Source organism: Trachurus japonicus, unplaced genomic scaffold (assembly GCF_045865225.1).
Source record: "Trachurus japonicus isolate A0001 unplaced genomic scaffold, Traja_1.0 AP030830.1".
NCBI lineage: Eukaryota > Metazoa > Chordata > Actinopteri > Carangiformes > Carangidae > Trachurus > Trachurus japonicus.
In genome coordinates, this window is record NW_028220963.1 from 1 (window position 1) to 64,215 (window position 64,215).

At 41.4% G+C, this 64,215-nt stretch overlaps 3 protein-coding genes and 1 pseudogene across 3 annotated transcripts; 2 read left to right on the forward strand and 2 right to left on the reverse strand.

Annotated features, from left to right (window-relative positions):
• Positions 1-2,445: 2,445 nt before the first annotated feature.
• LOC146959961 (olfactory receptor 8G17-like) lies at positions 2,446-3,389 on the forward strand (annotated as a pseudogene).
• Positions 3,390-12,334: 8,945 nt separating this feature from the next.
• LOC146959962 (uncharacterized) lies at positions 12,335-15,077 on the reverse strand. The gene is made up of 4 exons (XM_085772751.1): positions 14,432-15,077; positions 14,172-14,327; positions 13,581-13,670; positions 12,335-13,010 (listed from the first exon to the last, which is right to left on the reverse strand). The coding sequence occupies exons 1-4, from the start codon at positions 14,780-14,782 to the stop codon at positions 12,696-12,698; spliced, it is 912 nt and encodes a 303-aa protein (XP_085628877.1). The 5' UTR covers positions 14,783-15,077; the 3' UTR covers positions 12,335-12,695.
• An 8,282-nt stretch (positions 15,078-23,359) lies between these two features.
• Positions 23,360-24,296, forward strand: LOC146959963 (olfactory receptor 8G17-like). Its single transcript, XM_085772749.1, has one exon. The coding sequence runs from the start codon at positions 23,364-23,366 to the stop codon at positions 24,294-24,296; it is 933 nt and encodes a 310-aa protein (XP_085628875.1). The 5' UTR covers positions 23,360-23,363.
• A 14,204-nt stretch (positions 24,297-38,500) lies between these two features.
• On the reverse strand, positions 38,501-44,845 carry LOC146959964 (uncharacterized). The gene is made up of 8 exons (XM_085772752.1): positions 44,773-44,845; positions 44,493-44,645; positions 43,993-44,028; positions 43,726-43,809; positions 43,209-43,307; positions 40,936-42,982; positions 40,309-40,509; positions 38,501-38,733 (listed from the first exon to the last, which is right to left on the reverse strand). The coding sequence occupies exons 2-8, from the start codon at positions 44,637-44,639 to the stop codon at positions 38,501-38,503; spliced, it is 2,847 nt and encodes a 948-aa protein (XP_085628878.1). The 5' UTR covers positions 44,640-44,645; positions 44,773-44,845.
• Between the last annotated feature and the right edge of the window lie 19,370 nt (positions 44,846-64,215).

Genomic DNA, 64,215 nt, shown 5'->3' on the forward strand with positions numbered 1-64,215 from the left:
GATACGACGGGAGGTCAGTGATAAAAAAGAGCCTATGCGGAGATGAGGAACGAGCCAAAAGCCGAAAATGTATACGTGACGTCCGCGGTCGATATAAAGTGGATATGATGTTTCATTCATACAGACAACACAACAGCCAGTGATAAAGAGTTGCGAAGCACCGACAGTCATGTGGCTCAGCAGCCAGGTGACGCACACAGCACAACAACACAGCACACAACAACACACAGCACAAGAGTCAAGACACAGCGCAGCAACATGTGCAGGCTGCTGCAGCAGTGCACGTCAAAGGGACATCGCCGAAAATAAAATAAATAGGCTACATTTTTATTAAATTAATTAATATTTAATTGTTGGACTTGGAGTCTGTGAAATAAAGCTATAGCCTAATAACACGTAGTTTTGAAATGGTTTTTGCGCATCCAAAATGTCTGGATCGCTGCTTCCAACTCCTCCCTGTTGGTTGGTTTTTCGTTGTTCTGAATTAAATAAAAGCCTGTCCCATACAGCCGCGTGTGTTACGCCGTGTTTTGGGTGATGCTATCATCTTCGCCTTGCGCAGATGATCCTTCATAATTAAAAATAAAAAGTCCAGGCCGGCTGCATGGCTGACGGTGTCACCACTCTCATTATCACTGGCTGTTTGTGTTGTCTGTCAAAAAATGGATGAATGAAACCTATCGACTTTGTATCGGCCGCGTCTTCTATCGAGGGAAAGTTATTTATCCTATGTTTTATCGCCCAGCCCCAAAGTGACACAGACCCGTTCATTCACAAGAAATCATCCAGCTGCACTCTCAAACAAGGTGCGGAGTGAGAAATCTGCGGCACTACTGCACAGTAGGTGTAGTTGGCTCATTTTAAAAACACATTTTGGAGATGACGAGACAGATGACCGAAAAAAGAGAGTGAGACGTGGGCTATAGTCTACTGTAGCTGCCGTCGTTACATTTTGTCATTGAAAAACTAGGCTACTATATTATTTACTGTCTGCAGCTAGTTCTCCTTTCATCCTCTTGTATTCTGTATCATGAACAGCGCCACTCCTAATCGCGGCTACATTGTGTGACTGTCAGCATTGTCCCCAAAACGTCTGAGCAGTATTTATTACGGTGCTGCCACCTAGAGGAAAACAGTTGTGGTGAAAAGACACGCGTTCACACGATCCTGCAGTGCAGGACAAAACCCGCAATTTTGAACCAGTAACATCTGTATCAAGCCACCAGCCTCCTACTTAACCAGTGCTTCTCAGTCAGTCGGTGCTGGATGATAAAGAAAGTTTAGGATCGCCAGCTCAGTTCTGCACTCGACCAGAGTTCTTCAGCCAGTTTCCTGCTCTACCTGCCTCACGTCGACAGAATCCCACGGCCCGAATCTTCCTGCTAAAGAATAATAAATTCTTGTACTGATCTGCTGCCTCTGCCTCTGTCTCTGCCTCCGAGTCCATTTACCTGGTCTTAACAGAATCAGAGATACAAAAATGTATGATTACGATAAATTCATTAATAATATACAATTAAATACTAAATGTTATAAATGTTTTTCAGTAAATGGAAAGGCATACACAGATTTATATATAGATATATTGTAGCTATTAAGAAATTGTAGTTTACTGACTGGATAGGCCAGTAACAAATTATTAATACTGATACTTTCTCTTTTGTAGATGTGAATGAGGTGTGGGCAGGGAAATTCAAAAACGGCCATGTAATTCTGTCCAAAATTGGGCCTTATAAATTGTTCTGCTTGGACATCGCGAGGATTGCGCCCAAAGAAGAGCTTGAGAGTGAGTTAGGCCAATTTTTCATTTTTCTTTGCTATCACTGCCGTTAATGGTCGGAACTACCACGGTATCTGATCGTCATTGAAACTCTGGCTTTCATTCTTGACTAATGAAAACATTCTTGGCAAATGTTTTTGCTTTCGTTCCTCTTGCGCCGGTCCAAGAATTTCACCACTGAGGCTCATGGGAAATGTAGTGTGAAAACACTTTGCTTTCCGAAACCCCTCGTAGTCCCTTTAATGCAATAAAAATGTGTTAACTTTGACAGCCCTACTAAAAATCCCTAAAGAATAAAATGTTTTTGTGTAAGGTATTAATGATATGCAAGTCAACTTGTGATTTAGCATAATCATTTATCAATGTTGCACATATTATCTGACGTCAGGATCATTGATTCCCCAAACGATGGAATCATGTTTAAAACCTTCCAACGATAGAGATCTTGACTGGAGCTGGTGGATATTGTTGACAATGAGCAGGGAGACACAAGAGAGGGAAGACAAGAAATTCAAGGTAGAGACCCTAATAGTAGGTAAATCTTCTGGTCACAATCAGTGAAACAAGCCCTACAGGTTGATGGAAAACTAATAGGAAATACAAAGGGAAGACATAACCTGTGATCACAGTATAATGTAAAGTACAAACACCTGCTTTAAAGGTTGATGGAAAACTACACCTACAACAGCTTCACACTCCAGCTGGAAGGTTTAAATGTCTCTAAGAGCTCTGTCTACTCTGTGTTTCTTTTTCTTTTGTTGTCCTACTTGTTTGTAATTGCTGCAAATATCGGCATTGCTGCTCTTGTTTTCATAGACAAAAACCTTCACCAGCCATGTATCTGCTCTTTTGGAACCTGTCAGTCAATGACATACTTGGAAACTCTATCATGGTGCCTCGTTTACTTGTTGACATGCTGCGCCCTCCCTCTGAACGTCTCATCAGTTACTATGAGTGTGTGGTTCAAGCTTTTACTACACACATGTTCAGTACAACTGCTCACACTGTGCTCATGATTATGGCCTTTGACAGATATGTAGCCATCTGTAACCCTCTACGTTATTCTGCCATAATGACAAACAGGATGTTACTGAAGCTGACAGTTTCTGCCTGGGGAGTAGGCTTTGTTTTGGTGGGGATTCTGCTGGGTCTGACCATAAGACTGAACCGATGCAGGACTCTGATCAGAAGCCCTTACTGTGACAATGCTGCACTCTTTAAACTTTCATGTGAGAGTGTGTTTATCAATAATATATATGGCCTCACTTTCACTGTGGTCCTGTTCACAGGGTCTATAGGCAGCATGGTTCTCACCTACACCAAGATTACAGTAGTCTGTCTGACCAGTAAGAACAAGTCTCTGAACAGTAAAGCTTTGAAGACCTGCAGCACTCATCTGGTTGTATATCTGATAATGTTGCTCAGTGGAATGCTGATCATTACTCTTCATCGTTTCCCACAGTACTCAGACAGCAGGAAATTTGTTGCTATTTTGTATCATCTCATCCCTGGCAGCTTCAATCCCATAATTTATGGCATGCAGTCAAAGGAGATATGGAAATTTTTGTCAGACTTGTTTCAGTCCAAGAAAGTTTTGTCATCATCATAATAATAACTCAGATTTATATAGCACTTTTCATGACACCCAAGGACACTTTACAATAACAATGATAGTAAAGACCAAACAGACAAAGACAACCAAAAATTAGCAGGCAAAAGCCTGGAAGAACAAGTGCGTAATTAAGAGTTATATGAATAGCACTGCATTTCTATTCCATATTCTTGTGATTGTCCCCTGTTTTTTTAAGCCAAACATTAACCCATAGTTGGACTATTTTATGTAAAATATTAAGAGAGGTCTCAATATGGTATATGGTAGGCAGGGTTTCCCCCAGAAAACTTGTTAAGCCCGGTGGTAGGGTGGCACCAGCGGCCCATTGGCGGGCCACCGGTGCCCAAGCGTGTTTTTTTGTGACAGGGGCCTGACCCTGACCGATGGCAGGGCCCTGTAGGGAACAGATTCATTAATGGAGCAGTAGCATTTAGCAGGTGTGATTCCATAAGGCCTTAAGATCCATGTTAAAAGTTGACTAGAAATTTGAAAATATTATCATAAACATCTGTTATTATAAGACTTTATGTAACTTAAACACCAGCTATAGCAGAGTCTTACAGAAAGGCACTCTTGAAATGCTGTTAAAAGTTAAAAGTAGGCCTAATAATTATCTATAAAAAAATATTTAAATAAATAACATCACCTGTTTGCATTAAAAACTAAAAAACAACTGCCTGGTGTCTCCATTGTTAAAGTCTAGCCTTATTTCCATGGATGTATTATAGATCCATCATCCATGTTTTGTTTTTGTTTTTTTATTTTGCTCCGAGATTTTTTACATCTGGAGTCACGTGCACATGACGTACCACGCTCTTTTTCCGGTCAGTCGTCATGGAAACGTGACACTCATGGATCTACTAGAACAAACGTGTGTGATCGCGAACTTTACAAGCTGAAAAATGAAACAATGGATCATTTTCACATCAGGTGAAAGCCCCGCTGCTCACAGGAGTCCGGAGCTCTGACGCTGCAGGGGACGACGTGCTAACCATAGGTGCTAACAGCTACCAGCTAACAGCTAAAAGCTACCAGCTACCAGCTAACAGCTGCAGCAGCTGACTGAGCCTCTTGGAGCCGCGGCTCGGCTCACGTTAACGTGGACTCGGTGCGTTCCTCTATGGTTCCTCTCGGTCAGCTGGTGAAGCAGCGGTCTGATGCTGTCTATTGTCTGATGAGCATGATGTCCGTGACGTGTCTCGTTATGTGCGACGAAGTTGTGACGTTGTCAGGTGATGAAAAAGACACCTGATCACGTGTTTATTGAGTATAAAAACTGATTAAAAAAATTAATAAACGATGCTTAGCCTGGCGGGGGGTCAAGTAAGGCCTGGCGGGCCGCCAGGCTTATAATACACTGGGGGAAACCCTGGTAGGACTAGTAGGTCAGTTTATATTTGCTTTTAGAAGTGGTGGTGCTGGTGGTTTAATTTTTGATGCAAATATCAGCATGGTACCTAATAATACATTATAATTAAAAAAATATGTTGATTCATATATTCTTAGACATCCATTAAGTTTGCTGGTGTATTCCCTGCCTGCAGATAAGGCTAGATTAATCACGTAGGTCCATTGGAGAACTCAAATCATCAAAGACAAGCACATGAGCAGGTAATGCCTTTACTAATTATGATGGTGGAAATATCAAGAGTGTTATGACTGGTTCCCTATAAACCCCAATTTCAGGAAGCAATTTCATCTACAGTACATTAAAGAGTAACAAAGCCCCTAAGTTTTGGCTGACATGCTCTGAGCTGGAAATTCAAAAAATGCCTTGATTATGGGCGGGGCTCCAGGAGCAGTTAGATTCCCCCCCCCCGGCAGCATTCACACCCACAAAATCACACAAAAGAGAAAATATAGTAATAAACACACATCAACACTTATGCTATAGCGCTAACAAGCTACTAATGAGCAACTCTGACAGCACTAGCAGCGCGGACACTACTAGGAGAGGGCACCGGAGCCATGGCCGGGGCAGAACAGCAAACGATTCCCACCCAGATAGCTGTTAGCAGCCGTTAGCCGCAGGCTGCAGCCGGTGCTAAGCGGGCAGAGCTAACAGTGGTGGCTCATGACAAAAGCTGCCAAAAACGTCATTGGCCTCCATCTCAGCAAAATAGCAAAATTTGATTTTAATAGCTGGGTTTCAACCCATAGAGGGCAGTCACTCTTACATGTTTACAACAAAATACACCAAACTGAAATGTCAAGAGTTGGACCAGAATCAATCGACAACACTAGGTTTAGTGTTTAGAAAAAGTTGTTTTGTGATTTTCTGCCATAACAGAAACAGTGGGTTGGAACAACAAAATTTACTCAGCACATGTTTGTGGGATCCCATTCATTTTTTTTCTGTTGGGGAACTTTGTAATAAAATAATTTAAATAAATGTAGCCGGGTGGGAATATTAAGTAATGTAACTGGTTACTAACGCCACCAGATGGCACTGTCTCAGTTTGGAGAACTGGTTTAGAGCGTGGTCTGAAGAAACCGGAATTCGCCATCTTCCCACTGAGCAAAGAGACGTCCAAACGACGTCTTTTCTAAGTCATTTTTGCACGTCTAATATTGGTCCCCTGAAGGTGCAGACTGTTACTCCAGACGACGTCTTTTTCCGACGTCTACTGAACGTCCAGTATTGACGTCCACAGGACCGCCGTATAAGGGCTATTTGTTGTCCAAATGTGGTCATTATAGACGTCTTTTCTGCGTCAAAATTTAAACCGACATCCACTGAACGTCCACAGGACCGCCGCATGAGGGCTATTTGACGTCCAAATGTGGTCGTTTCGACGTCTTTTTTTGCATCAAATTTAAACTAATTTTAGACATTGTTTTTATACTGCTTCTAGGCTCTGTGCATAACTGTAGTCCCATTTCAGAAGGTGTCAGACTGTTCCAGTTCACTTTCCTATAGCTTCATTTGGTTTTCTCAGCAGCAGATTACCTGGAAATGCATGCAAAGGTGTAATGCATTTCCAGTTCAAACCTGCTGCTGAGCCAGATGAAGCTACAGGAAAGTTAACAGGAAACAGATCCTCCACCTCCTGTAAACATATGGGACTACAGTTATACACAGGTTTACCAATAAATCACAATTCAATCCCCATTCATTTATTTCCATCTTTATTTTCTTAATCACTGGCACAAACATGTCATTCTAATAAAGTTATTGGTATCTGTTGAAATTAATACTGCTGGTAAAATACTAATAAATACATAAAGTTATACAGCCCACCTTGCTTCGGTCTGTGGCACAACAACAAATATAACACAATAAAAATTAAAGTGATAAACTCAATGTGTTTTGAGAAGAATTACAAATCAGAACCAACTACTGCATACTTAACACAGAAAATACATGTACAAAAGTGATACAAAACTGTGACAAGATTCTCCACAATGGATAATCAGTCCTGGGTGACTGCTGTGTATCCCTCTCCTCCAGCATGTGTCTTTATGAAGTCCTCTGTGGCTGTGTCATCAAAATGTATGGCTCCATCTGCACAAGAAGAAGAAGAAGACAAATAATTAGAAATATGCAAAGACAACCTGCAGCCTGTGTCTCCACTACCAATACTGGATTCATACAAAACCATCTCAGCAAATGTTAAGATATGACATATGGGCTTACCTTGTATTGCTCTATAAACCTTTGTCTTCTCCCTTGATATTAGATGTCACCATCAGGGCATTAGTGAAGAGCCTATAGGAAAAAAATAAATAAATAAAATAAATGTGAATGATACAGTGCTTTGCAAAAGTATTCATAAACCTTGAACTTTTACTTTACACATTTTGTCATGTAACAACAGCTTTAATTTATTTTATTGGGATTTTATGTGATAGACCAACACAAAGTAGTGCATAATTGTTAAAGGGATAGTTCACCCTAGAATGATATTTCGCTCATTATCTACTCACCCTCATGTTGACTAAGGGCTGGAAGAAGTTTCAGATTCCTCCGTGGCTTCTCTGAGTTACAGGGGGTCTCGGCATAGCAGTGCATGTCCATATAACGGTTGCAAAGGGACACCGGAGCTCTTCGTAAAAAAACACACACAAAAAAACATCCAAATACCTCCATGCTGCTCGTATGTAATGTCCGTCTTGTGCTGAAGCCCCAAATTGCGTAATTGTCCCGAAAAAAATTAAATAAGTCTATATTTTAAGCTTGTTTGTAGCGGAAGCTTCTCGAAGCTCCTCTTCCTGGTCCGTCCAAATCTCGCGTGATTTGCGCCGGCGTCAGCATGCGTCAGTGCGGTTACTGCGAATCACGCGAGATTTGGACGGACCAGGAAGAGGAGCTTCGAGAAGCTTCCGCTACAAACAAGCTTAAAATATAGACTTATTTAATTTTTTTCGGGACAATTACGCAATTTGGGGCTTCAGCACAAGACGGACATTACATACGAGCATCATGGAGGTATTTGGATGTTTTTTTGTGTGTGTTTTTTTACGAAGAGCTCCGGTGTCCCTTTACAACCGTTATATGGACATGCACTGCTATGCCGAGACCCCCTGTAACTCAGAGAAGGGACGGAGGACTCTGACACTTCTTCCAGCCCTTAGTCAACATGAGGGTGAGTAGATAATGAGCGAAATATCATTCTAGGGTGAACTATCCCTTTAAGTGGATGAAAAATACGTGTGGTGTTACAGATTTTTTTTTAAAAATACATGCAAAACTCTGGTGGAAACTGCACAACACACCATCCTCACTGTGAAACAGCACCCAGGAAGAGTAGCTAGTGGAAGCTTGTGTGTATGACAGAGCCCAGGAGGAGCTCCGTACAGCAGAGTATAGGAGGGCTGTTAGCACTGTTAGCTGTCCTGGATGCTAGTGAGTGCAAGCAGTGGATGCTATCCGCTAGCCCGATGCTAATTTCCGCTAGCACGATGCTAACTTCCGCTAGCCCGATGCTAACTAGCGGTGGCGGCTAGCATCCGTGACTACCACTCACATCCCAGTTTACCACAACAGTCCTCATAGCTACTGTTAATATAATACATCCATGATAGCTACTCATTACAGCAAATAGAGCAGACACCGGGGCCGTGAAGGTGCACGCCGCAGCGCGTCTTGTGTGAACGACACATTAAAATGGGCGCCGGAAAGAAACTGACACTATAAATGCATACAGTAAACATAAAATCAACTAAACCAAGCAAACTTACCTTCCACTTAGTGGAAAACGATGTTGTTGTAACCAAGGCGTTATGTTGACCACAGCCTGCTTCTGCAGTAGAGAAGAAACGCGCCAGTTGCTTGGTGTATTTCCTCAGCCAATCAGAGTGGCGTTTGCTGGTGCCTCAGCCAATCAGAGTATGATCACATGCTGCCTCAGCCAATCAGAGTGCCTTTGACTAGTTTAAATAATAAAGGCTCTTATCAAAGACTGTTCAGAATTATATTTACTTCTCCCTACTCTTATGAACCATGATCGGGTGAAATTATTTTCTGAAGCCATAATCTCCCACAAATTTCATTTCAAAATATATAAATTAAAATATTAATTAATTAATTAATTGAAATAAAATGAAATGAAATTGAAAAAAAAAAACAGTAGGAAAAACAAAGATGTAAAATAACAAAATATCACATGTACTCAAGAACAACAATGTCTTGAGTTTAAATTGAACATAGAAGAGATGTCTACAATGCCCACATTTGGACGTCATCTGGCGTAACAGTCTGCACCTTCAGGGGACCAAAATTAGACATATAAAAATGACGTAGACAAGACGTTGTTTGGACGTCTCTTATAATGTTTAATCACAAACAATATATATTCGTATTTATTAATCATGTTGATAACAATATTGTTATTTGTCCACTACTACTATTACTAAAACTACTACAATCATTAATCATGTCAATTTCCTGCACCTGTCTTAGACGTCCAAAAAAAGTGACCAAGCCTGACGTCCAAATGTTTAACTGCATATTGACGTCCAAGTGGGGTCATGATTAGACGTCCAAATAGTGGACCTAGTTTGGACGTCATTTAGGCGTCCAGAATTGGTCTTGGACCGACAGACGCAATATAGACATGATCTGCACGTCCATCAGACGTCCAATGTTTGGTGGGTTGTGCAGCAGCCCAGACACGCTACGGTTTTTTAGGAGTTAAGAAGGTGAATATATAAATGTAGCTGTTAACAAGACAATACCAAGAGATATACATTCAATGGTAATGCATGGTTACATATTGTGAAATGTTGTACACTGACGACTGTACTGGCCGTTAGGGCACTGACGAATATTGAATTTTGGCATTCGTCGAACACTTAAAGGTTGGGTCTGGAGTTTTGTGCCCAAAAATAAACATTAGACTTGAACATTAGAATGAAATCCATCTTAATCGTCACCTATGGGCTTCTAGTCCTGTGTGGTGGGGGCTGTGACTGCAGCGCCTCCTCCCCCTGCCTGTATTTTGGTCTTTTGCTCGTGGACGTTTCTGGGTGGAGCGAGAGTCGCAAGAGAGCATATCTATGGCGAGGGAGTCGGTGTTTTCTCTCCAGCCAGTGACAGAGCTCAGGTGAAACTACGTGCAGTAGAGTAGGAGGGCTCAGGCCTTATAGCCGCACTAGCTGTCTGATGCTACTGAGTCTCTCTCTCTCAGCAGCAGCAGTCAGGACAACAAAGAAAAATAAATACAGTCTGAGTGAAGCGCTGGAGCCGCGGACCGTCACCGACACTGGAAACAAGTATTAGGGCCGTTGTAGTGAGCTAGCTCGATGCTAACTTCAGCTAGCGGTAGCAGTTAGCATCCGCCACTAACACCCGCTTCATGAATACACAATGTAGGCCTATTTGCTGCCATACATTGTGGATAAGCGTAAATTTTGTTGACCCTCGTTCAGAGTGAGAGATAGAGAAAGAAAAAAGGAAGCATGGACGCGCAGCTTACACAAACAGACACATTGCAAAGGAGATTTTGGGAGGATTCAGTGTGTGTTTACATTTTGTTAATCTTTTACACATTAGGAAGTCTCACTATTACACCAGGGTTGCCAACTCTCACGCATCTGGCGTGTGTCACACGCTTTTAGGTCCTGTCTCACGCTCTCACGCCACTCAAACAATTCTCACGCCAAAATCAAGCGATTTGGAAAAAAAAAAAAAACATTTTTAAAGCAAGCTTTGGCACTCATCAATAGGCTCTCTGATTGGTGTGCGCGATGCTTATCCGCGTGTCGATTGGACGGCTGCTCAAGCCTGTGATCACAGCACAGTAGGACGGGGAGTTGTCGATCCGCGACCCCCCCCCCCCACCCCCTCCTCCACCAACAGCGGCACGGTGCTGAAGCCTGGACTCGACTTGGTCCGAATCCGATGGCCAAAAAAAAGAGGGAGAGAGCGAAGCCCGAGACACAACCTGACCTGACCGAGTTATGTTTTCGGACTGAACGCGGCTCGAACTGACGCCTGCGGTCGGGCTGGTTGGGCCAGTCCGTTGAAAACTATAAAATCAAGATGCAGACTGGGTAGCACAAAAGTACAGCCAGGCAACTCAGTCCAGAGAGCAGAGGAGAGAGAGACAGCGCAGCAACAGGTGTGTGTGTGTGTGTGTGTGTGTGTGTGTACGTGTGTGTACGTGTGTGCGCAACTGTGCATGCATGCACGTGTGCCATACCTGCAAACTCCGAATGGGTAGGCTATGTAGAATGTTTATTACAGAAGAGAAACACACATTTCAGGACCTGACTTGTATCATCAGGCTGTAATAGAAGACTGAAAATCACAGGACATGTCTGTTCTGTCCTTTCATATATTAATAGGCTCAATAGGCTGGTCCAGGCCAAAAGCCACAGCTCCCCACTAGACCAGTTTCATACACCCCAGCCATACAATGATAGGAACCACAGATCTGCTTTTTTCCCTCTTATCTGAAGCAAATGTTGTGTTTTCCCTTCATTTTCTTCTCAGAGTACACCAGAATGCTTCAAATACATGTTAAAATCACAATTTTTTCCTGGGGGGGTGCCCCCAGACCCCCCTAGAGGGATATATTTTGTCACCTATTACACCTCTAGCCTACTCAGTTTGCAGGTATAGCCTAATGTGTGTGTGTGTGTGTGTGTGTGTGTGTGTGAGAGAGAGAGAGAGACAGAGAGAGAGAGAGAGAGACAGAGAGAAAAACTACAATAAACACTACTATTATTATTATTATTATTATCGACAGCCTCACCCCCCCCCCCCCCCCCCCGCCAACAGAATCTCACTCCAGCCCAGGACCAAAAGTTGGCAACCCTGTATTACACTGAAACAAATTTGGAGTGATATTTACTTAAAAAAAGCTAGGCAACGTTTTCCACACAGAAAGTGCTTGTAATTTTTACTCAGGATAATCTCAAGTAGCATTTACTTCCTAGTAACCCATTTTTATTACAAAAAATACTCAAGTAAACCTTACAAGCAATGTCCAAAGATACTCACCTATTGATAGTAAACTTTACTCAATTACCATTGCATCTAATCGCAAAATCCAGCTAAATATTATTGGTGTTTCCTAGTCTTATTTAACTTAAATTTTCTGTGTTTTATTATAAGAAATGATTAAGTAATATTTACTTGATTTAAATATAATTTACTACTTGACATTACCACAATAAAAATGTGTTGCCATTTCTGTGAAACAGATTACACAAACATTTTCAATTTTTCAAATCCAAACTTTATTTACCATTTGATTTGGCATAGATATGTAAAATATCTACATATCACCATAAACGGAAACATAAACAATTTGACAATCTAAGAGCCCATGTAACATCTTACTTTTAAGTCTCAGAAGAGTGTCTATCAACACTGGATCTCTGTGATCACTGACAGGAAAGGCGAAGACAACAACAGAAACTTTCCTTTGTGGTACATAAGAACAAGGATTTAAACACACATTACAACAAAGCAAACACTCATTCTAGGTGTTTCTTGTGGAGACCATGGACTTTTGAAGACATTTTGAGGATTTCAAAATCAGGATGTCACATGTCATCAAACAGTTTCTGAAACACTTCAAGTGTGCATTTCAGTTTCAGTGGATAACTAGATTGCATAGATAACATCATAACTGCAAAAATAAACATGTTGATCCTTTAAAGCATCCATGTAAGGTCTTGATTTTTTTAAAATCTCAGAAGAGAGAAGAGCACACACGTACATCAACTGTCTATCAACACTCTTTGGTAGTGGATCGCTGTGATCCCTGACAGGAAAGGCGAAGACAAAACAAAAAACCTTTCCTTTGTGGTGCATAAGAACAAGGTTTCAAAACACTCCAGCACTGCAAAAACTCATGCGAGTTTCTTGCGGAGAGCCTGGACCTTTGAAGACATTTTGAGGATGTCAAGCTCAAGGAACAGTTTCTGAAATACTTCAAATGTGTATTTCAGTTTCAGAGGGTAACTTAAATTCACTGCATAGATGATACCCATGAGCAGAAGGCAAGCATTTGCCACACTTCTGCAGTCCTCAAGAACCTCTTTCCCCTCTACGATTACAGATACGTAGCTGGGATCTTGGTTTTCATGTGCCACGTTCGGATGGATGACAACGATCTTCATGATATGTTGACAGCAGTCCTCTTTGACTGCTTCTTGACTTACATCCTGTGAAAACACATACAGCCACAATTAGAAATCAAAACCTGAGAGACTAGATATAAAAGTACACTTTGTGAAAGAGAGGTTGAATGACATGAAACAGTTAAAAAATGCCTGGATTGTTGAGGAGGGTGTGCCTGCAAACCCTGATACTGCAGATTCAGACTTGCAGTTCTGGACACCTTGTTTTTCACGAGAAACAAGACTACAGCCAGATGACCAGAGGTGAGAGTGTGGACCAAGGCTGCACACCTAACACATTTTTCAGCTCATACGGTTTCTGTTCATATGTTTGTATTCACTGTCAGATGCAGTATCAGTCAAAAATGGTACACACTGCCATTAATATTGTATTGTAATTTACTATGTTGTTTGAGCCTTTGGCTCAAGTCATCACTGTAAATGAGAACTAGTTCTCAATTGATTTACCTGGTTAAATAAAGATTAATAATTGCCGGTTCACGTTTTTGCCCCTATTTATTATCAGAAACAAGTTTTACCCCAAAAAATAACAAGTGAATATCAGATTATAAGGCCGGAAAACCTTTATGGTCATCCAAAAATCATAAAATTTACCCGGTAGTCTTTGATCAGCTCCTCTACAGACTCTCCAAGGAACTCAAGTAAGCAACGGATGATGATGTCTCTTCTGCCTTCGATATGTTGCTGTTAAAAAATACGAGAAAATTCTTACAGAGAACACCACATATCAACACATACAAATGTAAAGAGAAAGTTACCCACAGGGAATGTAAGCTTGCAACTGTGTTCCAGGTGGGCAAGAGTATTAGAAGTGTGTAACTTAAATGTATATCTTAATGGTAATGGTGTCTGTTGAGAAAATGTGCTCCATCCAGGGCTGCTGTATCAAACTGCAGCCCCTTCTGATTGTCTCTGTCTGAAAATTTTGTATTGGAGTCTAGGAGCAGCAGGAATGAATCTCGCCACACTCAGCGACTCACTGTGAAAAATAAATGTCTTTGCTTTTTTAAGCACATATTATGACAGAGGACAATTTTGTCTATATTTCTGTGAGAAATCATGCATGATATTGTAGCCACAGTGATTAAGTGAAAAGTTTGAGGCCAACCGAGATGCTGATCAAAATAAAACATCAGCAATACATTCTCAGTGTGACGTCCACATTAGATTAATTAAAATATTTACCTCACTCAGCGAGTCCAACATTGGTCTAATCTTCGTTCCTGCAATCCCGCCCTTCTTCCGAAATATCTCCACAAGTTTGGTGGTGTGCCTGTCTAGTTTGGACAAAAATGTTCGCTCCAGATGAACTGTGGTTATTCTTTTGAACTCTTCTTTGATCTGAAACGAGAGATATAAACACAAAATCATATCAAGATGACTCAACAGACCTCAGGTACACTTTGCAGTGTAATGTACAGTAATTGAAAGAAAGAACTAGTTACCTGAGTTTCAGTGAAGAGAGAAGGCCATCGTTCCATGAGGTCCTGAACTGTTGGGCAGTGATTAACAACCTCTATTCTTCGGACCGCGAAAGATTTCTCCATTTTCTCATTAATTATTTTGTCATTGTTCTTCTTCTTTATTTCTTTGAGCAAATCTAGTCTCTCCTTCTCTAAAGTTTGCTCTGTCTCACCCAATGGCAGTGGTGGAAGATAGTTCACTTCAGCTTTTTTTGGTCTTTTGAAGCCTTTGGATGAACCCTCTTCATTGGAGCGTCGTCTCTTCAGTGTGTTAACTTCCAGTTCTGGAATGGCTAGCTGGCGACCTCGTAACTTTGCCCGGTAATTGCCCATTTTATACTTGATCCTCTGCTGCCAGCCATATAAGCCATTAAAAGAACCGGGCTCTTTCAGGCACGGGTACTTTTCTACCAAGGCTTCAGCTACAGCTAAAATCTGGAGACCAGTAGGGTATGCTGTGAAGCAAAATATTGTCTCTGATAGCTTCTCAAGTATGCTACTTATTATTCTTGGGTTGTTCAACAGTGTGCCTTCTTTTTCATATGCCTGGTTTCCAGCTTCCAGTACAAGGTCTACATCATAAGAAAAGCATGGCACTTCAAACTTATTTGGCCATGGCTTAGACCTGTAAGATGTTCCACTTTCATCTTCGGGCGAAAGCGGGATTGTGTCCTGAGATCCAGATGAGCGGCAAGAGCTTGCATCAGAAGATTGTGGTACGGGTTCTATGTCTGACAAGTCCACAGGACTGAGAGTTAAGACTACTGGTTCAGTCATTACAAGTTTGAGGGTAGCCTTATCTTGTACTTCCTCAATTGAGGTCAAAGTAAAAAACTGGCCATCAAAATCCATGTCCTGATACATTACAGTGAATGATCCTGCAATGTTAAATGTCTCTTGAATAACATCAGTGAGGTCTTGAATTGTGCCCGGGATGCCTGAAGGCAGTAGTAGTTTGCGGATGTCATCCTCGCCAAAGATGATCCGCAATCTCACTGGGGTTGCCATCTCAACAGGAAGAAGGTGCTTCAAAAAAACTGTGAAAAAAGACAGAGACATTAATTAATTAATTGCACTGAGATTACTTCAGTGCACATTGCACAGTGCTCATCCTTAAGAGCAACTATCCAACATTTTAAAAATATTTTGAAATACATTTTCTGTACGCAAATATCCAATCTTAAATGTTACTCCCACTTAGTTATTTAGCATACTTATTACAGTCCAGGGAATAAAGTTAAACAGTTTTATTACAGTGGCTCTGCTTGACAGGTTTAGGCCTACCTTGATTAAAAAGCTCAGGAGTAATTGTGAAGGTTAACTAACATGACTTGTGAGAGGCTCTCTGTCTCCCACCTGTTGTCGCAAGGCTTAAAACCAACCTGATTGGTTTGTTTGTTTTTCCACTGGTACTCAAGCGCGACGTCCAACGAGAATCGAACCGGCTAATTTTAAAAACCCAGCGGTAACAGCGCTCACTGATCTGTACTGGGACTGTTGTTCTGTCACCTGAGTTTACTGACTGCTGTGTGAGTGAGTTTGGAGCTGATGAGAGGAGAGAAAAGGAAGAGCGAGACGAGCCGGAGGAGTGATATGACGACCTCAACCCCGCTGAGGCGGAACTATGAAGACTTTATTTTATGTTAAAAATGTAAAAATAAAATAATAAAAAAAAAAAGTAACGAGCCTTTTGGGGAAATGTGAAGAGTGGAAAGTACCGATATTTGCGGTAAAAATTTACTGAGTAAAAGTAAAAAGTTGTCAGAAAAATAAATACTCCTGAAAGTACAAAGTCTAACAATTCTACTTAAGTACAGTAACAAAGTATCTGTACTTCGTTACTTACCATCACTGGTTAAATTTCAGACAGCTGTTCAAATAACAGATGACGTAGGATTTTAAAAAAAATCAAAGTAACGTGTAATGGCGCGAGTACTTGGTATCGGTATCAGTGAGTACTCAAATCAAAGTACTCGTACACTACTCGTTTTGGGGGGGTCAAAGTGGTAAAACCACGGCCTCCTTCAGGCAACAAGGACGACACGTGAGCTAGCTAACATTAGCAGGAAAGAGGGGAAAAGGAAATTAGCTAGCACCACCGTTTTCGGAGCACGGACTTGCACAAATAACGAACGTAGATAACGGAACGTACAAAGACCTAATTAAGTTAATATAATACATCCATGACAAAGACTTACCCCCGTGTTTCCATGTCGCTGAAAAATCCCAATGGCGACGGCACAAGTCATGTCCGAGGGCAGACTGAAACGGGCCTCTGACGTCACGCTCCGTGTGCAAAGAAGGTTGCCAGGTTCACTGATATTACCCAAGTACAATTTACTTGCACATATCAACTAATAAAGTTAATGCAGTAGTTTAGTGAATATTACTTGGAATAAAGGGTAAAATTTATGTGCAAAATTGAGGATACATTGTTACAAACGGGGTCATGCCTATGTTCCCACAGCCCTATGTTCCCTCATTTCTAACTTTTGTTGTCACTGAAAATTAGGCCCTATGTTCCCTCAGCCCTTTGGTCCCACCATTGGTTGGGTTTAGGCAATGAAGAAAGGAGTTGGTTAAGTTTAGTAAAAAGACCAGGTAGAGGCTAGACAGGCCAGATAGGTAGAGTCCAGATAGGTAGAGAGAGTCCAGAGGGAACATAGGGCTGAGGGAACATAGGGCTGTGGGAACATAGGCACGCTCCCGTTACAAACAATCACTAAGTAACACACCACATTAAAACTGACATTTTTAAGTAAAAGCGCTGAAATGATATTTTTTTGTAGAATTATATACATAATTTAAGTAATAATTACAGGGCCAAAAAATCACTTTTTTCAGTGTATTTGCTATTCATTTTAATAAGTTCTAAAATATGTGTTTTATCTGCCGGCCCTAAGAAGAGGGCAGCACCCGTCGGTCAGAGTGGACTCCGCGTACTCAGTGTCACACAATAAACACCGTACGCTCTACTATGAAACCTCAAACATCTGCGGACAGTGCGCGTGGATCCAGCCGCTCACAGTACGCCCGACTATGTGGGAGCTACTGTGGCAGGTGACGCCAGGTTCACACCGGCCACTGAAGCGCTGCAGCACCAATGGTGTAGTTCAGATCAGACCCGAATCGGCACGTACCTCTGCGGCCGGCTCGCGCCCTGCAGTGATCGTTGCAGCGTCTGGTCTATTTTGTGCGCGAGCCGTGAGCGATCATGTAAATTCTGGCAGGCAAAGAAACATGAGACAATCTGGTCAATTTTCAAAATAAAACAATTTTCAAGATAAAATACCGAGATTGACAAATACCAGAGTCTAAAGTGTGTGTGTTTTATAGCCTATTTGTGTTTATTAATCTAAACAGAGCTCGAGAGAGGAACACACACACACACACAGCTGAGGGGCAGAAGCGCTTGTCGACCAGCACGGAGCGTCGGGCACGTGAACTCGTGGGCTCTTTGTGCTACAGGGTCGAGCCACTATAGTTAATTTTGCCCTTTTTGTTGTAGCCTAAAAGTTTATTTTTGTACACTTTGATAGCAGACTGTAGCATTATTTTTGTATTTTTTCATGCTGAACTGCTAGACATATTGTTGCAAACCCTTGTACTAGTCAACAATATTTATTTTTACACTCTTTTTTTTATCACGAACAGTACGGTAGGTAAGAGTGAATACTACTGAGTGAATAAAGTGTTCCAGGGTATCTTACTGAGCAGAGGGTGAGACGTCACTGATTTGGGGTTTTCTACAGTAACTGCAGGCATATTTCATTCAGTATAATTTATTTAAACACCACATTCTTTTGTCCAGAAATAAAGATCCTCAAAAGATATTTCTGTCCTGTGCTGGTACAGTTTGGCCAGTTGCTGCCAAAAGGCATCGTTTTTGCCTTTGAGTTGCACCTGTATGCTCAAACACACATAGAATAAATGTTGATTTAGTGGAACACTCGGGATTCTTTTTTTTAAATTATTTTTTATGATCAATACGACACGTATTGTCTCGATTAACTATCAGAGCTCTTTTGCAGCTGCAACAGAATCTTTATCTTTTTTCTTTTTTGTAGGCCAATTCTTATATTCTGTGTCAGCATCATAAACATGTCTAACTGCACCGGTGAGAAGCCTTGTTACCATGGTGAATCATGTTATCTTTGTTCCATTGATGATGGCTTTTCATCTCCTCTTGCACGAGCTTAACTCAGGCCTTGTCCACATGAGCCCGGGTATTTTTGAAACCGTGAACATATATGTTCCCGGTTGTATGTCCTGTCCACACGCAACCGCGCTTTTGGAACCCTGAAACCGTGTTTTTTTGAAACCGGAGTCCAGGGTGGGGTTTTCGGCCGGGGTTGGTTTCACCGGGTGCATGTGGACACTGCAACCGCGATTGTTTTTCTCGTTTACGTCATAGCTGCACACGTGCTGATGTAAACACTGCCAGCCCACAGAGGTTGTTTGCAGCGTTTTGCAGGATTTGACGTGAGCTCGCAAAAATGGAGGTGACAAAGTGGATTTTTATTATTTCACTTTTTTTTTTTTTTTTTTTTTACATCATCTAAATGCTATTTGTATAGTTTTTCGATGAGAAAAATATAACGAAACGGTCGTCAGGGCGATCCTCTTGTCAGCTCCAAACTCACCCTCAATCACAGACCACAGCTGGTTTTCCACACAGCATCATTTACAGTAACTGACGCTACAGATCAGCGGGGCCGCTGCCGGTGTGTTTTTAAAATTACAGAACTATTTCAGTAGCGCCGCAGTTTCTTATTCCCCACCTTGTTTGATTGATAGTTTTTCGGGATGATTTTCATGAATGAACAGGCAATAGCCTATGTCACTGTCAGACCGGGTACGACGGGAGGGGGGGTCGCACTGCTGTCATGCAGTGATAAAAAGAGCCTAGATGCGGAGATGAACGGAACGAGCCAAAAGCCGAAAATGTATTCGTGACGTCCGCGGTCGATATAAAGTGGATATGTTTCATTCATCCATGTTTTGACAGACAACACAATGGCCAGTGGTAATGAGTTGCGCCGCACCGACAGTCATGTGGCTCAGCAGCCAGGTGATGCACACAGCACAAGAGTCAAGACACAACGCAGCGACATGTGCAGGCTGCTGCAGCAGTGCACGTCAAAGGGACACCGCCGAAAATAAAATAAATAGGCTACACGTAGTTTTGAAATTGTTTTTGCGCATGTTTTCATCCATAAAATGACCAAAAATGAACACTATAAGCAGATTTCTTGATAATGAATTATTTGAACAGCATTTAGATTTGGTTTGGTTTGGGAGCGTACCTATGTTCCCCCCATTTTTTTTAAAAAAAAGGACCTATGTTCCCCGTTTTTCCCAAAAAAGGTCCTATGTTCCCCACTGTTGCCGGGGAACATAGGACCTTTTTTCTAAGAAAGGGTCCTATGTTCCCCGCTGTTGCCGGTTGATGAACAAACCGGGGAACATAGGACCTTTTTGTGTGAATGTGTGTATTAATTCCTCTGTTCAGCATCTCTGTTAAGATGATTAACACAAATCTCCGCAGAGCGCGAGCCTGGCAGAGAGGTGCGCGCTCTGGCGCATCTGGCACAATCGGTTAACGGCACCGAAAGGAAACTGGCTCCGCTCCGCCGAGCCCGGTTCAGGTGTGCACCGGCCCCGCTCTCGCTCACGCGGGGGCCGTTAACCGATTGTGCCAGATGTGCCAGAGCGCGCACCTCTGTGCCAGGCTCATGCTCTGTGGAGATTTGTGTTTATTCATCTTAACAGAGATGCTGAACAGAGGGATTAATGCACACATTCACACAGGCTACGCACACACGAGCTACCCACAGACACACAGCTGAGGGGCCGGAGAAATGCGCATCTGGTGGCGTGCTCAACCTGGTCAGTGCGTGCTCGTGCACCGGAGCGCCCATGCTGGAGTGTGTACAGACAGCACAATTATGTGGGCGCCACAGTCTAGTCAAACCGTGTAGAGGGTCCGCCTCCTGTTCTGGCATTTTTCATGTTTTAAGACTAATAAACACAAAGTCTCAGCATCCGAAGGAAGCGATGCGTGAACAGGAAGCTGGTTGCAACTTTGGAAAACATCATCCAGAGGGAAAAAGGCTTACAAACATGGACCAAAACAGCTCCATAATACGCACAAAAATTCAAAAGAAACAAAAATTAACTAAAAAATTAATTAAACAGCATAAAGTGGTCAAAATTGTGTTTTTACGCATGCCTCTGTGCGTCTGGCAGGCTTGTGCCACGTGTGTGCCGGACGCACACTATTTATCTATTTAAAACACACCATACTTGCAAACTGAACCACTGTAGGGGAGTCTGGGGGCATATGTATTATTATTATTATTACATTGTTGCTGTACGGAGTCAAATACGACGAAGAGACAGTCGCTCGAAACGTTGTCTTTTGAATAAAAAATATTTTTCTACTCTACGAGAGAGAGAGAGTCCCCGGTTTGTTCATCGACCAGCAACAGTTTAAAAAAAAATAAGGTCCTATGTTCCCAGCTTTCCCCCAAGAAGACCCGGGGAACATAGGACCTTTTTTTTTTAAAAGGGTCCTATGTTCTTCGGTCACATACAAAGCGGGGAACATAGGACCCTTTGGGTGAACAGCGGGGAACAGGGCGCATGACGTCTGTCCGACTACCCATTTCTCCGACCATACATTTCTTTATTTTTGTGTCCATTAGTCCGACCTCCCACTTCTCCGACTTAAGTAGCCCTAACCCTTAACCTTACCCTAAACCTAACCTTAACACTGTAGAATGGGTAGTCGGAGAAATGAGCCGTCGGACTTTTGGGCAGTCGGACTGATGTATGCTCCCCCGGGGAACATAGGACCCTTTTAAAAGAAAAAAGGTCCTATGTTCCCCGGTTCCATACAAAGCGGGGAACATAGGACCCGGGGAACATAGGGATGATCCCAGCGGTTTCCACTGTATTTTGATTGGTTAAAACAGCCTTCCACACGTGCATTGCGTCACTTGGTAGCGGATTCCACGGTTGCGTGTGTACGGAGTATTTTTTATTACACCACTCATGTGGACGCGGAGCAAAACTCCAGTTTCAAAAATACCCGGGCTCGTGTGGACAAGGCCTCAGGGTCAAATGAACACAGAGTTGATTGAACCAACTGTTATCACCTGAAACCAAAAACTCTAAGTTTGAGAGTTCAGGGTTAGTCAACCCAGAGTTCAGGTTTTAACTTAGAGTTTGTTAACTCTGCTTTCTGAATTGGACCCCGATCTAAGCTCTTGCTCTCATTAGTTGAAATAGTTAAAGTGGGTGTCAAAATGATGTGGTCGCTATCCGTGGTGCCGAACTGCTTTGAATTTATGTTGTTTTATTATTAGGGGCCATGTAGCCTGATGTTTTTGTTGTTCTCTTGCTTTGTTATACTTCATGACTGTTTGATGGACTTCAAAATGACATAGTTGCTCTCCGTAGTGCTGAAGCTTGTGTATGTTGTAAAATTATGTTATGATGAGCCTTATTATTTGGGTTTAAAGTAGGGCCCGACCGATTTATCGGCGAGCCGATTAAATCGGCCGATTATAGCCCGTTTGAAACTAATCGGTAATCGGCCAAAACTCGGCGATTGTCGCCGATATTTTCAGGAATAAAATGCAGGGAATAAAACTTGGTTTTACTTTGAAAAGATTCCCCCGCACCGGCGCCGACCTCATGACAAACTCCATCCACTACCACCTCAGTCACAGCACACAGCAGAGTGACTGATCTGTCTCAAAACCAGTGTTGCCACTGGCTTTCTGTTTCCCTTTTTTTTTTTTTTTTTTACCGCGGTCGGGTTGTGAATTAATTAATTAATGCTCGTCTCCGGCCGTGTTGGGTCCGAGATTCAACAAGCCGGTCGGGGTCGGGTTTTACCGTTATACGGCAGGCAGTATGCTCATTTATCAGCAATAAACACAGTAGATGAGGGTGAGTGACTGAGCTGAGGCTGTGTGACGGGTGGGGGGGTCCGCGGCGTGGAGCGGTGCGGGACTCTGACTGCAGCGGGGACTATCATGTCTCTGCTCCGTGACACTGTGAGACTGACCGCCGGTGAGCGCTGTGACACGGTGCCGGGCACGGCAGCAACCGCTGATCGCTTTTGATTGAAAAGAGAGAGAGAGAGAGAGAGACGCCGTGCCGTGTAAAAAAAAACAACAACAAAAAAGTATCACGTGTCATGACTTCCTGTATTTGGCCCTTCAAAATAAAAGCCCATATTGATTTTGACTTCATTTTGACAAGACAGGGCTTCAAATGTTTGTTTTTTTTCATGCAACCAATCGACCAATGAAATTTTAGTCGGCTAATGATTTTTTGGTCAACCTGGCAGCCCTAATTTATATATTATATAATATGTATAGATATATTATTATAGTAATACAATTTTAAAACTTAATAATAAAAAAAATAATAATCGGCCGATTAATCGGTTATCGGGTTTTTTTCCCCCTAATAATCGTAATCGGCATCGGCCCCAAAAAATCCATATCGGTCGGGCCCTAGTTTAAAGGGCCCGGTCATGTGCCCCGACCCCGGCCCGGCTATGATTTGTTCCACTAGTGGTGAGTCGGATGTTGGACAAATATTCTCTTCCATCTCAGAGCTAAAAGTTGTGTGTTGCTGTTATTCCATGATGTTGCATCACACATTATCTGATGTAAGTCTCACTAATCCCCAAAAGATCAGATCAAGCTAATAAAAACTGCAACAAAAGATCTCTTGATTGAACCTGGTGAGTATTATCAACTATGAGAAGGGACACAAAAAAGGGAAGACAAAAGATTAAAGGCAGGTTCACTTAAACTAGGTAGAACCTCTGATTTTAGTCTGACCGTATATGTTAATATAATGCAGTTAACACTTTGACCTCTATATGCTATTGATGGAAAACTACACCTACAACAGCTTCACACTCCAGCTTGAGGGCTTAAATGTGTCGAAGGGATCTCTCTACCCTGTGTTTCTTTTTCTCTTTTTCTCTTACCTGTTTATAATTGTTGCAAATATCGGCATCGCTGCTCTTGTTTTAATAGACAAAAACCTTCACCAGCCCATGTATCTGCTTTTTTGGAACCTGTCATTCAATGATGTGCTTGGAAACTCTATCATGGTGCCCCGTTTACTTGTAGACATGCTGCGTCCTCCCTCTGAACGTCTTATAAGTTACTATGAGTGTGTGGTTCAAGCTTTCACCATACACATGTATGGCACCTCTGCTCACACTGTGCTCATGATTATGGCCTTTGACAGATATGTAGCCATCTGTAATCCTCTGCGTTATGCCACCATAATGACCAACAGGATGTTACTGAAGCTGACGGTTTCTGCCTGGGGAGTGGCCTTTGTTCTGGTCGGGATTCTGCTGGGTCTGACCATAAGACTGACCCGATGCAGAACTCTGATCAGAAGCCCTTACTGTGACAATGCTGCACTCTTTAAACTGGCCTGTGAGAGTGCATTTATCAATAATATATATGGCCTCACTTTCACTGTAGTTCTGTTCACAGGGTCTATAGGCAGCATGGTCATCACCTACACCAAGATTACAGTAGTCTGTCTGACCAGTAAGAACAAGTCTCTGAACAGTAAAGCTTTGAAGACCTGCAGCACTCATCTGGTTATATATCTGATAATGTTGCTCAGTGGAATGCTGATCATTACTCTCCATCGTTTTCCACAGTACACAGACAGCAGAATATTTGCTGCTATTTTGTATCATATCATCCCTGGCAGCTTCAATCCCATAATTTATGGCATGCAGTCTAAGGAGATATGGAAATTTTTGTCCAACTTGTATCAGTCCAAGAAAGTTTAGTCTTAATAAATGGCTATAAATGGCTATATGAATAGTATCACCTCTTTATTCCATATTCTTGGGATTGTTACTTGTTCTTAGGATCATTATTGTTTTTTATGTAAACCATTTAGATATTATTTTTAATGCTGAAGTTTCCTATGTGAGAGTTGTTTAATTTTGTAGGTCATTTTTGTAGCTTTGCAAAGTATCAATATTGATATTTAATAATTTAGTATATAAAATGTACTGGTTGATTTAACACTTCTTAAAGATCCCTTAGGTGTCAATAGAACAGTGATAAAGACATGGACTGAGGATTGATTAATTATTTTCTGGTGGACTAACTATATTTATTTATTTATCTATTTTTTGTAATTACTTTATTTGCATCATTCTAATATACAACATATGAGACACCATTTTACATCCTAGATTTATTTCTATGTTCTCTGTTTCCAATGTCCTCCAAAGCAGACAAGGTCAAATGTATCATAGACATGCATTAAAAAATCTAATCATCAAGGACAACATTAGTAGCTTTACTCATTATGAAGTAAACACTGGCTGATAAATGTAAAGGCTATAGAATAATGACACCACCCGTGCTTGGATTGGTTCCCATCAGCCTCAAGTTTGTGGAAGAATTAAGGCTCGTTTCAATAGCACTGTTCCCAGCACATGAAAATATGAGCTGTGTTATCTGAGGGATCAAGGAAGAAGATGAAGCGTTGAGACAAGATTTTCAGTTAATCTAAAAGAGATAATCACTTGATGGAGAAAGCTCTCGGATATGAGGAGGTTCAAAATCAATATTTGCAGAATTTCAACTAGATAATTTGTATTTGCCAGACACAGTGGTTCGAGTTCTGTCCAAGAGTTCAAGTTCTGTTTCATTAAACCAGAGACTGAGGGTGCAACGGATCAAAAAAAGTCACAGTTCAGATCGTTTCTTGGATCAGAGCCACAGATCGGATCAGCAAAAAAAAAAAAAAAAAAAAGACAAGACAAGACAAATAAACACAAGTTTGTCTTTCATTTATTAACACTTGTTATATTAAAATATATAAAATCAACTTAAAGTGCACAAAGGCATAATATCTTCTTTTTAACATAATTAATGAAAAACAACTTAAAGTGCAACATAAGAAGGCATAGCTCCTTCCTTTAAACATGGACCAATGGCCATTAATGAAAAACAACTTAAAGTGCAATGAGGCACATCATCTTCCTTGAAACATGGAGAGTGAAATAAATTAAAGCCGCATGTCCACATCATCAAAGAAGAATAAAAGAAAGAAAGCAAAGCATACCTGAGTTTATAATTTCAAAATATTTTTTAAAAAGACAAGGATGTCTACATTGTCTGGGGAGAGTGTGGACCTCTTTGCAGTCACTGTGTCCCCTGCTGTTGAGAACACTCTCTCGGAAGGAACTGAAGACCCTGGCACAGTGAGATATCTTCTTGCCATCTAGGCAATGTGAGGGTATTTACCAGTGGCGTAGGCAGAATTTTAATTTTGGGTGGGCCAGTACAAAATCGGATGGGCCATCTTTTCTCAGGACAGTGCATTTCATCTAGCGCACACATCATTGTCAACCATTTTATTGCACAAGTTTTTTCTTCCTTTTTTTTGTAACTAGCTCTTGACCACAATACACAAACACAATATTTGATACATATAGATGAAATTATCTTTCCTGCCACTATGATGATAAACTGTATTTAACCGTACCTATGTAAACAATAAAACTCAATCACACAGCAGCTCCATGTTGTCCCTGTGTGATGTCCAGGGACAGGTCAGGACAGTCTGAGGTTGAGGTTGAGGTTGAGGTTGAAGTCCTATAGAAACGAAATGCACCTTTGACTATGAAAGGTCTGTAGCTACGTCTTGACCACATGTCAGCTGATCGGCTGTAGTAGAGGAAACTCCGCTCCACCGCGAGGAGCGCTTTTTTTTTTTTTTTTTTTTTAATTAAGCGCCGGTTAACCAGCGCAGATCCGCTGTATTTATCAAAGCGTCACCGTGCTGAAGCAGCGGGTCTGTTTGAGCTGCGTTCATGAAGTTAGAGGCTACTTTCAAACTCTTCTGTCAGGCAGTGATCAGTTATCAGTGTCTGCAGCTTTTTGACTCATTACTCACTGGTCTCGGTGTTTTAGCGACCGTGCTACATGGCTGAGTCCAGTATTATACAACAGGTAACATTGTCTCTTTTCACCTCCTCTCTCCCTTGCTGGCTGCACCAATGTTTTAAACAGAGATCCGCTACCGGCTTTGTTTGTTTGTATTTCACAGAACAACTCCCATTGAAAACGGTCGATTAACTGCAGTTAACTCTTTCACTGCCAAAGACGAGTTATCTCGTCTTAGCGAATCCAAGCGTAGTCTGCCAAAGACGAGATAACTCGTCTTAGCGTTTTTTTAATGGCAACGCCATGCTGAATGTCTTGCCCTACTCCTCTGTGAAGATCAGACTTGTATCATCAAAATAAAGTGCAGAAAAACACATTTGGATTGAGAGATGTAAAAAATATAGCGTATCCCCCCCCCCCCCTCACGGAGCGGTGCGGGTGTCTGACTGCAGCGGCGCCGCTCCGTGACACTCTGGCCGCCGGTGAGAGCTTAGGGGGCGGCGGGGCTCATGGCGGCTCGGCAGCTCGTCGAAGCTCTGTGCAGCTCCGTGATACAAAGCACAAACGTTAGTAACAACAACCCCGTCGATCGCTCGTCGTTAGTCGTCAAGAGCGTTTGGAAAGTCGCCAGATTTTGCGAGAAATCACTCGGATAGCAGCTTGAAAACCCCGCGATCTACAGTAGTGTGGATGAGGAACGGACGGCACCGGCGAACGTGACGAGAGGTAAACGTGGTGGGAGTGTCTGTACTCTGTTGTGAGCGCACATGTCTGTGGCTGTGAGTTCAGGGGGCGTCAGCCAGAGCTGTCGGCTGTGTGTGTGTAGATGTGTGTGAGACAGAGAGAGTGAGTGAGACCGCTGCCTGCTGACCAGAGGAAGCTGGATCTGATCTAAAGCGCCGTGTTTCGGCTACAAAAACCTGTCGAACTGATCCGCGCGCGCGCGCGCGCGCACACACACACACACACAGACACACATACTTACTTATGTCCACTTTGGGGGCGCACATTTCAACACCCTCCCTTAGAGGACACCACTTTCTGAATGGTTTAGAGAGATGCTGGCAAGTGGAATATATTACTGGGAGTCTCCAGATTATGAAAATCACTTGAGATTTTAGTTTTAAACATCTTTTGTCCAAAAATATTTTTTACCTTGAGATTGGGGACAAATAATTTTAATGTCCCATTTGGGGTCTTCAGCTATACACAAATACACAGACTGATAAATGTCACTTTTGGGTGCCTCACTTTCCTTTTGGGGACAAGACTCATTAAATGTCATTATCTGCATGCACATTCAGCTATGTTCAGTAAGGAGAGCATGTCGTGATGAAATATGAAATTCAATCTTTGATCGGGTAATACTGTACTTGTAACAGGTACCGGGGCGGCCGATGCCCATTGGCCAGTTGTATATCGTCTGAGAACTGAGCAAAAAGGAAAGAGTTAGCAGGACACAGCCGCTTCTGTTGAGTTCTCATAAAGACTGAAAACTCAGGCGGAAAACCCGGAAATGCCTGCCCCCTGGGATGATCACCTGGCATTATACTGCCACCTACTGGTCAAACTGGAGAAGCTCTCAAAGGTAAGTTTTGTAAAAATAAATAATAAAACAAAATAAATCCTCCACAAATGTGGGCACACATCAGTGGGCATCAAACGCTCCCTGACAAAATAAATCCTGACATTACATAAAACATTTCTCTGGAAATATATAACCATTTACAATTCTCACAGGTAAACATTTTCATAATTCTTGAACTCAAAATCTCTACTCAACAGCAAAACATGGTAGGTGAGGTGTATGTTGCTGGTGTGTGATAACTGTATGACATGTATGGCATCTGGGCACACCAGATAGGGTGTGAGTCTGACATGAACATCTGTGGCAGTTGTGGCATGAGAGTGTGTGGAGATTAAGCATGATAAAGTACATTTACACCAGAAGGGTGTGGCACTGTGTTTGCAGCTAATGAGTTAACATGAGCATGTGACTGCACTGATGGTTCACCTAGTGACTCATATGTGATGAACTGTCGTGGCTTCCTTTCACGTGTAGATCTTCAAACATGCGTGGGTGGGTGTTCTACAAGAGGGGTCAGAGGGTGAGTTTCTGTGCCAGAATCTGTACTGTGGTGGGTCTCAGCCTATCTCTCAGATTCAGTGCTGATAGACATGTCTCCATCAAAGCCTTGTCTCTCTCCAACTTCCTCTTCCTCAGATGTCAAGACAGAGTTTGGTAACCACTCAGGTGCAGTGTGAATTTCCTCCTCTGCAGGTTCTGGAGGAGTAGATGTTTTACATCTCTGCTGCAAGGTAGGTTGCTCCTGAGGAGTAGGTGGTCTCTTCTCTTCATGCCGGGTACAATTGTATGCATGTACAACATTTGGGAGATGGTCCTTCCACCGCAATTTCTCACTCTCGGTCCTCAGCATCTGGAGTATGGTGCGGTTCAACCGCTCCGCTGGATTGCTTTGAGGATGGTATGGTGTTGCTCTCGAGTGACCTTCTCCAGATAGCTGTTGCAGTGTTTGAAACAGTATGTTCTTAAACTCACGGCCTTGGTCGTGATGCAGTCTTGATGGATAACCAAATATGAAATCACTGAAAATGCGTTCAGCAGCTGTCTTCCCGCTCTTTTTCTTTGTGGGGTACGCCTGAGCAAATCTAGTGAAATGATCAATTACTACTAGAATATATTCGTGGCCTCCACAACTGGTTTCCAAATGCAAATAGTCAATACACACAAGTTCTAAAGGAAAACTAGATGTGATGCTACCCATCGGGGCACGAACATGTGTTGCAGGTTTCTTGGACTTGATACAGGGACATTTTCGTGTGACATAGTCGTCAATTCTTTGGTCATAAAGGGCCAATAGAATCTTTCTCTTGCCAGATGGAACACTCTTTCAGTGCCAACGTGGCCCATCTCATTGTGTAGTTGTTTCAGAGCTAATGTTCTGTACTTAGCAGGAAGGACTAACTGATTTTGCTCTTTTGTTCTTCTGTATAGAAGTCCCTTTTCCATGTGTAACTTGCTCCACTCATGGAGTAGTTTTTGAGCAGCCCCACTTAATGTTTTCCGTACTTCATCTGTTAATTTGGTGTGTGACTCCTTTAACTGGATGATCTGACTTATGGCTTGATCCTCCCTTTGTGCAAGTGTCTGCGTCCACATTAGACTTTCCCAGTCTGTATTTGATGTCAAACTGAAAATCTGAGAGTTCACCCACCCACCGATGACCCACTGGATTCAACTTCGCTGTGCTCATGACATAAGTCAGCGGGTTGTTGTCTGTGTAGACAGTGAAGTGTGGAGCATAGTACAAGTAGTCGCGTAACTTCTCACACACAGCCATTTCAATGTAAGAAACTCTAGTTTTCCACTGTGCAGATGGTAATTGCGTTCAGCTGGTGTGAGTGTTCTTGAACCATATCCTACAATTCTCAGTTTCCCACTCTGACGTTGATATAGGACAGCTCCGAGGCCTTGGTTTGATGCGTCTGTGTGTAGTGTGAAAGGCAGTTTGAAGTCTGGGTAGGCTGAAACAGGTGGATTTGTCAGGATAGCTACTAGTTGTTTAAGGGCTTCCTGATGTTCGACAGTTCAACTCACAGGTTCTCGGGAGGACAACTGAGGATTTTTGACATTTCTGCCTTGTGTTGGATTCTGGGCGTGACCTGGTTTGATTTGGAGCAGCCTGTAGATTGGTTTTGCTATCCGGGAGAAATCCTGGATGTACTGTATGAGCGGTAATAGCCCAGGAAGCCTGTCAGTTTCCTCACTTCTCCAACTGTCTGTGGTCTCTTTGTTGTTAACACTTTTACAGCTTCAAGGTCTCATGGGTCTATCTTTACCCCCTCAGCTGATACAAGACGACCAACGTACCTGACTTCTTGTTTAAACAGCTCCCACTTCTCAGGTCTCAGTTTCACTCCGTGATGCTGAAGTGCCTGGAGAACTTTGCGGAGGGCCTCAACATGCTCATCGAATGTTTCTGCATAACAGAGCACATCATCTAGATATGGAATACAGCATTCATCTCTGAGGGGGCCCAACATTTCCTCCATACTCCGCTGGAAGGCTGCAGGAGCGTTTGAGAGCCCAAACGGGATCCGGACCCACTCATAGAGCCCCCAGGGAGTGATGAAGGCAGTGAACGGGCGAGAATCCTCAGAGATTAATCCCTGATGATATGCTTTGCCTTGATCCAGGATACTAAACCAAGCATTACCACCAAGAGTGTCTGTCAGGTCCTGTATCCTGGGCAGCGGATGGCGATCAGGAACGGTTTTCTTGTTCAGGAGGCGATAGTCGATGCACAATCTCAGGCTGCCATCCTTTTTTCTTACGCAGACGACTAGGGCAGCGTATGGAGATTTAGATTTGACTATCCAGCCTTTCATCAGCAACTCTTGTATGTATTCCTTGACCTCTTTAAAGAGCGGTTTAGGGACCGAGGATTAGCTTCTCTGCACAGGGATATCATCATTGAGGGTGATAGACATTTGCAGACATGGTATACATCCTATATCCCCACTGTCATGGGCAAAGGCCCCAGCTTCCTCACAAAGCATCTTGTTAACCACTGTTCTTTTTTCCTCATCCAGGTGACTGAGATCAATAGGTGGTTGCCATGGTGTTGGGCTGGCGTTAACAGATGCTGAAGTGGCACTATTGACGGTCACTGTGGGCTCTGAAATGTCAGGTGAGTTTGTTGGGATTACCTTTTCAACACTGTGGATACTGCCTAGGACTGTTTTTCTAGGAAGCATGATTGTGTGTTTGGTGTTGTCTCCAACTGGTACAGCTACATAGGGTCTACGTGTGTTTTGCACTGGCAACAAACCTTCACCAACATCTAATTCTTCCAAGTGTGCACTCTCACCAGGTTCAAACAGGAAGACCAGATCTGTCATGTTGGGCGGGACGGGACACTTGATCCAGACCACTTGGCCAGCTGGGATGGTGGTGTCTTGCCTCTGGCTGCGCAGGCGTGCACACTGCATGGCGGGTCTGTTGGTCTGGATGAAAGTTACAAGGAGCTCTGCTTGTTCCTCTGCGATCAACATGGCATTACAGAGCAGTATGGTGAGTGTTGGAACCAGTCGCTCTGGCTGCTCCTGTATCATCTCCCCCAGCACATTAAAGTCCAACAGTGGTCTCTCCAGAGTTGATCTGCTGACAAGAAAAGGCACCGTGATAGACAAATCAGGATTTTCATTCCCCACCAAGTTAACAGTAAGTGCAACCCAGCCATCAAATGGGATAATGTCACCATTCACTGCGTGCACCTTGAACCCCTCTTCTTCATCAATGATTTCACTAAGTGGTTTTACAGTGGTATCAGGTAGGTATTTTTTTTTCCAGTCTCTGTCAATCATGCTTACTTGGGCTCCCGTATCCAACAGGGCAGTGACAGCTAAACCGTTGAGGTTACAATGGGTGAGGGCTTTTTTTCCCAATTAGCTTGGCTAAACGTTCACCTTTGCTTTGGGATGGGACAGGAGAAGGTGAGTCAGGTGTCTGTTTTGGTTGTCTTCGTCTTGTGTCCTCTGTCATGTTGGTCACGACAGTCACGTTGGTCACGTCAGTCACATTTTGTCTGCTAGACTCATCTACAGGGTCTGTACCATGTCAGGACAATGAAGGTCCGGTCACTGTCTGTCCCCTGGCAGGGACTGGCTCCAGTTTGCCTGCCGTGTTGGTTTCCTCAGACAGCCAACTGCTCTGTTTCCCCACCACACTGAAAACAGTGAGTACAGTTAGCAAGGTTTTTCTCAACACACTCATTACAACCATACAGTTTTTCTTTTTTACTGTCTGCTTTGCCTCTCCGTAGAACGTTGGTTTGTTCCGACTGTTGTGTCTGTACTGACTGTTGCAACAGTTCAACAAGGTTTGTGAGTTTTTCTGCTTTTTCTGTTAATTGTTGAATTGTGTCTGTTTTCCACGTACTCTCCAAGTTTTCTTCCTTGACACTGGGGGACTGAGCGGCTTTTACTTCAGCCTGAGCGCTGTGTACATTTGTGGGTCTTGAGCGGGCAGCTGGGCCTAAACGCCGCTTACGTTCACTTTCATCATTCATTATCCTTTTCATTTGTTTCAGGATCACCTCATCAGTCACACTGGTGTCAACAAGCACTGATTTGAGCTCTCTGCGGATGTCATCATGTTTGTGGCCCAGACCTTGATACACAGTATGAAGAAAACATCTTGAACTGTATTTACACTGTATTTGACATCTGCATCAGCGTGTTTTGAGGCCAATATGATCTTTTGTTTCAGACCCATGACTCTATATAAAGATTGTTGAGATGTCTCATTGTCTTTTTGTTTTGTGCACATGAGTTCTTGAAAAAGTTCCATGTAACTCTGCTCACCCAGATGAGAATGGAGAAAGCCTTTCAGTTCCTCAACACTCAGATCATCCTTGTTCATTAACATGTCCTTGAAATTTCCATGCTTGATAACTCTGAGGACAGCTCTCACAATCTCTGCGTTGCTGAACTGCTCCTTTAATCCTTCATCAATTTGGCGACAGATGTTATTGTAGCTGATGTCTGACCCCTCATCCCCAATCTGACCCCCCTGAATCTTAAACTCTCTGCAATGGAGGTAAGAAAACTATTTTAAGGGTATCATCTGATCATGTGGTGCGGGTTTCTGATAGGTGTCAGCTGCATACCTATTCTGCATCATGGACTGAGTTTTTGCACTAGACTGAGGTGTGGGTTGGAATGTGGATGTTTCTATTGTTTCAGTGTTAACTTCACTCCCACTAACACTGAAATAATAGAAAGGGTGGAATCATACAAATACCTCGGTACAATAATGGACTACAAACTCACATTTCAACTACACAGTGAACATCTTTTTTCTAAATGTCTGGTTTGATGCGTCTGTGTGTAGTGTGAAAGGCAGTTTGAAGTCTGGGTAGGCTGAAACAGGTGGATTTGTCAGGATAGCTACTAGTTGTTTAAGGGCTTCCTGATGTTCGACAGTTCAACTCACAGGTTCTCGGAGGACAACTGAGGATTTTTGACATTTCTGCCTTGTGTTGGATTCTGGGCGTGACCTGGTTTGATTTGGAGCAGCCTGTAGATTGGTTTTGCTATCCGGGAGAAATCCTGGATGTACTGTATGAGCGGTAATAGCCCAGGAAGCCTGTCAGTTTCCTCACTTCTCCAACTGTCTGTGGTCTCTTTGTTGTTAACACTTTTACAGCTTCAAGGTCTCATGGGTCTATCTTTACCCCCTCAGCTGATACAAGACGACCAACGTACCTGACTTCTTGTTTAAACAGCTCCCACTTCTCAGGTCTCAGTTTCACTCCGTGATGCTGAAGTGCCTGGAGAACTTTGCGGAGGGCCTCAACATGCTCATCGAATGTTTCTGCATAACAGAGCACATCATCTAGATATGGAATACAGCATTCATCTCTGAGGGGGCCCAACATTTCCTCCATACTCCGCTGGAAGGCTGCAGGAGCGTTTGAGAGCCCAAACGGGATCCGGACCCACTCATAGAGCCCCCAGGGAGTGATGAAGGCAGTGAACGGGCGAGAATCCTCAGAGATTAATCCCTGATGATATGCTTTGCCTTGATCCAGGATACTAAACCAAGCATTACCACCAAGAGTGTCTGTCAGGTCCTGTATCCTGGGCAGCGGATGGCGATCAGGAACGGTTTTCTTGTTCAGGAGGCGATAGTCGATGCACAATCTCAGGCTGCCATCCTTTTTTCTTACGCAGACGACTAGGGCAGCGTATGGAGATTTAGATTTGACTATCCAGCCTTTCATCAGCAACTCTTGTATGTATTCCTTGACCTCTTTAAAGAGCGGTTTAGGGACCGAGGATTAGCTTCTCTGCACAGGGATATCATCATTGAGGGTGATAGACATTTGCAGACATGGTATACATCCTATATCCCCACTGTCATGGGCAAAGGCCCCAGCTTCCTCACAAAGCATCTTGTTAACCACTGTTCTTTTTTCCTCATCCAGGTGACTGAGATCAATAGGTGGTTGCCATGGTGTTGGGCTGGCGTTAACAGATGCTGAAGTGGCACTATTGACGGTCACTGTGGGCTCTGAAATGTCAGGTGAGTTTGTTGGGATTACCTTTTCAACACTGTGGATACTGCCTAGGACTGTTTTTCTAGGAAGCATGATTGTGTGTTTGGTGTTGTCTCCAACTGGTACAGCTACATAGGGTCTACGTGTGTTTTGCACTGGCAACAAACCTTCACCAACATCTAATTCTTCCAAGTGTGCACTCTCACCAGGTTCAAACAGGAAGACCGGATCTGTCATGTTGGGCGGGACGGGACACTTGATCCAGACCACTTGGCCAGCTGGGATGGTGGTGTCTTGCCTCTGGCTGCGCAGGCGTGCACACTGCATGGCGGGTCTGTTGGTCTGGATGAAAGTTACAAGGAGCTCTGCTTGTTCCTCTGCGATCAACATGGCATTACAGAGCAGTATGGTGAGTGTTGGAACCAGTCGCTCCGGCTGCTCCTGTATCATCTCCCCCTGCACATTAAAGTCCAACAGTGGTCTCTCCAGAGTTGATCTGCTGACAAGAAAAGGCACCGTGATAGACAAATCAGGATTTTCATTCCCCACCAAGTTAACAGTAAGTGCAACCCAGCCATCAAATGGGATAATGTCACCATTCATTGCGTGCACCTTGAACCCCTCTTCTTCATCAATGATTTCACTAAGTGGTTTTACAGTGGTATCAGGTAGGTATTTTTTTTTCCAGTCTCTGTCAATCATGCTTACTTGGGCTCCCGTATCCAACAGGCAGTGACAGCTAAACCGTTGAGGTTACAATGGGTGAGGGCTTTTTTTCCCAATTAGCTTGGCTAAACGTTCACCTTTGCTTTGGGATGGGACAGGAGAAGGTGAGTCAGGTGTCTGTTTTGGTTGTCTTCGTCTTGTGTCCTCTGTCATGTTGGTCACGACAGTCACGTTGGTCACGTCAGTCACATTTTGTCTGCTAGACTCATCTACAGGGTCTGTACCATGTCAGGACAATGAAGGTCCGGTCACTGTCTGTCCCCTGGCAGGGACTGGCTCCAGTTTGCCTGCCGTGTTGGTTTCCTCAGACAGCCAACTGCTCTGTTTCCCCACCACACTGAAAACAGTGAGTACAGTTAGCAAGGTTTTTCTCAACACACTCATTACAACCATACAGTTTTTCTTTTTTACTGTCTGCTTTGCCTCTCCGTAGAACGTTGGTTTGTTCCGACTGTTGTGTCTGTACTGACTGTTGCAACAGTTCAACAAGGTTTGTGAGTTTTTCTGCTTTTTCTGTTAATTGTTGAATTGTGTCTGTTTTCCACGTACTCTCCAAGTTTTCTTCCTTGACACTGGGGGACTGAGCGGCTTTTACTTCAGCCTGAGCGCTGTGTACATTTGTGGGTCTTGAGCGGGCAGCTGGGCCTAAACGCCGCTTACGTTCACTTTCATCATTCATTATCCTTTTCATTTGTTTCAGGATCACCTCATCAGTCACACTGGTGTCAACAAGCACTGATTTGAGCTCTCTGCGGATGTCATCATGTTTGTGGCCCAGACCTTGATACACAGTATGAAGAAAACATCTTGAACTGTATTTACACTGTATTTGACATCTGCATCAGCGTGTTTTGAGGCCAATATGATCTTTTGTTTCAGACCCATGACTCTATATAAAGATTGTTGAGATGTCTCATTGTCTTTTTGTTTTGTGCACATGAGTTCTTGAAAAAGTTCCATGTAACTCTGCTCACCCAGATGAGAATGGAGAAAGCCTTTCAGTTCCTCAACACTCAGATCATCCTTGTTCATTAACATGTCCTTGAAATTTCCATGCTTGATAACTCTGAGGACAGCTCTCACAATCTCTGCGTTGCTGAACTGCTCCTTTAATCCTTCATCAATTTGGCGACAGATGTTATTGTAGCTGATGTCTGACCCCTCATCCCCAATCTGACCCCCTGAATCTTAAACTCTCTGCAATGGAGGTAAGAAAACTATTTTAAGGGTATCATCTGATCATGTGGTGCGGGTTTTCTGATAGGTGTCAGCTGCATACCTATTCTGCATCATGGACTGAGTTTTTGCACTAGACTGAGGTGTGGGTTGGAATGTGGATGTTTCTATTGTTTCAGTGTTAACTTCACTCCCACTAACACTGAAATAATAGAAAGGGTGGAATCATACAAATACCTCGGTACAATAATGGACTACAAACTCACATTTCAACTACACAGTGAACATCTTTTTTCTAAATGTCAGCAATGTCTCTTTTTTCTCCGTAAACTTCGCAAACTTCAGGTTCATCAAACAATACTCTCTGCTTTCCATAAATGTTTCATCGAATCCATCCTCACATTCAACATCACAGCCTGGTTTGGTTCACTCAGCATCACCCACCGAAACAGTCTAAACAAAATAGTCAAACTCAGCAATAAAATCATAGATCAGGAACAGGAGCCACTCATCAACATCTACAACACTCAGGTCAAGAAAAAAGGCACACAGATTGCCACAGACACAACACACACACTACACAGCAACTACAGCAGCCTACTACCATCAGCCTGCAGATACAGATCACTCCCACTCCGGACAAAGAGAGCATCATCCAGTTTCATTCCCACCTCAATCCGACTTCTAAACACTTAACTCCCACCAGAACTTTTTCCTTTTTAATTAACCTGTTTTTAACAAATTTTTATCCTTGTCTGTGAGTACTTGTACTTATGGGTGGTTGTAGGAATGTGTATTATTATTGTGTTGGGTATGGCTGTGGTATGTATGTGTGGATTGTTGTTTTGCACCTGCACTTTTGATGTCCTTCCGCAACGAAGTTCCTAACGGAATAATAAAGTACTTTTGAGTTTGAGTTGATGTGGGCAAATGTTGCTTAATTTTTTTGCCAAGCTCCTCATAAGTAGTTAGCATCCTCTGAATTTCTACATCTGTAGTTAAAGTAGGAGCTACTGCACTATCAACCTCAGAAATCTCACTTTGAACGGCTAAACCCACATTACCATCCACAGATTTTTGTTGTTTGTTTTTTTACAGTATCAACACAGTCAGCTTGTGGGTTCATAGGTGACACAACATCATCCGTTACAGGTACTTGAGACTCTGAAAAATGACGCATAGCTGCATCAACAACATCTTTTAACTCTAGCAAGTGGGCCATACCTTTATCCTCTGATTCTAACAAGGGCTTACTGCGTATGAAACTGCAGATGTATTCAAAAGAAGCCTCTTCGTCGTCTGGCGTGAGACAAGATCGGTCCATCCCTTGCACTGGACTCAGTGACTCGGCAATATGGACAGTTAACAGTTTTCCAGGACGTTTACACATCATATTCATTCACATTAGATTAACGATAACAAAATAGTTATCATATCTAAGAAAACCAGACTAACCTGAGCAATAAGGAAAGAGTTAGCAGGACACAGCCGCTTCTGTTGAGTTCTCATAAAGACTGAAAACTCAGGCGGAAAACCCGGAAATGCCTGCCCCCTGGGATGATCACCTGGCATTATACTGCCACATACTAGTCAAACTGGAGAAGCTCTCAAAGGTAAGTTTTGTAAAAACCAAAATAAATCTTCCACAAATGTGGGCACACATCAGTGGACATCACATACTCACCCAGACCATGGAATAATGCAGATTAAGCGGTAGACTGAATATGTCATAGTAGCACCACAATGAAAATCTGCATGAAATAATAATACACCCAACAGAATTACGTTTGCTGTTAACTTGTATTTTAGTAACATAATGCATGGACATAATGTATAAGTGTCACACAGCTCAAATGGAATGTCCTTGAAAATTACAGGTCACTACAAACTTGGCTAGCTTTCAAATGAATGCATCTGGACAACAGTCAGTTAACGTACTTGACTAGAGAATGTTCAGAGAAACAATTTCTTGGGCTCGCTAGCAACAGCAAGAACTTTGGCTATATAAAAAGAAAGAAGGGCTTTGGGCACAAGCAAATTTAACATTAGCCTCTGAAATAAGGTAACAGTTTTAGTTCACACAGGTATACTTCAACAAATAGCTATCGTGAGTCCTGAGAACAAGCCTGTCTCTTTAAGGCAGTGATCCGATTTCGGACATAATTCTTCACTCCAGTCCAGTTTCTGTCTTTGAGTGCATGGGGTTCTGCACTGATACACCGAATGCAGTCCATCTTTTGAGGTACCTTGCACGTGTTGATGAAGCGCATCATGTGTCTTTGAACAGCACGCACCTCACTGTCTTCCCACTTACGTTTGGAGTTACCTCTGTTGTCTGTGAAGAAAGAGGTGTCAATATCTCATTACTAAAAGCATTGTTTGCAGTCCATCCAAAAATGTATTCACAACCTGTGCTGTCTTTTCATACTATTGTTCAAAATGCAAGGACAAAACCAAGGTAAACTGATTAAAAATAGAAGGCCATGAATGCTAGATATCGCTACAAAGGTTTTTAATTATTTAAACAGTTAAATTTGTAAAAAAAAAAAAAAAAAAAAAAGCAGGCTCCCTGCTCCAACGACATTAGCTGAAGAAAGCATTGCCTTTCTGGGAGCAGAGCTCAGGTCCTGACGATGTCATACAGACATGAACAGAAAGAAAAATTTTCACGATATCGACCAATAGCTCTTAGAGGGTTACACCTTTATTCATAGAATCTGGAGTTACAATATGTAACGTTTTAAGCACTTTTCAAAGTGTTACTACTTAAACTTAAGATTCTTCTCCAAATTCAATTGTTAGCTGCAGTTGTTAACACTTTTTAATCAAGAGATTTTAGTATCAAACAACTTTTTAACAGAATTTTAACCTTAAGACTGAGGACAAATCATTTTAATCATGTCATGTCACTTTTGAGATCTTCAGCTGTACACATATAAACTGATAAAAGTCACCTGTTGGTGCCTAACTTTCCCATTAGGGACAAGAGTCATTAGATGTTATTATCTGCATGCACTTTAAGCTATGATTTGTAAGGAGAGCATGTTCTAATGTGAATATGAAGTTCAGCCTTTGTCTCAACAGAGACTGCAGTGCAGACTCTGCCATAATGCCCTTCTTTAGGCTATCACGGACAGACAAGTTGTCTGTTAGTGCAGTAGACAGACACATTTATGTTATAGGTAGGTCGCAAGACCGGCAGCAAAGCATGGTAAACAGTGGTAATGTCTGAGCTGGGAGGTGCCGGGAGGGACAGCTAGGAGAACCATTAGCTATGTTATTATTACATTATTGATCGTTGTATTTGTAAGTCTTTCATGAGGTTGCTGGTGTAATATGTTTTAGACATATATTAGATTTAGCTGCATTTTCATTCAATTTTGTAAAGTGAACCAACACCTTTGAACTTTTTGCCCTCTCAGCCATGACTGGGGAGCACAGAATGTAAACACAAAGTTACAGCACGTCAAATATGATTACTGACACCAGCATCTTCATCATTAGGGGACGATTAAGAAAAATGCCTGCTATGTTAAAATAAATTCATGTTATATAAACACTCATGGCAGCAATATTTCTTTACTGAATAGTCAGGAACAGGTACCAAATTAGTCCTGTTTCTCCCATCCCTACATATTACTGATCAGTTGTTAGTGATTAGTATGTTTTTAGTATGTCCATTTATCATTAAATAGCCTAAGTCAAAAAAGGACGTTCTGAATATGTGTCTTTATTTTTACCACAATTCAAAACCTTATCCACAGTGCCAGAGTGGCTGGGATGGTTTGGCTGCAAAATTACTTGAAGGGCTCAGTATTCAGCTGTAAGACCTGGTTTATTAGGTTAGATTTATATTGTAGATACTAACTTTCTTACATTAAAAAAATATCTAACCCAAGCCAAAACAAACCTTGATTGCGAAGACCAGTGGGAGGAGTGGAACTGGAAGCAGTGGCCGGAAGTAAAGGTGTAGTCTCTGGTGACTCCTGGCCGTCTTCACCTGTAGTCTCTGGTGGCTCCTGGCCGTCTTCACCTGTAGTCTCAGTAGACGACTCAACAGACTCATCCTCATCACTTGACGCATCCTGATCTTGGGAGGAATCAACTTTTTCTGAGAAAATGTAAGAGAATATTTTTAAAAAATATGGCATAGCCTCAGCAGTTGTAGCCTTAAGATGAAAAACCAACAGCCAACTCTGAATGTATTGCCCACATTATTGCAGTTGCACATTTAATCAAAATAATTTGATATAGTGTAGTGTTCTATATCAATTAACCATACATGTACGCAATATCTAAGGAGAAAGTAATCCATATTTGACCTGATAAGACTACATTTGCATTCTTTCAATTTGAAACAGATTGATAAGGTTCTTAATTTCTAGACTTCAATTACCAAATACAGCATAAACATTACCTTACTGTTAAAGAAGTACTGATGATGCATTTCTCATCAGGCAAAAACCATGGGTTGCCCCAGCATCTGAACTACATATATTGTACTAATATACACTAAGATACACACATGTATCCATACCTTCAGGGTCAATCTCAATGTCATCAAGGGTTTGACCTTGATACTGTGATAGAGTCCCCTTCTCCACTGCCAAAAGCATTTTACTCATTTTGGCTAACTGAAGTGTTCCCTGCGGAAGGCGGTAATATTGCCTGTGGACACGAATGTCATGACCCAGGAAGTCAGCAAGTTGGTCTGCCTCATTTTCTTGAAGATTAAGAACTTGAGACATCGTGGCTATGTGCTTCCGGAGCCTTGTTGAGGTTAAGACCTCGGGATGTTTCGCACCACACTCCCTTGCAAACGTTTGGATGCATTCTCCCCCTCTGTAAGATGATGATGCTCCTGGTCTCGCAAACATATAGATGTTGTCTTTGGAGACTCCACACAGTTCACGAGTGTCAGCTAGAAGCTCCATAGCTGTCACCATTGAAGGTTTTAAGAGCACAGGGACTCCTCTTCCTCGTTTCCCCCTGATTTCTACTCTCGTGAAAAAATCACACATCTTGTTCTCAAGTGGGGTAAGACATAGGGCCATGTCCTCATTGAGTTCTGATTTTCTCCTTGCTTTAAAAGTGGCCAACTCCATTCGGGAGACCTCTCCTTCTCGTCTTCTGTTGAAGATAATCAGCTGAGCAAGTGTCACTTTCGCAAGCATTGCGTAGTTCTTTGCAGAGGGACACAGTCTCAGCATTTTTTCGGCAATAACTTTCACATTCTCCATGTGAAAGTCCAAACGTTTGACATCTTCAGTGAGGGGTATAATCTGCGGTGCATTCCACCTCGATTCTCTCAGAGAGGTTGTTGCTCCTCTGGTAATCATTCCCTTCCATCTGAATTGTTTTATGGTCTTGAATTCTCGAGCAAATTCTACAAGTCTCCGGTCTCTGTCAGCTCCAGACAAATTATCACTCTCCACAAGCTCACAGATGATACCCAGGCTGTTACCAAGTTTGAGGGCTAGGGAAGGTGTGCGAAATGTGTTGTTCTCTGCGTTGTACCCAGCCAACTCTTTCACTGCAGATATCACATGATTGAAGTTTGCAGGATAGATGAGTTCCTCTGCCTTACGGACGGGAGTATTCTTCTTAGCCACAAGTAATAGCCGCCCAAGTTCTCTGAGTCTTTGCCTGATGTAGTCATGTCTGTTTTTTCTTGACCCATTTAGATCATAAAGGTGTTGTCCAAACTGCAGGAGAAGTTGGTCATTTTGAATCAGCTGAGTGACCCCATCATAGGTCATGGAGGAAATCACATTCTTCAAGCCCTCACTAATCTCACGCACAATGGCCGTTTTAAGGGCACATTTGGATCGAACTCGACTCTTCCCACTGCTGGATTCATCACTAGTTTCTTTCTTTGCTGGGCAGATTTTCATGTGCTTCCACAATGTTTTCTTGGCGTAAAGTCCTTGACAATGAAAACAATGAATAAATTCAGCGGCACGTCTGGACTCTCGTGGTCTGTAGCAGACCTGGAGCTCTCCAGCTCCCTCCCTCACAACATTGGCGTTGTGGGCAAAGTTTCCACGTCTTCTAAGAATGTCCAACTTTTTGCGTCTCTCTTTGGAATTCTTTGGATGCTGAAAGGCTAGGGCAACCTCCGCTTCATCCTCATGTACAGCTTCCAGGTGTCTTGAAATTTTGGATGAGGGATGGAGGCAGAAGGGACAGTAGTTCCTCTTGTTGTACACTCGACGAGTTTCAGAATTTGAGGGAGGCAATACTCTTATTGAGCCACAAATTTGTTGGATTCTGCTTTTCTTAGGAGTGTTTGAGTTGCTCTTTGGACTGGGGGATGAGATCTTTCTCTTCCTTTGAGTGATCAAGTTCCTCTTAGGGCTGACTGCATTGTCCCTTTTTTCTGGGCTTCCTGAATCAATATCTTGTTTTGATGGAGATAAAATGGGATAGCGTAGAGATGACAGGGGCTTTTTCGCAACTGGATACAGCGGTGTGTCTTCATCATGCTCAGAGGAACTTCCTGCTTCAGAGTCTGGGACATAGTCACGATCACTACAGTCTGTGACATCAGAGTCATCAAGGGATGTTTCCATATATGAAGTGGCCTTGGAAAAAAGGAAAAAAGATTCTGTTTTGTAACATAGGTCATCCTTTACTATACTGAGTGTCATGTACTGTATTGATGCATTGGACTTTTATTACAGGAAGATTATCTCTTTTAGCTTTGGGGTATGACATATAAAGGCTACATTTATCAACAGTGATTTAATGGATTTAGCTTTATGTATACATCAAAATGTATACAACTGTTATTAGACTGTAGAAAAATACCGGTCTTTGTCTTGAGGATATCCTTTTTGAGTAATCCACTGAACAATTCCAAGATCTTTGACCATCTGATGATGTAGCACACGCAAGAGGAGCTGTTGTCTTTGAATAGAAAAAAGGACAAAAAAATAAAAGCATTCCATTTAGTACAAATTACTCAGCAAAAAAAAAAAAACATTCATGTTGTTTTTTTTTAACTTAAATTAAATGACATAATAAATAATAATACATAATAAACATTGGTATGATTGAAAATGATGTAAAATGAAAAAAAATTCCACTCCCTATAATGATCAAAGAGTGATCAACCTTCACTCTTTTTCAGGGATAATACATTGGTAAATAAACAAATTATATGAGTATGTATTTTTGAAGAGCACGATGAAAATTATTGGATTAATGATGGTTTATTTAACGATGCCAAATGATAATAGTGATATTATCCACACTGAATATACTTGTACAATTGAAAAGTAAATAATAGGCTATTGTTCAAATGCAGCAAGCAATGCAGTGTTACCTGTGTTTTTGATGCTGGCTCTCCATCTTCCAACGGATCACTGGTTATCACTGATTCATCCGAGGTATCTGATGAGGCTAGTGCCTAAAAAGACAAATCCAACTTACTGTGTGCAATGTTCAAATTCAACTGGCATTTTAACATTTAAAAACATGCCAAATAATTGCACCCCTATCACTGCTTGATGTACACAGAGCATGTCAATGATCATGGAGTTTTATAGAAGCTTCCCTTTTAAAACTTGCCCGTTTGAAGTTGTAGACATACCTGAATATCATCATGCAATGGGGATTGCGAAGTTAGCTAAGGGAGGAAAAGAAAGAAAGGCATGTCAAAAGTGATGAAAAGAAACAAGATTGTTGACTCCAGGACAACAGCAAAACAAAATTAGACCAATGGTAAGTTATATATGGTCAGGAAATAAAATGTAGACTACTCATCATTGCTTTACTAATGTCTGAAAGTTAGCAAGACAACAACATTTCATGACAAATGGACATTCACAGTAAAAATCCAGTGCTTACAGATGAAATATAATAGGCCAAACATTTTTCTCAGGGTTCATGGGAATTAATCAGAGGACGAGTAAAAAAAAAAAAAAATAAGGGCTGTATCTGCCCCACTGGCCATCAGTTGAAGAACCCAGCTTTGACTGTGCTGCATTGAATAACAAGTAATAAAAAAACACAATCAAGTTCCTAGTAATGAACCATAAGAGGTTGGGCACAGAGAGTAATTTCTGCAAGATGTTCAAGTGTATTACTCACAAGCGTATCCAGTTGTGCCAATTGTTGAACCAGTTGTGCACGCTTTAACAAATTCATTGTATGCTGTCTTTCTTTAGCATTTCGCTCCTCCTCTGCAATTTTGTAATGATTGAAGCATTCCTCATGGTGCTGTCTATATTTGGCCATTCGAGACTATGACAGTAATCAAATAAAGAACCGATTGACAAAGACAGTTTGCGAATACAACTACAAATTATAACACCTCACAGCCAAAAATGAACAATAGTGATTACATTTAAAGATGAAAATGGGCTCTTACTGTATGTGCCGCTGGATTGCTGCTGTTTATGTTGATCTCATCATACACCTGAGATGCATTCACACGACTAGATGACAGCTAAAAAAAAAAAAAAAAAATTTAAATTGTGTGTGCAGCCCACATGATTTTTGTTAAGTGTTACAGCAACTGATGTCATGTAATTGTTATCCTAGCGAATAGCAAACATTAGCTACATGCTAACACCAACTGTTAATGCTAAAGAATCGTGGTGTTCATAAGGCATGGGTTGGCTAAATTGATCTTACAAAATGATATCGTGTTAACGTCGTCACAGTGAGACAAAACAGAGTGGGTTTTTTTTTCCCCAAAGTGTTTTTCAGATTAAACGGGAGGGCACACTGAACTGCAGACTTCAGAGACAAGTGTGTTGACCCCTGTGATCACCTACCAGAGGATTGTCAGGTGTCAGTTGCTCGCTGACATCAGGTGCCATTTTCTGCTGGAAAAGCAAACCGGATAAAGTAAATATATAAATCAACCTTGATACAGTTGAAATCTCAAGACATTGAGACGAATGTGCTGCATGACTCCATTTAGGCATGAGTATTGTGTGTGTGTTTGGAACGACCCCAAAAGTAATAATATAATAACAATAATAATAATCTTTACAGAAGGAGCACTTTTCTAAATCCATGTCACAAGGTGCTTCATAAAGGGATCAACATAAAAGTCATAAAATCATCAAGTTTTAATACCTTTATCACATAGCCGTTCCTGATTATCATTAAGTTTTTTATTTTCTTGATATGTACTGGGTTTTAGACACTAAATTGTTTTCTATATATTTTCATTTAAAACTTGATGATTTTATGACTTTTATTTTAATTCCTTTATGAAGCACTTTGTCACATGGATTTAGAAGGGTGCTCTATAAATAAAGATAATAATAATGATAATAATAGTAATCATAATCATTATCATTATTACATTATTACTTCTGGGCTCTCTCTCTTACTTTTGGGGTCATTTCAAACACACACACGCACACACAAGCTACTCATACCCAATTGGGGACATTCATCTATGTATATTGTTAAGCCACCAATATGTAAGTCTATCAGTATTTTGGGAGATGTTCCAAACACAGATCATTGTCCTTATAGTCCATTACTACCTGGGTTGTCATAAGATAAACACTGGACAATAAAACACACTAATATAAAGGGATTCAGCAGTGGTTTAGGTGGCAGGCATAGACCCCCAACACGAAGAAATAAGAAAATACAGGTAAAGGCAGTCTCTCTGTGGACACAAACACTGTCACACAGGAATGAATGAGTAGGACCATTTTTGGAGAATTTCCTGCTATTTAAATGAAGAAATTCTTGCTCAACAGGTCTTTAAGTAGTATTTTATAAACTGGCCCCTACCTGAGGTCTATCACTCTCTTCCTCAATCAGCTGGCTATCATCAGGTGCCAACTGCTGCTGGAAAAGGAAAAACAATGTTATTTACCATTTTTACTACTTTTGGGGTCGTTTCAAACACACACACACAAGCTACTCATACCCAATTGGGGACATTCATCTATATATATTGTTAAGCCACCAATATGTAAGTCTATCAGTACTTTTGGGGTCGTTTCAAACACACACACACACACAAGCTACTCATACCCAATTGGGGACATTCATCTATGTATATTGTTAAGCCACCAATATGTAAGTCTATCAGTATTTTGGGAGATGTTCCAAACACAGATCATTGTCCTTATAGTCCATTACTACCTGGGTTGTCATAAGATAAACACTGGACAATAAAACACACTAATATAAAGGGATTCAGCAGTGGTTTAGGTGGCAGGCATAGACCCCCAACACGAAGAAATAAGAAAATACAGGTAAAGGCAGTCTCTCTGTGGACACAAACACTGTCACACAGGAATGAATGAGTAGGACCATTTTTGGAGAATTTCCTGCTATTTAAATGAAGAAATTCTTGCTCAACAGGTCTTTAAGTAGTATTTTATAAACTGGCCCCTACCTGAGGTCTATCACTCTCTTCCTCAATCAGCTGGCTATCATCAGGTGCCAACTGCTGCTGGAAAAGGAAAAAACAATGTTATTTACCATTTTTACTACTTTTGGGGTCGTTTCAAACACACACACACACAAGCTACTCATACCCAACTGGGGACATTCATCTATGTATATTGTTAAGCCACCAATATGTAAGTCTATCAGTACTTTTGGGGTCGTTTCAAACACACACACACACACAAGCTACTCATACCCAATTGGGGACATTCATCTATATATATTGTTAAGCCACCAATATGTAAGTCTATCAGTATTTTGGGAGATGTTCCAAACACAGATCATTGTCCTTATAGTCCATTACTACCTGGGTTGTCATAAGATAAACACTGGACAATAAAACACACTAATATAAAGGGATTCAGCAGTGGTTTAGGTGGCAGGCATAGACCCCCAACACGAAGAAATAAGAAAAATACAGGTAAAGGCAGTCTCTCTGTGGACACAAACACTGTCACACAGGAATGAATGAGTAGGACCATTTTTGGAGAATTTCCTGCTATTTAAATGAAGAAATTCTTGCTCAACAGGTCTTTAAGTAGTATTTTATAAACTGGCCCCTACCTGAGGTCTATCACTCTCTTCCTCAATCAGCTGGCTATCATCAGGTGCCAACTGCTGCTGGAAAAGGAAAAACAATGTTATTTACCATTTTTACTACTTTTGGGGTCGTTTCAAACACACACACACACAAGCTACTCATACCCAATTGGGGACATTCATCTATGTATACAGTATTGTTAGGACACCAATATGTAAGTCTATCAGTACTTTTGGGGTCGTTTCAAACACACACACACACACAAGCTACTCATACCCAATTGGGGACATTCATCTATATATATTGTTAAGCCACCAATATGTAAGTCTATCAGTATTTTGGGAGATGTTCCAAACACAGATCATTGTCCTTATAGTCCATTACTACCTGGGTTGTCATAAGATAAACACTGGACAATAAAACACACTAATATAAAGGGATTCAGCAGTGGTTTAGGTGGCAGGCATAGACCCCCAACACGAAGAAATAAGAAAATACAGGTAAAGGCAGTCTCTCTGTGGACACAAACACTGTCACACAGGAATGAATGAGTAGGACCATTTTTGGAGAATTTCCTGCTATTTAAATGAAGAAATTCTTGCTCAACAGGTCTTTAAGTAGTATTTTATAAACTGGCCCCTACCTGAGGTCTATCACTCTCTTCCTCAATCAGCTGGCTATCATCAGGTGCCAACTGCTGCTGGAAAAGGAAAAACAATGTTATTTACCATTTTTACTACTTTTGGGGTCGTTTCAAACACACACACACACAAGCTACTCATACCCAATTGGGGACATTCATCTATGTATACAGTATTGTTAGGACACCAATATGTAAGTCTATCAGTACTTTTGGGGTCGTTTCAAACACACACACACACACAAGCTACTCATACCCAATTGGGGACATTCATCTATATATATTGTTAAGCCACCAATATGTAAGTCTATCAGTATTTTGGGAGATGTTCCAAACACAGATTCATTGTCCTTATAGTCCATTACTACCTGGGTTGTCATAAGATAAACACTGGACAATAAAACACACTAATATAAAGGGATTCAGCAGTGGTTTAGGTGGCAGGCATAGACCCCCAACACGAAGAAATAAGAAAATACAGGTAAAGGCAGTCTCTCTGTGGACACAAACACTGTCACACAGGAATGAATGAGTAGGACCATTTTTGGAGAATTTCCTGCTATTTAAATGAAGAAATTCTTGCTCAACAGGTCTTTAAGTAGTATTTTATAAACTGGCCCCTACCTGAGGTCTATCACTCTCTTCCTCAATCAGCTGGCTATCATCAGGTGCCAACTGCTGTTGGAAAAGGAAAAACAATGTTATTTACCATTTTTACTACTTTTGGGGTCGTTTCAAACACACACACACACAAGCTACTCATACCCAATTGGGGACATTCATCTATGTATATTGTTAAGCCACCAATATGTAAGTCTATCAGTACTTTTGGGGTCGTTTCAAACACACACACACACACAAGCTACTCATACCCAATTGGGGACATTCATCTATATATATTGTTAAGCCACCAATATGTAAGTCTATCAGTATTTTGGGAGATGTTCCAAACACAGATCATTGTCCTTATAGTCCATTACTACCTGGGTTGTCATGAGATAAACACTGGACAATAAAACACACTAATATAAAGGGATTCAGCAGTGGTTTAGGTGGCAGGCATAGACCCCCAACACGAAGAAATAAGAAAATACAGGTAAAGGCAGTCTCTCTGTGGACACAAACACTGTCACACAGGAATGAATGAGTAGGACCATTTTTGGAGAATTTCCTGCTATTTAAATGAAGAAATTCTTGCTCAACAGGTCTTTAAGTAGTATTTTATAAACTGGCCCCTACCTGAGGTCTATCACTCTCTTCCTCAATCAGCTGGCTATCATCAGGTGCCAACTGCTGTTGGAAAAGGAAAAACAATGTTATTTACCATTTTTACTACTTTTGGGGTCGTTTCAAACACACACACACACAAGCTACTCATACCCAATTGGGGACATTCATCTATGTATATTGTTAAGCCACCAATATGTAAGTCTATCAGTACTTTTGGGGTCGTTTTCAAACACACACACACACACAAGCTACTCATACCCAATTGGGGACATTCATCTATATATATTGTTAAGCCACCAATATGTAAGTCTATCAGTATTTTGGGAGATGTTCCAAACACAGATCATTGTCCTTATAGTCCATTACTACCTGGGTTGTCATAAGATAAACACTGGACAATAAAACACACTAATATAAAGGGATTCAGCAGTGGTTTAGGTGGCAGGCATAGACCCCCAACACGAAAGAAAGAAGAAAATACAGGTAAAGGCAGTCTCTCTGTGGACACAAACACTGTCACACAGGAATGAATGAGTAGGACCATTTTTGGAGAATTTCCTGCTATTTAAATGAAGAAATTCTTGCTCAACAGGTCTTTAAGTAGTATTTTATAAACTGGCCCCTACCTGAGGTCTATCACTCTCTTCCTCAATCAGCTGGCTATCATCAGGTGCCAACTGCTGCTGGAAAAGGAAAAACAATGTTATTTACCATTTTTACTACTTTTGGGGTCGTTTCAAACACACACACACACAAGCTACTCATACCCAACTGGGACATTCATCTATGTATATTGTTAAGCCACCAATATGTAAGTCTATCAGTACTTTTGGGGTCGTTTCAAACACACACACACACACAAGCTACTCATACCCCAATTGGGTACATTCATCTATATATATTGTTAAGCCACCAATATGTAAGTCTATCAGTATTTTGGGAGATGTTCCAAACACAGATCATTGTCCTTATAGTCCATTACTACCTGGGTTGTCATAAGATAAACACTGGACGATAAAACACACTAATATAAAGGGATTCAGCAGTGGTTTAGGTGGCAGGCATAGACCCCCAACACGAAGAAATAAGAAAATACAGGTAAAGGCAGTCTCTCTGTGGACACAAACACTGTCACACAGGAATGAATGAGTAGGACCATTTTTGGAGAATTTCTTGCTATTTAAATGAAGAAATTCTTGCTCAACAGGTCTTTCAGTAGTATTTTATAAACTGGCCCCTACCTGAGGTCTATCACTCTCTTCCTCAATCAGCTGGCTATCATCAGGTGCCAACTGCTGTTGGAAAAGGAAAAACAATGTTATTTACCATTTTTACTACTTTTGGGGTCGTTTCAAACACACACACACACACAAGCTACTCATACCCAATTGGGGACATTCATCTATGTATATTGTTAGGACACCAATATGTAAGTCTATCAGTACTTTTGGGGTCGTTTCAAACACACACACACACAAGCTACTCATACCCAATTGGGGACATTCATCTATGTATATTGTTAGGACACCAATATGTAAGTCTATCAGTACTTTAGGAGATGTTCCAAACACAGATCATTGTCCTTACAGTCCATTACTACTTGAGTTGTCATAAGATAAACACTGGATAATGAAACATACACTTACACCCACTGAGTACTACACTGAGAACAAATACCATATAATCTCTAAGAGATTAAGGGCCCTAGTTTGGTGGCGCAGCGCAGGTGGCGCAAGGTAGCGCAGCCGGTGTAATGCAAGTTTGGACCAGCGCAGCCTGGCTCAAGGTCAGATTGGCAGATCGCGCTGCGCTGAGATAGGCGTGGCCGCGCAGCAGGGGGAGGTGTCACAGATTCAGCTTGGCGCAGTGGAAGTTTTGTGCGAAAATGTCCCGCCGAGGTTGCGCTGAAAGCTCGACACCTCAAACCAGGTCTAATCTCAGCGCAGGGCGAAGCGCAGCAGGTGCAGTGGAAGTTTGGCTGACTGACCTGCAGTGCACACACGTCACCAAGACCTCACAGGCAGATCTCCACAGTTCCAGACACATTTCAATGCAATAAATATCCACAATAACCACTATTTAATGCAACTAACGGAATCAACACGTGAATTTATATCTATATAGATTGTCCCGTCACATCTGACGTCAGATCAAAGCAGAGATCAAAGGCTGTCGGCGCGTAAAGGAAACTCCACCTGAATTAACACAGCAGGGACGAACTGGCACTGAAAAGCAGCTGTGGATGTCCCAAAAGCAGGACTGAGGGTGGATGACTGCATGTCGCTGCCGTGTTGAGATACCACTCTGCCCTTGTGATGATCGCTGTATTTATTTATTTACTTATTAATTCATTAGAGGGTGAGCGACCGCATCACGCAGCCGTAATGAAAAACAAAACACAAATCATAATCTCTCTTAGTCCACCACAACAGCCTCGGTATCAGATAGTCAGTATATAGCCTACTACAGTATACTCAGCATCTCTATCACAGAAAAAAAAGAGAGGAGGAGGACAGACAGACAGAGAGAGAGAGAGAGAGCGTCCTTTATGCTGATTTCATCCCTGTTACCATGGTGTTTGTTTATGTTGTGGTGGTGTTACACCTCTCATCTTTCTTACACAGGGTGTGAATAAATATGAGTTTCTTTATTATTGTTTAGTAGTTGTAGTTTTTTACACTGGGCAGCGGTTCTCAGTGTATCAGATCAATTGTTTAAGGAACTGATTAAGGATATTAGTATTAGTATTATTATATATATTAGTAAACTCATTATTCCTGTCACTCTGAGCACGGACCTCCGGACCAAAACAGCTGTTTCCTACGGGGAGAGGTTCGGCCCCTGGCGTCGCTGTCTCCTTCGTCCATGTCTAAGTATAAAATGACAAACTTGCAGCGCGCATCACCCGCCGCGCAGTTAAAGGTGAGGAGAGGAGCTCCTTTGATTGGTGAAGATCAGAATCGGCCTTTCTCTCCTCCTCCTGTCTCCCTCCCCTTTGCCGTTTGCGCCGGTAGGAGGGACGAGGGGAGGGCTTGCGCTGGCCTGCAACGGACTGCGCTGCCCACCAAACTTGCAAAAAGGACCTGGACACGCCTTGTTGGCGTGGCAAAGCTGCGCTTAGACTTCGCTCGGTCTAGGAAACTAGGGCCCTAAGTAGTATTTTATAAACTGGCCCCTACCTGAGGTCTGTCCCTGTTATCAGGTATCAGCTGCTTGCTCACTTCAGGTGTCAGCTGCTTGCTGACATCAGGTGCCATTTTCTGCTGGAAACAGAAACAGGAAAAAAATTAAAAACAATTATGATATAGGTGAAATCTCAAGACACAATGAGAACAGTTTCATCTGAAAATTACTAAAACAACTACTAATCAACATTAAACAAATTGTACCTGTCTGCGCCAAGGCCAGTCTGAATCCCCGTAATAGTAAGTCATTTCTTCACCTGGGGTGATGTCTCTTAGGCAAACAGGCAAAGATGTGGCATCCCACCAACATCAATAACTTTTATCTTGCAGTTAGGCTTGATGTGGTCATCATTCACAAGCCTTCCCAGAGACTTGTCTTCAACAGATGCATCAAGACTTAAAGAAGAGAATACTGATGTTAAGAGTAGAAATAACCTACATTTGTTTGGATACAGTGTTAATAAGGACACATTTTATTTGGAAGTTGAGCAAGCAATTGAGGTAGCTGCCAGCAATACACATTTGCAGTATTATCGGGGTGGTGAGTTTCTTGCATGGTTTTGTTAGGAATTGGATGTCCTTAGGTTAACAGGTCATTCAAAGCTCATCTCCTAAAACTATTTGGCAATGTATTACACCTGCCAACAAAAGCATAATTTAAATATAACTTACCACCAACATCCCCCTTTCCATTTGAAGTCAAACAGGAATACTGCTTCTGTGTCATTGTAGTTTCTTCGTAAGAAGACCATCTTGTTTGAAAAGTTTACCACGGTATTCAAGCACAAAATCTCCTTGGTTGAAAACCTCCACAGCAAGCACACCTCGACCTTTTAAAATTAGAAAGAACATGAATGTGATTTACATTCTAAAACCAGCTGCTGGAGACTTGACAAGCTGAGTTGAAGGGGACAACATCAGACGTTTGAGTCGAGACAAAACGGGCCAGTTCACACGTTTACCGTAAATTCCGGACTATAAGCCGCTTCTTTTTCCCACGCTTTGGACCCTGCGGCCTATAATATGATGCGGCTAAACTATAGATTATTACAAGCTAATGACCGTTAGGGGAAAGTTAACACCAAGTCCTTACCACAATTACCCATTAACCTCAATGTCCCCAATTCCAAATGTTGCAATTATAACTGCATATGAAAAACAATACAAAAGGATCTACCATGTTAAACCAAGTTTATTTAACATTTCATTTCTTTTCATTAATTGTATATTAGGAATTGAGGAAAACATCAATACCTATAGAGAAATACTGCTGTTACATGACTTTTCCTAAAACTGTCTGTAATTTAATCTAGAATTGTTTTTATGTAAATTACACAAAATATGATATGTTTTTTAAGCGGTCATAATGACTGTTCATCATTTCACAGGGTTTCATTGTTGCATTTTTCGCGCGGTTTGCTTCTTTCATTGTCTCTCTTGTCTCTAACTTAAACGTTCTCCAGCTGTGCTTCTTTGCGAATTTACTTGTGAGTTAATTATTATATAGTTGTATTATATAGCCTGGTTGGCACCATGGGCAACCAAATAACGGGAGTTCCCCCTGTTCAGCACAAGGTGTTGAAATGATGCGACTCTGACTGTGTTAATTTTCTTGTTCAGAGTTTTCTGGTCTGACTGGAATGAACCCACCACAGTGGCTGGAAAACTGAATCAATTCACCCGCCAGCACACAAATTCACACGCATTTGGCGGGTAGCAGGTGTTAATTTCCATCCCCCGTGAACACACAGAGGGCAGACCTGGACACGTGCGGCTTATAGTCAAGTGCGGCCTATATGTACAATTTTTTTTCACTTAAAAATGAGGTGGTGCGGCTCATATTCAGGTGCGCTCTATAGTCTGGAATTTAGGGTATCTGCAGCGTTCTAAAATGGTTTAGTTTCATCTCATCGCAAATCTTTGGTCTGAACTGGGCTTACAACACCAAAGTCACACAAAAACACAAACTAACGAATCAGGCAGGCAGTGGTAGACTAGCAACTCCCATGTTCTGCAAGGTAAAAAGACTAACTAAATATAACCAAAATTGTTTCTAAAAAAGTTGTCTAACCCAGCTTTAAAATGTTAATAGCCAATCCACACTGCAGTACAAAGAAGCCTTGTGTAAATGAGATATGCATAGGAAGCAATGATGAATTTTGAATTTGCATAGTGTAATTCAACATAATTATTAATAGGATGTGTACAACTGACACTAACACTACTTGCAAAATGTAAGAACGTACCTTTGTATGGGTTGATAAAATGCTCTGTGAGACCAGCCTTATCAGTTTTCAGTATAATGTGTTGTTCGGCATCCTGTTGAGGACGGACCCGTCTTCTCCATACAGATCTCTCCATGATCGCTTCATTGCCAGCCATATCATCTGCTTGACAGAATATTTCATGTATAATTAACATATATGAGCCATCCAGTTTAGCTGCAATACCTTTATTGGTTTCCTTTATACCAGGAAATAAATTTTTATGTTGATAGCTTAGTCACAAACTAATGCAGGCTTTTTACCCTCTTAATCAAAAACTCTTAAGTAGCAAATTTGCAGTGTATTTACCTGGAGACACCTGTTGTGTCACACACACTCGTTATTTTATTGTGCACACAAGAATTTATCTATGTATATATAAATCATATTCCCAACATCAAAATACTGAGTGAAGTTAAGAAATAATTTAGAACACAGACGTCAGTTAGTATTTGTCAGATTTTAAGATTCTGGCACAGTAAGCTAAACAGTCAATTGACCTGGGAAAATACCGCTTTCTACATATTTACATGTTTATGCTTGTTGAACAGGTCTATTGATAAAGCACTGGCATTTCTCTCCTGAAAATGTATTGCACTTACAGTAAAGAGCATAGCATAAGGAGCTCCTCTCCTCTCAGTGTCTGAGCTGTCAGCCCTGACAGAGAGGAGTGGAGAGGCTGCAGCTTGAGAAATTACACACCAAAACATTAAAAAAGTACAGATAAAAGAACCTCAGAATCATGTCAGAGCTTTTCAATATTACTGTATTTAATAATTTATGACCCGTGCCCATCCTACCACTCCCTGCTAACTAATCTCATGCCAAGCAATTCCTGAAAATTGGCACTGTTCTTCCCTGAAGCCCCCGTATCAGGGGGCTCTCCGACAACACAACAACAACTTCCGCACAAGCAACAAGCCCGTAGCACACACACAGACATGCTGCATATCAACAGAAAGTTGAGAATCTCCGCTAAACGTACATATAAACCATCCGTAGGACGGACGAACAAACACCGAAAAAGGAGCAAGACAGAGAAACGAGCCAGCAAACAGCCTTCTCTGATCTGACCAGGAGCTAATTGTAGCCACAGGATAGCAGACACTCGACAGATTCCTAGCTAGCTTTGTGGATAAATATCAATTTATCGTTACCAACTCGACAGCAAATGGTCAGTCTCACATTTTCTATGAGTTCCCTGTCATAACATGACACATGGCATAAAAACCTGATTCATTTTCAAGACACATCATGTTTGCTTACCTTAAATGCTGCTCCTCATGTCATCTCCCTGCTGTCCATCTCCGCGCCTCATGCATTCTAGGCGGGGCTTGCGCACGTCATGGAGGGGGGACTTCACTTTTTTTTTTGTACAACTTTATTGACAACAAGAGTAATACACAGGACTGCATACAGTTAGATGAAATAAGTGTATACAACATTAATACACAACCAAACCATCATAAATACGCCCAGGGGTTGACAGCAAAACTGAAAAAACATAAACTTAAATAAATATTTTGTAAAGCTTACAAAAGATCAAACGTTTTAACAAGCTTTTTTATTCTCACAATCACAGAGGGAGGAGATATATTGACCAACATATGCAGACAGTTCCAAGAAGTTTGGCTTCTTACCAGAAAATTTAGATTTATGTATATAAAATTTGGATAAAATAATTAACAAGTTAATCATATAAAACTGAGAATTTAGTTTTTTATCATATTCAGTGTAGCCAAACAAAACATTTTTCCAGCATAATTAAACTGGGGAAAAATATGATCAGTGATAAAGCGTGCCAGTCTGCTCCAGAGTTGTCTGGTGTGTGGGCCAGACCAAAATAAATGAACCAAGGTTTCGTTGACAGAGACACAGTGGAAACAGTTTCACATCAATGTCCTTCTTAAGCCTTTGTATATAATGATTAGTTGGGTAAAAACTATGAAGCATTTTAAATGAAATCTCTTTGACCTTGTTGATAAAAAAAAACTTATTAGTAGTAGCCAGACTTTTTCCTAATTAATATTTTCCAACAAATGTAGACCAGTATATAAAGCAGAAGGTTAACTTACAATATCTTGTTGAAATAGTTTACGCATAAAATTATTTTTATTTTTATTATTACCCGTGAAACAAGCTTTCCCCATTACAGTTTCAGTAATGTTTAAATATATGGGCAAGTTGTTGTTAACATTAAGATTTTTAAAGAGGGAAATAATACCCGAAGGCACAGCATCAAAAACATTAGAAAAATCCTTACTCCATACTGTTGCATAAATTCAACATAACTGTAAAGACGTCCATGTCGGTCAAACAACTGACTCAGTAAAAGTATATAGTTATCAAACCATTGTTGGAGTAGATTTATTTTTTATATTTATTTTTGTACAAAAAGATATATATTGTTCCAGATAAAGAACCTTTACGGAGTAAAGTTATGCAGAAAATTAAACACCAAGCTAGCAGCATTTGTTTGTGGAAAGAGGAAAGTTTGAGGGAAGTTTGTCAGCATTGTAAGTGCAGAGCAACAAGAACTGGAGCCCGCCGACTGAAGAAAAATCATAATGGGGAATAAAGTTCCATTAAGAGGTTGGAAACTTGAGGTAACGCTAATCCAATTAATTTTGAGGGACTTCACTTTTATCTTTCTATAGGGGGTTTTCACGGCGCGTCATCACCGCGTCATCAAACCGGAAGTCGCCATATTGGAGGTACTGGAGGTATTGGAGCATAGACATATAAAGAGTAGACGCCGCATCAAATGCTGCAGCGTGAGAAATGCGGCCACCATCTTGAAGCGGCCGTTCTACTCAGTTGAGCAGCAGCTGACAATATATCATTATAGTCCATGTGAACTGCTTCATTGTTTCGCAGTTCAGTCAGCACAGGAGGAAAATTTTCTCCAATCACTTTGGGGACAAAACTGTCAGAGTAAGGCTCAATCAGGGACAAAATAGCAGACGTTGATCCAGTCGCACTAAGAGCCCTGAATAATGATGACAGTTCATCACTGGTTTGCTGTTGTGTCTTCCCAACTGTAACAGTACAAAAATCACTACCGCATTGTTCCTTAAGTGACTGTGCATGAGCAGCACATTTCATCTTGCCAACTCTTTTACTTGAGATCACGTATGTTACAGTGCAGGTCAATCATTCTGGCCATACCCTGTATTCCCATTTCATCCACTTTGACAGTGCAGTAGGTAATAGATAGATAAGAAAGATAGATAGATAGATAGATAGAAAAATAGATATAAAGATAGATAAGATAAATAGATAGATAGATAGAATAGATAGATAGATAGTATAGATAGATAGATAGATAGCATAGATAGCTATATAGAGTAGATAGATAGATAGATATACTTTATAGATCCCAATCTGGGAAATTACAGTGCAGCAGCAGCATTACTACAGACACACATTGACGATAACCAACATAAAGTAATAAGAAATATAAAAGAATAAGAATATAAAACTATACATTAATTAAAAAAGTAAAATAAAAAGTAACAAACTATATCATAATAAAAATAGCAAATAGCAAATAAAATAAAATGTTATTGTACAAAATTATATACCAAAAACAAACTGGCAGCGGGTGATTTTAGTGCAAGAAGAATGGTGCAATGTGTGTAACTGAATATAAAAATAAGGTGCGAAGAGACTAGTAAGTTTATGACCACAGTTTTTCAGCTGTTATTATAACAGTTGTGATTGTTGCATGTGGCAGGAAAGAATTTCCTGTATCTGACCCTTCGACAGCGAAGCTGAAGCAGTCCTGTGTGAGGAAGGTGCTCTAGAAACTAAGCTCGGGGGGGGGGGGGGGGCTAAGTGGAGGGGTGTTGCGGGGTGGGGGTGGGGGCGGTTTAGTAGGGGGGGGTGGTTTTTTTTTTTTTTATTTTTTATTTTTTTTTTTTTTTGTCTAGTTGAAGCTAAATTAAAAAATGGGGGTGGGCTACTAATCCACTTTTTTATGGCTTGAGCGGGGGATCCCCCCCCCCCCCACCTCTCCCCCCACGCAAGACCATGACCCACTGTGTGATTGGAGAGGCTGCTGCTCGTTGTCCATGTATGAAGAACATTATATTCAGTGTCCTCCTCTCCACCATCGTCTCAAAGGACACTCCAGCCTGAGACCCAGTACAGAGCCAGCCTTCTTGATGATCTTCTCAATGTCTGGTTTAGTGCCATCTGGCTCTGATGCAGCCCTCGGCCGAGCGCCCAACACCCAGCAGCAAAGTAAGAAGGTGCAGTCAACAACAGACTGTTAGAAGATCTACCAACATCTTATGCCTGGCACACGTTGAAGGATCAAATCTTCCTCATGAAGGTAGAGTCTTGCTCATCCCCATTCTTTTACACAGCCTCTTAGTTAGATTTCCATTTCCAGGTTCTGTTGTCCAATCACCACTCCACGGTAATAATAGTCCTCCACCTCCTCCACCACCTGAGCTCCGCCTTCCCTCACACCCTGTGGGGGGGGGGGAGGGGGGGGGGGGGATTTCATGAGTCAGATATAAAAGGGGGTGGGGGGCTCCTAGCAATTCCCTCTGATCCATAGTGGCTGTGAAGTGCGTTCTTCTTCCTCCTGAAGTCGAACACCAACCTCTCCTGTTCTTGGTTGATGTTCAACCTCAGTGTGATTCTGTTCGGCGGCAACCACTCTACAAAGTATGTCTATCAGTGTCCTGTACTCACCCCCCATCCCTCTCCATCTCTTATAACACCCGACAAACATCAGAGTCATCAGAGAACTTCTTGAAGGTGACTATGAATCATAAGTTGTAACTTGAAGTCATGTGTGTGTATATACAGTGTGAAGATGCAAGGGAGAAATCAGCACAGTCCCCTGTGGAGCTCCTATATCACTGGCCACCACATCAACAGGACACTGCGCCAGACCGGACAAACTGAGTCCTGCCTGTTAAGTAGTCAGTAATCCAGGAGACTCGCAGGGGGTCGTTTAACATGACGCCATCACCCGCAGCTTCCTTCACCCAGTATAGGCAAGATTGGCTGAATGGTGTTGTAATAGCACTGAGAAATCAAAGAATGTGATCCTCACAGTGCCATCCCTCCACCAATCCAGAATGCATATTGCTTGTTGCAGCAGGTAAATGAACAGCGTCATCGACTCCTAAATGGGGCTGAGTAGGCAAACATGCAAGGGGTCCAGAAAACGTCCTCAACCTGTGGTCTCAGCTGGTCTAAGACAAGCCAAAACTATAATGCAGTGTATTTAAAATATATGAATGAATTAAAGGAAAATAAACAATGAAAATAAAGAAAATAGTGCTTAGAATATAAATAATAATGTAAGTATGCAGATGAGGAAAAGAAGATAGATCAACAGCAGTACACAAAAATAAGCATAACGACACATTCAATAACATTCACAATCACATATTTCACAAATCCAAAAAGCATATATTGAGCTCACTGTCTTTGAGTCCTCTCAACTTCACTGTTTCTCAAATGAGAAACAATAATGCAGCAACAGAAGTGTGCACGACTCTACACCTACCTGATGCCGAGCCATACACGATCAGATGTGCTCCAAGTATCCGGTCTTTACTTCTCAGCGATTATCCAAGGTTCCCAGGGGTGTTAGCCTCGGATTTGTAATGATAAAATGAGAGTACCTGAATAAAAGACAAAGCAACAAAAATAATACTGTAAGGAATAACAAAATAGATACTCACCATTTCACTTTATTAAAAAAATATAACAGGTAACGTAGCCATAACTGGCATCACTTGTTCAACAATAAGGTCCAGGCGGGCCATCCCAGGGGTTTTTTTAACTCTGATAGTGATGAGATGCTACTGATAGTTTTTGTACAAGTAGTTGAAATAAAGAAATGTAAACTGTGCATAATCATTATACTAATGCATATCAAACTGGAGGTCGTTTCCCCCCCCACCCCCCAACCCCCCCTAGAAATTAAAAACTCTTGGCTAACGTTACACCTGGGTTGATTTCATGATATCATCATGCATTTAGGTTGATTAAAGACGTTATTGCATTACTTACTTTGGCATTCACAACACCACAAGTTTCGTTGATGACTTGATACTGCAATCTCCCTCAACTCCATCCACAGAACCCAATCTGGTTATAGGCCTTCAATACTATTTATCTAAGATATAAGGTCTTCCGCTGAGGTATGGACAATGGCGAGAAAACCAGGTAGTTTACGAATATCAGGATTACACAATTGATGGAAGATCTCACCAGGTCGTCATAGATCCAAGATGAGGGAGCCAAACTCGTCTGGATCCTGTACCACCAATAAACCGTAACTTTTCCAAATATCGTGCGTAGCCTTTTTACCTGAGACCCAAGTCCCTTTCCCTGTATGGCCATTTGCGTACGACAACACATTATGAGGAGCTTTTATTCTGTGGTTTCGGAACATTTATCCATCGCTAATCCTGTATGAAAGATCGCAGATGATTACCTCCGAGTGCCATCCAATATGGTCCCGTGGCACTCCCGGTTTACCGCCCAGAACGTTACGTAAGGTGAAAACCCTCTATCATCCCCACTCTCTTTGTAGTTGATTTTGGATTGATCAACTTGTATTGCATGAGTTTGTAAGTTATGTGTTTTAGTTTTATAAATATTGATAAAACCAGTGATTATAAGATATAAAATATATAATATAGGCCAACCAGTTCACGCCTATAGGATTTATCAATTAGCATTACAGTATATTAGATAGGTACACAACCTGCTGTGTGTCCATAGGTGATGTGTTGATGATTCCTCCCCCATTGGAGGTCCTGACATTCTAAATCCCATATATGACTCTATCAGCACATGTGAGCAATGATGAAATGATAATGATTGCTTTTACTTTCACCTGCTTTCACATAAGCGCATAGCCTACTGTACTGGCTAGCTATTCACACTATACTGTGTACAATTCAAATTTTCAAATCAAAGCATTTTTATTGTTAATGTAAAGCAGTGGGAAAACCTAACTTTCCCTGGTACCAATAAACGTCTTACATTTCCTTACCACTACTGAATGCCATTCAAAATACAATACAATAAATTAAGATATTTGGTATAGATTAAAGAAAGAAAAGTATCCGAAGGAACACAATAGTCCCTTGACAACAATATATACTTTACAATATCAATAAACCAATATAACAATACGAAGCAACTAATATCTGTGCAAAGTCTGTCCAGAGCAAAATCTGACCTGAGGATTGTGCAGTACGAAAGCTAATGAGATTGTGAAAATGTATCCAAAGAAAGTGAACCTTCCTGTTAAAGATGAGGTGGGTTAGGGTTGTGGTAAGGGGGCAGTGTAATTAGATCTATTGAATCAGTCTGATGGCTGATGATAAAAACTGTCCCCCGTATTGCCTAGAGGTCCTGCATCGGTTTGTACCTTCTGTCAGAGGGCAAAACGTGTGTAAAGCTTGTGTTAGCAGATTTGGGGAGTCTTTATGGAATGTATGAAAGTCCTTGCAGAGATGGTAGGGGCATCTGTTACAATCCTCTCAGCAGTTTTTAACCAACTCTCACTCAGCAAGCCAAATTAGTTGGTCCATTTTGCACGTGTGGAATCATAACCACACAGTGATGTAGCTGGTTCAAGATTTCTTCTCTGATGCAACTAGTATGGCTGATGTTGTGTCCGATCTTACAGTTCATAATACACCTTATGAATCTCCTTACAGTACATAAGAAGAGAGTGGTAATCAGTCAACAGTCCTCTGTGTTGTGTTTTTGATGTTTGATGTTTGTCCATGTTGAATGTGAGAACCTAATTTTTATACACTGACTGGTTAATACTGTATTCATATATGTCCTTTCTGACATGAAAACCTTTTATGTATGTGGATGTAGCCTTCCTTTATACAAGCCAACCCAAGGAGGGGTTATACGCTTATATAACCTATTATATACAATAGCCTACAAATTGTGATTTTTAAAATATGTGATGCAAGAATGTGATAATCAGGAGATAGAAAACTGTAAAAATCATATATATATAAATATATATATATGATTTTATAAGGTATATATTGTATATATATATATATATATATATATAAATATATATATATAAATATACTATATAATATAATAATCAGGCAAAATACAGGCGTACATATAGATCTTGACGTATCTATCTATCTAGTCTATCAATCTATCTATCTATCTATCTATCTATCTATCCTATCTATCTATCTATCTATCAATCTAATCTTTATTATCAGGCATAAATACAGGCTTATCTATTAGCTCTCTATTTGCCAATTCACATCATCAAAGTAGTTAGCATGTTGGTGATAGCAAGTAGCGCTAGCATGCTAATATTAGCTAACTACATTTTAACACATTGCTGAGTGCTCTGGCTATGGAAAATGTAGCCAAACTATATTTTGCTTGGCTAATCCTAACCATCTATCTATCCATCCACCCATCCATCCATCCAAGTCCAACACTAAAGCTAATCTATACTTATCATCAGGCAAAATGCAGGCTAACCTATACCGCTTCTATATTGTCAGGCAGAAATGTGGACCACCTATTTGTCCTAGGAACAATTCCACACACTTCCACTAGGGAAAATGTAGCGTGATAACACAGATTGAGTGTGGGGGGTGTGGGGGGCGACACAAAAAACAGATACACAAAAAGTCTGAAATAAGTCACTTTATAGGGACAACTGAGATTTTAAGAAAAAAACACATTTTGGAGCGTGCTGAATACGATTTCAATTGAAATCTAATTGAGTGACGGGATGGTGAGAGATTGTAGCGCCCGCGAGCGCGTCCAGTGCGTGCAAAGGCGTCCCCAAACATACTGTGTGTGTGTGCAGATTGAGAAGTCCCCAATCTATGCTTAAGTAAGGGCACACAAAAAACGACACAGCACAACACACAAACACAACACACACACACACGTATGCACACTACGGAATGCACAGCGCACAACGTCAGCGTACGCACACACACTAAAAAATATAAGGAAAGCGAAAAAGTATTAACTCAAGAAAAAGAAAGAAAAAAGGCTGCAGTAGTGGAGTTGTCAGTAGCTAAAATATTTTGTCCCCTTTTGTGTCATCAAAAGTCTTGTCAGTGTTGATTTAGTTGGTTGTTTACAAGAGAACAACTGAACAGAGATGTTGAGGCGCGTTCCAACTAAAAGCAAAATATAAAGGACCCAATTGTACTGGTTCACCTGAAAATGAAACAGCCGACACAAAAAAACCTCTTTTTCTCAAGATTTTGGTGCCAAAATGGCATTTTGGCTAAACTAACCTATATACCAAAACCGTCAAATCAACACAAGACTGTAACAAGATAGAAACAAACTTAGGTTTTTTTGCTGGAAACTAGAGACCCTCTTCTTTCCTTATGATGGGTTGAAATGTGTTAAAGTAAAACAGTAACATAATATTATGGAGGGTCTACGGAAATCAGTCAAAAAGCTGGAAAACTGCCGTAGGCAAGCTGGTAGGTGAAGCTGCGAGAGAATGGCTGGCAGTCAAAGA

Coding starts and splice junctions, on each gene's coding strand:
- LOC146959962 (XM_085772751.1), bottom strand. CDS start 14,782: ATGGGCAATTACCGGGCAAAGTTACGAGGTCGCCAGCTAGCCATTCCA. Junction 14,328..14,431: donor CTCTCTTCACTGAAACTCAG/GTAACTAGTTCT, acceptor CTCTCGTTTCAG/ATCAAAGAAGAGTTCAAAAG. Junction 13,011..13,580: donor AGCTGATCAAAGACTACCGG/GTAAATTTTATG, acceptor GTGTTTTCACAG/GATGTAAGTCAAGAAGCAGT.
- LOC146959963 (XM_085772749.1), top strand. CDS start 23,364: ATGGAAAACTACACCTACAACAGCTTCACACTCCAGCTTGAGGGCTTA.
- LOC146959964 (XM_085772752.1), bottom strand. CDS start 44,639: ATGGCCAAATATAGACAGCACCATGAGGAATGCTTCAATCATTACAAA. Junction 44,029..44,492: donor TGGCACAACTGGATACGCTT/GTGAGTAATACA, acceptor TTCCTCCCTTAG/CTAACTTCGCAATCCCCATT. Junction 43,308..43,725: donor AGCCAGCATCAAAAACACAG/GTAACACTGCAT, acceptor TTCTATTCAAAG/ACAACAGCTCCTCTTGCGTG.